At 41.0% G+C, this 66,844-nt stretch overlaps 3 protein-coding genes across 5 annotated transcripts; 2 read left to right on the top strand and 1 right to left on the bottom strand.

Moving 5' to 3' along the window:
• Window positions 1–6,151: 6,151 nt before the first annotated feature.
• Window positions 6,152–15,721, top strand: LOC126998794 (cytosolic iron-sulfur assembly component 2A-like). 3 transcript variants are annotated; one of them, XM_050860838.1, is made up of 5 exons: window positions 6,152–6,349; window positions 8,473–8,551; window positions 10,749–10,828; window positions 12,415–12,571; window positions 15,573–15,721. In XM_050860838.1, the coding sequence occupies exons 2-5, from the start codon at window positions 8,503–8,505 to the stop codon at window positions 15,671–15,673; spliced, it is 387 nt and encodes a 128-aa protein (XP_050716795.1). In that variant the 5' UTR covers window positions 6,152–6,349; window positions 8,473–8,502; the 3' UTR covers window positions 15,674–15,721. The 3 variants fall into 3 exon arrangements, with proteins under 3 accessions (XP_050716795.1, XP_050716793.1, XP_050716794.1); XM_050860836.1 differs by having other exon boundaries at window positions 6,157–6,349; window positions 12,415–12,595; XM_050860837.1 differs by lacking the exon at window positions 6,152–6,349 and adding an exon at window positions 6,418–6,546 and having other exon boundaries at window positions 12,415–12,595.
• A 60-nt stretch (window positions 15,722–15,781) lies between these two features.
• On the top strand, window positions 15,782–20,527 carry LOC126998792 (uncharacterized). Its single transcript, XM_050860833.1, has 2 exons — window positions 15,782–16,231; window positions 18,634–20,527. Exons 1-2 carry the CDS (start codon window positions 15,782–15,784, stop codon window positions 19,072–19,074), a joined length of 891 nt encoding a protein of 296 aa, XP_050716790.1. The 3' UTR covers window positions 19,075–20,527.
• LOC126998793 (basigin-like) lies at window positions 19,755–38,055 on the bottom strand. The gene is made up of 8 exons (XM_050860835.1): window positions 37,920–38,055; window positions 33,136–33,177; window positions 28,273–28,369; window positions 26,062–26,213; window positions 25,412–25,525; window positions 23,893–24,075; window positions 21,197–21,335; window positions 19,755–20,568 (listed from the first exon to the last, which is right to left on the bottom strand). Exons 1-8 carry the CDS (start codon window positions 37,969–37,971, stop codon window positions 20,520–20,522), a joined length of 828 nt encoding a protein of 275 aa, XP_050716792.1. The 5' UTR covers window positions 37,972–38,055; the 3' UTR covers window positions 19,755–20,519.
• Window positions 38,056–66,844: the final 28,789 nt, after the last annotated feature.

Raw genomic sequence — 66,844 nt, 5'->3', positions numbered from 1 at the left:
GTTCATTGTACAATCTTTTAAAGAGTCGAAATGAACCTTCCCAACAAGTTTTCATGGAAATGAAACTTATTGCTTTGATTTGGAAGTGGACCCGATACTGTCCCTCACCGTGCACTTGGCACACCTCACCATGTGTAGTCCCAGATGTTTGTAAACTGAAATATTTCCTAATTTCAGTGCCTATCAAGTGTCAGTCTGTATGTATAATAACTAAGCAAACCGCCCCTTTCTTCCCCGTATTATTTCTAGACATCTGTTCCCCAAAACTGTTTTTTGACAAATTTGAAAAGTGCGTTGTCAATATTTCATAGTTTTAATGGAACGCTCATTTAGACAGAATGCTGATACGCATTTCCATCTGTCTTCTGAGGTATGGATGTAGATGGCGGGCTGTACAAACATTTTAGTGGTAGTCTACATAACAGCTCAGAGTAGTAAAAACAAAAAAAATCCAAAAAAACAAAAGATCCAGCATCTCTTAACTGTCCCTCACGGTCTCTGATGACTATGTGCAATATAGAGCTAAGCCACGCTTCTGATCCTGCCAGGCCAGATCCACCCTTGCCGAGGGTCAGTCAGTACTAGGCTGGTGATAAGACAACTAGGAAAACCTCGCGTGATGGCATTCTTACACCTGCCAGTGACTTCATAGCCGAGTATGCTTAGGATATAATTTCATTAGATGTAGATGTAGAGAGGCATTGCTGGATTCTCTCTTCACTGATTTCTTGTAGCCGTTACCCCATCCTGTGCCGTCATCTTAAGCCAACGAATGCATCCGTGTTGACTTAATTAATTACATCTTACAATACTGTCCCTTACCACGTTCTCCTCCCCACTCCTCACGTAGTTATCTCCAGACAGACCAATGTTTTCGGACGAACTCAGGTTTAATGCATTATAATCAAAATGACGTAGCCGTGTAGTCATCTCCGTAGAGTGCCAAATAATATGTTTCCGTGGCTCGGAAACCTTAACTGTACCCAGCGTGCCCGACGGCCGACCGGCGACACAACGAATCCCTCAGGCCAGCCTCGCGCCTCTTGGGTCCAGCCGCCGCTGTTGGGGGGTGGTTGAGGTTGCGAGCCGCCCACTAGAATTAAATGGCTCTTGTAAGCTTGTTGCTCAATGAATCTTGAAAATATTGGAATGTCTTTTTGAAAATCCATCTCTAAACTTGTAACTGTCCCTTCCAGTATACTGTACAACTACTAGTGTTGAGCTCGTGATATCTCTCTCTCTCTCTCTCTCTCTCTCTCTCTCTCTCTCTCTCTCTCTCTCTCTCTCTCTCTCTCTCTCTCTCTCTCTCTCTCTCTCTCTCTCTCTCTCTCTCTCTCTCTCTCTCTCTCTCTCTCTCTCTCTCTCTCTCTCTCTCTCCTCTCTCTCCTCTCTCTCTCTCTCACACACACACACACACACACACACACACACACACACACACACACACACACACACACACATATAATTAAATATTTATATTTTTATATATATCACACACACACACACACACACACACACACACACACACACACACACACACACACACACACCTGCTCAATTTCACTCCAGCGTAACAAATCATCGCTTATAAATATTCTTGCTGACGACTGGTCTTTCTGTTACTCTCTGGTGTAGACCAACCATACGGGTTCTTAGTGCATTGTGGCTAGGGGACTTCTAACACCTCGGGACGTACAGCTTCTGTCCCCGCCGGGGCACGCCCCCGCTCGTCCAGTTCTCAGTTTAATTAAACTTGTCAATGACGGAAACGTTGCGCCAATTGTCCGTTCTCACTTGAACATGTAATTTAGCTATCACCTCTAATTTATCTTAATGACACTAAAGCGGAAGTAAAATCATTATATCCTTTATTCTAAATAACGTGAGCCGTTTGTGATTTCTTTCATCTTAGGTCCATGGACTATCGACCTTGTAGCATCAGTCGAACTCAAGGACGGGGAGTATACTCTACCGTAAAAGTAACCCTAAAAGAAAACGAAATATTTCAGAATAATAACAGATTCGTATTCTAGCTTTTAAATGGAGTATTATAAGTCCTCAGTAGCTCAGACCAAGGTGGAGAGGAGGCCCAAGTTCTCCTTCCACAAGTCCATGGCACCGGAGGCCATCCGAGGGATATTCCTACCTCATGTGCGTTGAGCGACGTCTCTTGTGATTACCATTATCTGAGTACGTCTTATTGATAGAAGTGCCGGTTCTTGCTCACTTCAGATTATTAATCAGCACGGTTGTTAGAGCCTGGTCCCTCCCGCTCCCGTAGCCTGTAGCCTGTACGTAGTGACGGCCGTGACGCCGTTGTGGGGACGCCAGCCGCTGACCATTCTGACGCCAGTAGTCCACCACCCATTACTTAGTTGATGGTTTGATTATTTCCTACTGTTCGGACTCTCTCTCTCTCTCTCTCTCTCTCTCTCTCTCTCTCTCTCTCTCTCTCTCTCTCTCTCGTCAGGTCAAATCGCATTATGAATCACCCCACCCCAAGCCCCCTCCTCTCCTTCGTTTCTCTCCATGAGTTGCCAGTTTTCTTTGTATGTTGATAGTTTTAACGAACTAAACCGATGTACTGTGTGATCTTATTATATTAAGTGTGTATATAGATATCAAAAATACACGACGTCTTTGCAGATTTACAATATTCCATTTTTTTAGTTAAACAGCAAACATTAATTTGTATGTTAACTTTAGAAAATATACAGTTTAAGCGAGGGTTTTATTTGATCTAACCTTCCCCTCCCTAGCAAGTCAGGTATATCATGAGTAATAACATTTCCTCCTGAGACGAGGCGCGTCGCTGCCCGTGGTAGCCGAGGGCGCGGCCCGGCACCCGAAGCGGCTCCCTCAGAATGGTCACGTTCACACTTAAGTGCTAATGTATTTGTATTATTCGTTGGTAAATATATGTCAATTAAAGGTGTTAAGAAAACCCATTGCTTCTATTTTTCCTTGGCATAAAAAAATAATAATTCGTGATATATTTTATTCATAGGATGTAGCCTATCATGTTCAACACCACTAACCTCCTCCGGCAACCCACCAACCAGCAAGTTCCTGTGTATCACTGAGTCGCCGTCCTTTGTCTCGTAGCTTAAACAACATTTCATGAAACTAATGATTGGTGTTCCAGAAACGATATAATGGTTCCTTTTTTAATCGCAAAAACTAACTTGACTCCTCTGTTTTTGTTTTTGTTTTTCATAGGCGCTCCATTGTGTATGGTAAAATGGAGTGGGAAGGCTGAATAACTTCCTTTTATTTAATTTTCCTCTCATTACAACCATCGTCACTGAACATATATGCTAGATGGATAGTTTAAGCTATTCATGAAGAAAACACATAAGTACCTAAAAATACCCTCTCCTCTCGTTTGGCCTTGTAGTTGATGCAGATACGGCAGTTCTTCTTAAAGAAAGCATTCGGTTAAAAATATTTGACCCATACAAATGAACTGCGTCTCCTTGGTGCAGTAGTTAGCGTACCTAACTATGAATCTGCGCTGGATTCGAGTACCAGCCTATGAGCAGTCGGCACGCAGTCCACCTAGTTCATCCTTTCTTTCGAGATGGTCGATAAATGAGTACCTGGGGAAACCTAGGGAAGGTAAACTGTGGTAATCCAGATGCTGCACTTGCCCTGTATCCCGGGTTAACTTAAACACCACCGAATCAAGGAGTTCGGGACTTTTCGGCCGGTTTTTTTTTCGGCCGTTGTCCTGTTCGGCAGAGATCCTGTTTGGCCGTGAGAACTGTAGGCCGTATGTTGTTTAGACCGTTTGCCAGTTTGGACGTTACGGCCTAAATGGCTCACGGCCGAAACGACCAAGACCCGAATCAAGGACCAATATTAAGAAGATGAGCACCGCGGCCACGCGCAACTTATGGCGTATGCTCCCAACTTTATCTTTATACACAAGAGCCACATCACACACATTTTTATTGTCATCCAGTTCAGTGGGGAAACATGGTCCAGCTGATGAATATGAATTCAACAAGCCACGAATGTCCTAATCATATTATTAGATTCATTTCTCTATTGCTGTCTGATGGCTGTAGTCCTCTTATTTTATGTGATGTTAGAGTTCATTGTTTCTGCTGAAACAAACTATATATTTACAAAAGTAACAACAAACTTTACCGGCTTACAGGCATCAATCCAAACCACTGAGCTCAATACATGAAATTACTTTCTAACGGTCTCAGCCAAGGGTTCTAGACTCCTTGTTGTAGTTTCCCCACGTAGCTTGTCTGTCCTACACTTGCCACCTGCTATCTTTCAAAACAGCGGAAACGCCACAGTGTGCTCTTCAACCGCTTTTAATAATACAATAGTTATATTAATTTTCACCCAGCGGCATAGATAAAATCTTGAAAACACCAGAATACAAAAATCTTTTACTAACCCTGCGGTTAGCAGAGTGAGTTGCACCGATGTTATCGGCAATGTAAGGAGCATTCTGATGCGAGTGTTGGATGATTGTCCTTTTATATAGACCGGTCAGGAGCACTCAGGTGACAAGACAACATCGGCTGAGGTCTACGAAAACAGATGGCCATTATATAACTTAGACTACAGTGACTGATCCGATCATTACTACTCTCTAGAAAGGTGAAGGTTGCGAGGAGACTTGATCGAAGTCTATAAATGGATGAAGGGTTTTAATAAAGGGGATGTCAATAAAATTTTGAGAGTAAAAGAGCCAGGTAGGACGCGTGGCAATGGTTTTAAGTTAGACAAATTCAGATTCAACAAAGACCTAGGCAAGAATTGGTTCACCAATAGAGTGGTGGACGAATGGAACAGGCTTGGGAGCCATGTTGTGGGTGCCAATACCATAGATACATTCAAGAAGAGGTTAGATAAAGCCATGGATGGTGAGGTAAGGTGGGGTTGAGTGTACAGGAGCTGCCTTGTATAGGCCAACCGGCCTCTTGCAGGTCAGGAGCACTTAGGTAACAACACAACATCAGATTAGATCTCGGGAGACAGGTCAGCGGTATATTATCATTATGTCATTATGTAGATTAGACTACATATACTGGCCGGGGTAGACTACAAATACTGTGGTAGACCGCACGCTAAAGTAGCACCACCAATGGTCACATAGCTGTTCTAAACAGGGGTCGACTATGATCATTTCATACAGCGGAAATCCATGTGGTGTGACCTGACGAGCCTGACCTGACTTAACACCTGATACATGACAGATAGGCCTATATCCACTACCATGTCGGTGAGAGAAATGACAGTTCAGGGGCTTCACAGGTCCATGCATGGCTCCGATAGCTCAGTGGTTCTGCCCTGCCAGGCCCCGGCCTCACAGGGGGAGGTTCAATCCCTGCTCAGGCCAGGATTTTTCAGCTGACAAGGGAGATGGGGTGTGTGTAGAGTCCCTTAATAAAACGTACCGACCAAAGTGACTTTGGTACCGCCCGTCGAGCACCGCGCCAACTTTGAACTAAAGTATTAAAAACTTTTTTTTTCTTCTAATTTTGGAAGCTGATTCAGCTGCTTTTTAATGTAGCGATGTCTTGGTGCCTATAGCCTTCGGCTGTAGCAACAGCCTGGAGAGGGGATACAAAGTATATAAATTTCCTGCAAGCCCGCTGATCGAGCAGAGTTGTGCAATGTCAGTCGTCTTGGGAAATTGGGAGGAATAAACCATCCCGTTGGTCTGGTTAATTTATGCCAGATGTACAGTGTGCGTGTCTTGCTATCATCACCGCCCTCCCTTTGTACTGTCTATGGAAATCATTCTGAGAGCTAAAACTACAAGGACTGAAACTGTCGTTCGATCACCTCAGGTTCATCAGAGGTCCAGACATCATTGCTGATGAGGGAAGCTGTTGCTCATATGGCAAATATTATTGAATGTGATTTTCCCCACAGGGCTTTCGCTTTACATTACTCACAATGGATATTTGACAGTCTTATCAAGGCCAAAGTCTCATAGAAGGTAACTTAATTCTTTTGTGTCATACGTCTTGATAAAACTCCAGAATCACTCCCGCACACAGCTCCTAAAACACTGAAAGAGTAGTGGAAAGAGAGAGAGAGAAAAAAAAACCTACACATTAGGAAAAATACTACTATATAGAAAAGAACAAGGACTTCCAAAGCGCTGGCACCGCTCGAGGCCACAAGAAGTAGAAGAAGAGGCGGTCAGCTGATCGGCCCCGCGGCGTCCAGACAACACCATACTGACCATAGGCACTGAGGCAGCAGGTGTGTGTACGGGGCCTGCACACCGCCACGAGGGACACACAGGGCTGCTGTCACACTCAGACTGGACGTGGCGTGCCTGGCGAGGATGTGTGATGAAGGGCTCTGAGAGGTGAGTCATTAATGGGTCGTGCGTGGGGGTGGCAGACGAGGGGTCGTGCCACCAGTGCTCGGCTCAGGGACAGGCTCGGCCTCACTGGGTCATCTTCATCTTCAAATTGATTTTACGGGTTATTTATTTAGACTCAAACCTTTGTGTCAGCAGCTCCTGTTATGACACAATATCCGCCACAGTGACATTCTCTCTCGGTAAATATGGAGAATCACTACGCGCCACCAATATTGCTCCCACGGCATTACTAGCCTTTCCAAGCTATCACATATCACACAAGTACCATTCTTTCCACCTTGCATGACACTCCAGGGAGCCTCTTGCCACCAGTCACCAGGGCTGGTTGTAACCCTTTGGGGGCCCTATGATGTGAAACTATGATTGGTGGATTCCCCCAAATATAATATTAATGGCTGCTTGGGGGCCCCTAGTGACTTTGGGGGCCCTATGTAACCACATAGTTCGTACATCGCAAGAAACGGCCATGCCAGTCACCGTTTCACTTGTCTCCCCTCACAATTCCTGCAGCAATACCGCCATGGATTGGATTTATTAATGTAGTGCCGCTGTGACCAAGCCTGATGGGCGAGCTTCCCATAACTCACTCTGCCAGGGGCAGTACCTATTTGGCCGACTGGTAAAGGAGTGGCTCTCCCGTCTCGCTGGTCGTGGGCTCGATCCCCGGCACCGGCAAAATCTTTTCTTGTCTGGATTAATTTTTCGTGTGTTTCGTTACATGTGGTGTTCGTGTGGGAGTGTAGTAAAAAGAAAATTCTGGCAATTCATTAACGCTCTTTATTTTGGATGAAACTAGTTTTCTTCTATAGTTTTTGATGTTTTGAATGAATAACTTTTACCCCCTGCAAATCACTACTTGCCAACCCCCCCCCCCGGGGATTATTGAAGAGAGGGTAGCCTACTAATTTTGAGATAATGACTGCTTTTTTCTGGACAAGAAATGATGCTTCTTGTGTTATGGAGATACCGGTAGTATTTTTATCTGGAAATCACTAAATGGTTGACTTTTCAAAACCTGAGGTGCACCTGCTGCTGCTCTACTCTTACCCTCTAACACTGGCCCCCTTTACAGGCTTCACCCCCCCACGACCACACTAACAGGGATCTTCACCCTCCTTAAACCCCCTTCTATTTTCTGGAAGTCATTTGTTACTGTACTGCATTCAGGGACAAAAAAAATAAATAAATAAATAAATAAATAAATCCATATTGTAAGTATTAACTTTGCATGGGGTGGCTACCCTCTCTTCAATGTTATCCACCCCCACCCCTAAGTGTTAGTGATTTTTAAGAAAAGCAGACATCAGATTAATGCAAAACATGTAAAAAATTATCAGAATAAATACTTAGTTTTGTCCACTGTAATGATGCTAATATCATTTCATCCACTGTAACCCTTTTAATACTGTGACGCAGACGTTGGCGTCACAGTATGGAAAGGGTTAAGAGGAATTGGAAGAGGATTAATCCTCTTCTAAACCTCTTAATCCTCTTCCATTTCCCCTTAAGAGGTTAAAAAAAAAATATTGTGATGGTCCATTCACAAACATTTACAGTACTTGGTATTGCAATTGCCAGTAATCAGCACCTGTGTTTCTTACAAGTAGTTAACTAATTAGTGCAGTTAGGGGTACTTGGGTGTTTTAAGGGGATCATCATCAGGAAGATGGATTTTCCAGTAAGTCAACCTTTCTTGAGCCCTACATCAACCACTATCATTGTTACTGTGAGAATGAAGCTGCACGGAATGGCGGCCTGATGTGCTGTGAGCCGTGAGTAACCTCAAGCTTGGCTGACCTCGAAAGTGCTCAAGAAAACCCACAGATGCTAAAGTCTTTAACTTGTTAATGTCCACAGGCAACTACACGGATATTAAAACTGTGGATGTTAGGGTATGACTATGAACAAACATTGATTTAAAGAAAATTTTGTGCCTAATGTCTTGATTCAAGTGAGATTTGCACTCAGTGTATGGACTAGAAGAAAATGAACAAAAAAATTCCCATATTTTAATTATATGTTCATAGGCCTTTCAGATATATGCCTTAATATAAAAACTGAAAAAGTATTAAATTTTGTTGTAATAGAAGCAAATTAACTTCCAGATTATTGGTACACCTCAGCAGTAGTAAGATATGATGGATAGTGCCGCAGAACTGGAAGACATGGCAGCTGCTGTATATGGTGAGTGTGCTGCTGGTGAGGATTGCTTCAAGGTGGATTTATTTTTAGCAGTGAATGCATGTGGCATGTTGACTTATGGTTATCTTCATTCATACTCATTTGTTCGCCCTTATTACTGTGTTTCATTCTCTATAGTTTCTCACCTTCCCTCCTACCATCCTTCCTATTTTCCTTTCAGAAACCATACCTACTACATGTGTAGGAAACCTTTGTCGGTCACACATGAGGAATCAGCTCTTGGGGAAGAATACAAAGGGTCATAAACTGCAAGTAAAACAACTAATGCTGTGCTTGGGGTCATCATACAAAACTTTGAATTTAAGATGCCAGGAGAAAGGTTATTTTTGTCAGACTCTTTTGTGAGACTTCACTTGGAATACACAATGCAGTTTGGGTTATCCAGTTACAGGGCAATCAAATTCATTAAAAGAGCCCAGTAACACACCACGATAATTATACTGTTGTTTAGAGCACAGCCATATGAAGAATGACCATCAACTTGGGCTCTTTACACTAGAAAAGAGATATTTAAGACATTATTTGATACAAGTCTGCAAATAACTGAACAAGTTTTGTAACATTAATAATTGTTTTCTAAGCTCAAAACTAACCTCTAATGATTTAAGCAGTGATGTAAAACAGACACAGGCAGGATTTTTCTCTTGAAATGAGTTATAGGTAGTAGCCTCATTCCTGTTAACTGCTCTTCAATGTTTTCATCCTTCTCTATATTCTTTCATTGCATATGCACAATGGAAATGAGCTACATAAGAGGTGTGTGAGGTGTGTCAGGGTGGATGGAGAAAGCAATGAGAGCATGTATGAGATTTAGTATGTGTGTAACAGAAAGGGGTGTGGATTGTGGAGTGATTGAAAGAGTGAACCATAGTGCTCTGGGATGGTTTTGACATGGGATGAGAATTAATGAAGATTATTTTATTGAAGAGTATGTGAAGGCAGGATTGAGGGTGGGTCATCAGGGTGCTTAGAGGGAGTGCTGGAAAAGGGAAATCGGAGATGGTTCTGCTTCAGCCCCCCCTGGAGGGGAGTGTGAAGGAACAGGGCATCAGAGATAGATAGACAGGTAGATTTGCTATTTGATCTTTAGTGTTTAGTTATTGTACTTGTGTCTTTAACAGTAATGTGCAAACATTTAACTAAATTTAAGGAGGGAATGCCTGTAAAAATAGGAGAAAAGTGTGCAAACTGGGTGAGTGTTCACCATACTCTATAATCAGTGGTGGGCACCGCTACGTGAAAAGTTAACTTCACTAACTGGTAACCCACTAACTAAAAATAAAAAGTTAGCTTCACTTACGCTAAACCGCTAAACTGATAAAGAAATTAGTGGAAACTAACGCTAACTGATAACTTTTTTTATATGGATGTAGCTTCAGTTTAGTATTTTGGCTCTAAAACCCTTAAAAACAGACCTAATGACCTGAAATTTCAATATGATGTACCATAGACAGAGCTTTCCAGAAAGGTACAGCATGCCAAAATCAGGTGATGATAAACTTGCACACAAATAAACAAATTAAATTCAGAAGAGTAGAGAAAGAAGCCTCCAGTTTCTCCTAAATCCATATATTTTACCCAAGATTTCCCACAAATTTATTGGAAAGTATCAAATTCTTGGTATTAAGTCCCGAGTTCAAAGAGTTGGAAAAGGAAGATGCATTACCCTAAAATACCTAAAAGTTTCCCTAATAATTGTCCAATTCCCCTACTTTAAGGCATAATTTACCCAAATGTGGAAGCCCTGGAATTGTTGTGCCATGTGCCTCAACTGGTGCTGTCTGCCCACAATGGACAAGAACAAACCTGTAAGATTTTTTAGTGGACTTAAAGTTAGTGGAAGAGAAATTATATTTAGCGGAAGCTAATTGGTCCGCTAACTGTTTCAAAAGTTAGCGAAAACACTAATCAGCTAACAAAAATGTTACCTTCGCTAATTAGCGGTTAGCGGATTAGCGGAACGGTCCCCACCACTTCCTATAATACATGCTTTGCGAGGCATCATAACACCCATAGTGTCAAAAGTACAATAATAAACCAGTTCTGCTGGGGTTGTGGGTGTGTGGTCATGCATGGTAGTATAAAGTTTTTATTTATTTGTTTATTCATTTTATTATTTTATTGTGTTTCTGTATTGACAAAAGTGGTGATGCTACCTTAGAGTCCTTATCCTCTACAGACATTCTACGCACACTGAGGGACCCAGAGAAGGATGCCACACTTGAAGACTTGGAGGTTATTCAGGAGGACAGGATAAAGGTGAGCAGGACTTAGGCTAAAGATCTCATCAAAGTAGGTTTTGGGTTGTCACCTACTTGAAAGGTTCCATTATCTATCTGTATTTCTCTTGTTCTTATGTTGAAAGTCAAAATAGGTGCTAGTCTGCCCTTATTCATAAGGATACGCAGTGATAGACATGGATACAAGGAGAGTACAAGAGACCAGGGGCCGATTTCATCAAAGGTCCCAAGTCCTTGGAAGTGTGCTCAAGGACTTGGGACCTTTGATGAAACCGGCCCCAGCTCCTGAGTACTAACTACTCAGCATCTGAAATCCCCGTCCCTAATATATCCAACCTCCATTTTGATCTCTTGGTTGTGTTTTCACTGACAATGTGACTTTACTTTTTTTCCATTCATTCACTACCATAATTGTAAACCAGTATTAACCTAGCTGCTTATCAAACCTGAAGTATTTACTGCAGTCCTAATTGCATACCATTGTTGATCCTTTTTATCTAGTAATACATTGGTCAGCTCACCTCACAGTCTATACCTTTCAAAGAAATACAAATCTTATTGCTTTAATTTTTATCTTTATGGTTTATTTCACATGTATATTATGTATTTCTGTGATGCAGTGCTCGTTCACTCTATTGATCCATTTGTCAGATGGTCTCTCGCTTGACACTCTTTTCTTCAGTTTTGCCTTCATATATTCTCTTCATCCTCATTCACATTCATTCACATTACATGCTCAAACCACCTAAGAGCACCATACTTCTCCCATTTAGTCACTTCACTCTCCACTTCCTTCATTGTTGCACCCATATCATGCCTCTCATACATACTTTCATTACTTTCTTTATTCCATACATTCCATGCATCTCTTACATGTCGTAAATTTTGGCATATAAGTCAATTTTTTGAGCCTGAAGAAATCTCTCCAAAAGTAGTGGTCGACCTATACAGCAAGGATAAAATGCGAACCTTTACCACTGAGTGGCAAACAAGTGGAGCGGCACTAGTAAATAAATTATATAACTACATTAGATTTACTATCAAACATTGAACACCCTTACCTTGTATGAAATCTCTTACTTTCTACCAATAACATTATCATCTGCAAATAGACCTGCCACCACAGACTGCTCTGTACCTTTTACTTTCAACCTTGGTTTTCACTTCTGCAATACACCCATCCATATAAAGATTAAACAGCCATGATGACATAACATCCCTTTCTCATTCTGGAATAAGCTCCCACCTTCAGTGGTCTAGTGCAACACAATTGACTCCTTAAAAAACAAGCTCGAGCATCACTTCCTTCAACTTAATATTTACTAAAGTAGAAATGCAAAGTTTTGGAGCCATCTGATTAATATAAAATCACTTAGGCTTAAGGACAGACCACCTAGCCTGGACCATAGGGTCTGTGTCATCCGAATTTCTACGTAAATCGCACTGACATCTACACCAATACTCTCAGTTAGCTCCCTTACTTATTAATCTATCAGTTATATTGATGTCTTGGTGCCAGGTGGCTGAAGTTTTACTGTACACTGATGCTCATTATTGGAAGATATAACCTTTTTTCCTGAAGCAGTGCAAAACTTGATCTTGCAGGTTGAGAGGTTTAACAATGACAAGTTTCTTGTGAAGGTGGAGTTTGTGCCTACTGTTCCCCACTGCTCCCTGGCTACACTCATTGGCTTGTGCATCCGACAGAAGCTACAGCGGTGTTTTCCTTACCCCTGTAAAGTGAATATCAGTATCGCACAAGGTACTCACAACATAGTGGAGGATGGTAAGGTTGGCCTGCAGCTCTTACTGTATGACTGACTGGATGGATGCACCAACACATACTATTGAAAAAAGTCATGTAATGTATGTGTTTTAACAGGTATAATCTATATCACTGGGTAACAAAAAAATATTTTTTGAAAATCGTCCAGGGTTTTCCAGCTGAATTAGACTAATTTTGATGCTCTGAGTCCGAAAATGACCTTGGTTTTGCTCAATCAGGTTTTTTTGTTTGCTTTTTTTTTTTTTTTTTTTTTTAAAAAAAAAAAAAAATTTCATCAGATCATCAACCTGAAAACCATTTTTTTTTTTTTCCAAAAAATAAAAGAAAAAAAAACAAATCCATTCCATTTTTTTTTTTTTTTCAACATCATATAATACTATAATATAATACTTAAAAAATAAAACGTGACACAAAATTTCAGATTCCGTTCACGGCATTAATCTTCGATTCCGGCGTGTTGTGCTGCTGCTCTTGTTTCTCTTCAGCGACCAGCAGTAGTAGTCCAGCATGAACTCCCCCCACCTCCCTCCTACTCTTCCTCCATTTGGCGCATGGTATGGAACCTTTCCCTCTCTCTCCTGCCTCAATCCCCCCGTTTTCAAGGTTTTCAGGTGAGAAGAATAGAAGTGAGAATACTCAGTCAAACACCCGAAGTTTTGAAAAAAGCCTCTTTCATCTGATAGTCTGCTGCTGCTGGTTTGTGGCCTCTGTTTGTTTGTTCAGTTGTTGTTCACCACCACAAACGATTTCCACTCATTTCACGCGTTCTCTTTTTGTTTCTTTGTTTGGAACTCTGTGCTGTTGAGCTGCCGTCTGTCGAAAATGGCCGCCCGCGGCCTTGTCAATCATCAGTCATCAAGGGAAGGCTCCCAGGAAAGGTGCACAGGTCCATGAAGCACTCCCCATCCCGTGTCCACCTCATCATGTGTTTCTTCTCATTGCCAGCGTTCATCAACCCCGTCTTCCCGTCAACAAGAGTGAAGTTTCTCAGTTTTTTCGCCCCAGGTACTCTCCAGGTACTCTTTGCCGCTTCTTTTTGTAACTGCTTTCCATCTGGGCTCTGTCTGTCTATACTGTCCCATACACTTATGAGCTGTGAACTGAAGCTGCTGAAAAAGGATCAACTGCTGAAGAGTGAGATGAGAGATTGGTTTGACTTGGTGCCATTTCACCGATTTTTTTCTTTTTGATTTTGTGGATTCTACACTTCTTGTAGTTGTGCTTAGAGATTTGTGCTGTTGGGTTCGACTGTCCTGTGTTGGGCGCACAACACACTTCAAAGAGGCTTGAGCTTTGTAGAGCTTGAGTCGCTAAACTTGCGAAAGATGAGAGAAGCGCGTCGTAAGCGCCGCAGACGCCAAAAAGAGCCTCAGTTGATCTCCTTTACAGTACAATCCTTCTAGTCCTCAAGCCTTCTCTTAAAGAAAAAGCCCTTCCTGGCAAAGAAAGTGATAGATTTTTCCTTAGTGAGTTTTCTTTTCTTCTAGGAAGTCTTCGCTTGGAGGAAGAGATCCCAAACCAGATCATTAAGCCAGATCATTAAAACTCACCTTCTCATAAGGGCTTCTGCATACTCCTCTCTCTGTAGTGGTGCCTCTGCTGTAGTGGTGGCGCCCTCTTCTGGTAGCTGAGAAGCTCTCTGAGCAGCTGGTGAGCAGCTGAATGATGGGCAGGAGCAGGTGGAATCATGTGCTGTATGGATCCGAAGTAGGTTGTGATGCTGGTAGTTGAGATGGATGGTGAGTATATGTATGGATGGTCGACTGCAATCCCAAACATGAACAAACGAAACCGCCAAAATTTTCGCCTTCCAAACGGCTCCCAAGGCCTTGAAGACTTATCCGGAGCCCCAGCTTGATTCCGCAGGCGTGCTTTGTCCTTGTGCGTGACCAGGGTTAATTCCTGCCCGGTTCTTCAGCTATAAATGTAGCTGCTTCCTGTCTTTTCCTGTCCTGTGATGTTCTTGTATTCGTATGAGAGCCCAGATGTGCAGATGTGGATCCCTGCATGATCATTGAAGCCATATATGATATGCAAAAATAAATGTAAAAAAAAATAAATATAAATATTTAATAAAAAATAGCAGGATGACTGACTGAGACATTGACGATGAATTTAGAGAAGATATGCAACTAATAATTGAAATTGATGACTGTTAAAAGATTGATAAATAATTGATATATTATAAGAAAAAAAAGATGATGTTATATTTAAAAAAGTATATTATGATAGAAAAAAAACAGTAAAAAGCATGACAAAAACCATAAAAATTTAGACAATTTCATTGTGGATCAGATCAAACCCCAAATTGAACAAAATTTGTTACCCTGTGCCTTTGACCTTTTTATTTTTGTATTCATTCTAAATCTTGATTAATTACTTGGACATTCATAACTTGGAAAAAGCTGGATTGTATTTTATTTATTTGTTTGTGTATTTTTATTTATTTATTTATTTATTTTTTTTTTTTTTTAGGCTAGTGAAATTGTAAATGTAATTTGGAGTGAGCATACAAGGGATTAACCCGGTAGCAGCGGGGATCATGTTTCTTAATGATCCCTCTAAGCGAGAGAAATGAGGAAAAATCATCACTCGCACAAACCATTTCATAATATATATCAAATCAGTTGTGATCAGTTTATGCATCATCTATTTTGGGGGATTTAAATGATGGCACAAATTTGGCCCGTCGCTGCTACACGGTAGGCCACAAATTTGGCCCGTTGCTGCTACTGGGTTAATACAGAAAACGCCTATCATACTTTGGTGGTTGAGATTTTTAGTAGTGTTTAAAGTGCTGTTGACTACTCTAATAACCATTTCCACCAGAAATCACTTGTTTCTCTTAAAGAAAGAGATGGATTGACACTCGTGTGCTTCCATGAGTTCAGCATCAAGATAAGAGAATACACAGCTGACCTCAGTGTAGCCTTCCTTTTAATGCTCTTATTTTTATTAATTTATTTCTTTTTTTCAGTGAACAAGCAGATAAATGACAAGGAACGGGTTGCTGCTGCACTCGAGAATCCCAACCTTTCCCAGGTAGTAGAGAAATGCTTGGAGGAGAGAGACTTCTAAAATAAAGCCTGAGTAGACAATCTGTGCTGCTCCCAACCTAGTGATGATTAATGACTTTGTGCTACTCCCTTCGACTGCTTCAGTTATTTACCACCCAAAAGAGAGACAATGAAGATTTTGAAATATTCTGCCTTGACTCTTGCTGTGGTTGTGGGAACTGAAGTGCTATACAAGTGCCTTAAGTACATGTTTGCTCTATTGCACCATGAAAATTGTGAATCATTGAAGGGAGATGCGTCTTATCATACTGGAAAAAAAATCAACACAGTAATATTTTTTCCTGACCAAGGTATATTGTCGAGAAGCATTCAGGAAGAAGACATTCCAGAAGAGGGAAAATCAGATAATACACACCAGTATGTCCACAAATATCCTCACCATTCCAAGTTTGTAAAAAGACCCTCAGATCAGACTACAATACCACACTCACCTTGCCTGAAGAAGAGCACCTCCCTCATACATCTAGTTGATGCACTGGACTCTGCCAAGCATTCCCTCAAGGTGTGTGTGTATGTCATCACACTCCAGGACATGCTAAATGCTTTGCTGAGGGCCAAGGTGAGTTGCCTTTCTATGTTGTGAGTGACTGAGAGCCAAGTAGAAATTGTCTCTAGTTTTTAGGATTTTTATTATAAATGAAAAAAAATTGCAAGTTATTTTTCTTTTGTGATGTAGCTTCAAAGGTAAGCGCAGGGTCACTTGTGTAAGCAAACAGGTACTCTATCCACGGCAGGATATTTGAAATGTCAACTCATTATTTAACCGAGTACAGTAAAACCCTTAGCAGTGGCGGGCATGGTTCCACCAATCCGCTAACTGCTAATTAACGAAGCTAACTTTTTCGTTAGCTGTTTAGCGTATTCGCTAACTTCAGAAACAGTTTGCAGACTAATTAGCTTCCACTAAATGTAGTTCCTCCTCCACTAACTTTAACTTTTAGTTGGTGACAACCAATCAAGGCAGCCTGTCGGCTCTCTTCATGGGCTGTGACCCAACAAAGGCCCATGGTCCTTCTGCAGAGGGCCAAATCTAGAGATGAATAAAGGATTCCCCCCCCGTTCTAGCCTATAGCGCCGGTAGGCTTTCTTAGATGGGGCTGGTGGTCGGCCCCAGCCCGTCATGGTGCAGGCAAATGTTTATAGTGACACCATCTATTCTTGGCTCATGCTGCCTCCCGGAGCTCATTCTTGATATCCATTGGACAGTTCCTCTAGAGTCCAGCTTGATGGGTGGTCTTCAGGACAGCATGTGGGTAGTCTTAGGCTGCAGCCCCACAGAGAGCGAGAATGTGAGAGTGGGTGAGAGTGAGAATGGCAAGGAGAGTTTCTGTGGCCACACAAAAAGCGAGGCAAGGCGAGGGTTGTCATGGCAACATGATCTGTGGTCTACGGACCGACCATCAGATGATGATCTGGATGTCATGGCGTATGTGCTGAAACAACATGATGAGGAGAACAATATGATGAAGTAACAAGTGTTCTCATGGCTCAAGAAAGTGTGGGACATCCCAGTGCTTAATACCAAAGTTGTATGCATATTTCACATGATAAACGAAGAAGAGGGTAAGTAATTGATGCAACAGAAAAACTGACAACTTGCAGATAATACATGGGGTTTTAAAAGCTACTCAAATATTGTCAAAAATGTGGGAGAATTGGAGCATACTTTTCTGAAGGAGCAGTGTGTACCCTGGCAACGCTATTATAGCCTAGCAACAGTACACACATAACCCTTCGCACCCGTCCCCGTTGGCGCACGTGAGGGATGAGGTAAAATGTTTTTATAAATAGTTCTATGCTTTGCTTATTCGGCATTTTAAGAAAAATCTGTAAACACCTTCATGTTCAGAAGGCTTTTCTTTATAAAATGGAATTGTTTATATAATTATATACTCATTTCATAGCCGCTGCAAATGGTAGTCATATGTAAAATGTGTTATATAGATTACGGAGTGATTCATTAACTTCATCTCGTCACTATTTATTTAGTTTTTGCTTTATTGGGTATTCACAAGCATATTTGAGTTCTGCAATCGCTACCGTGTCTAACGGCCGTTAAAACCAAAATGCCATATCTAGCGTATGAGATAAGTTATGGCAAATAATATGAAGCATGTCTGTGATATCACTCCTTCTGACCGAGTGATCTTGTGCGAAAAGTTAGCCGTCAACTCTCTCTCACGTTATCGCCTCCCAGCTTGCATTCTCGCCATTATCTGCTCGCTGTCAGTGCGGCCACCTCCATTGGTTATAATGTAGTAAAGTTCCTTGCTCTCGCTCTCGCTCGCTTTCTCACTCCCTGTGTGGCTGTAGCCTTAGGCCACTCAGCAGTGACTGAACAATCCCAGGTGCTAGCGATGGATTCGAACCTGCATCATTCAGGACGCGGCGAACACAATACTAGTGCGCTAACCACTCAGTAAGGAAAGAAGGAAGGTTAGGACTGGCAGTCCTTGTTAGTGGTGTTGCTGGGAAAATGTATCATACCACTCACATTTCTCATACCTCTCAAAGAATGCACCTCTCCCCTCCACAACTCTCTTGGGCTTGGTGTGCATGCACTTCTCTCCTTGGGTATATAAATATTTTTATTTCAACTCCCATAATGCTTACTTCAGTGTTTTTCCAACTTAATAAATGCCAGCAGTTTTTTTTTTTTTTTCCCTACATAAGGGTATTTAGGGGCAAAGGAGAGGAGAAACAGAGGACTTTGGGTAAGGGGCAGAAGAAATCAAAGGCTTTTACTTGTCCCTGTAATGCAATATTTTTCTAACTCGGTTGAATTGTAGTTTTCACCAAATTTAGTATCACATTTATCCATGCCAAATTTATGCATAAAATAACATGCAACTGTCAAAATATTTTCAAGTTTTCATATACGTATTTGAAACAGTGTTTAATTGATTCTCCTAAATTATTTTGTAAAACTTAACCATAACTAACAAGAGGTTCTCTTTCCAGAGCCGTGGAGTGCATGTCAAAGTAATACTGGAAAGTCAGATGCCAAGTGAAGCTGCACTGGGTGTACTGAGGAAGCATAACATTGCTGTTCAAGTAAGTTGCTCCAGCCATCTCATGCACCACAAGTTTGCTCTTGTGGATGCACCCAACACTCATGAACAAGTTGTTTTCCCATGTAATAGAGATTTGACAAAATTAAATGAAAACACTTATTTAGGCAGACTCGGAGCATACTTGGCTAGCAGATCATCTTCCACTCAGAATCCAGTGGAGGCAGAGAGTGCTGGACCTTTATTGTTGACAGGCTCATTTAATTGGACATGGACTGCAGTGATTAACAATTTTGAGAATGTGATAATAAGTAATGATTTGACCTTGATCAATTACTACAACAAAGAATTTGATTATCTTTGGAAAAAATTAAAAAATATAGTAAGTTGATTGCATTTAATGGAAAATCACATTTTCTAGTTGGGTAGACAAGAATATAGTAGCACCAAAGAAAGGTTGTTTTTCTTAAGTCATTCTCTTGTTTAGCTTTGAAACTAACAAACCAAAAAATAACTAAATTATTTCATCTGCCCATTAGCTCAGAATGGAATGTTTCATAATTATGAAACCTATTTTGTGTGAAAAATATTTTTTTTTAAATGCCAAAGAGAACTTGGAAATGGAATACCTTGTTATTTTCTACAATTAATTCTAAAAAATAGCAACAATTAACTGTTCAGTTGATATTTCATAATTTATTAAAGCCTTGCAAAAATTCCTTAGTTTTCAGGTAGCCTATTATTTTCATGACAAATTATGAAATAATGAAGTATCTACTTTCCATGATAGTGACTGATGTCAAGGAACCAGTATCTACTTGTAAGTTATGTTTCTTGAGAGTTCTGTTGTGCTTAATAAAAGTTAGGTTATCAAATGATTGAATTTGTAATACAGTAATAGAAGATCAGTTTATATATATATATATATATATATATATATATATATATATATATATATATATATATATATATATATATATATATATATATATATATATATATATATATATATATATATTTTTGTACTGATAACGGTTCAGGTAAAGGGAGCTTGGCAGGATATAGAAAGACTTTCCTCGTGTAAATACATCATAAATGTATGTATATATTGTAATATTTATTCTTTGTAGAGCAGACACAGTATTTTTTATGGAATATAAATTAATTATAAATTATAGATCTATCTATTGTCCAGAAGTTCATCCAAAAATGCTATGATACTGTGACTAAGAACTGCTGAATATAGTCCTGATTTGAATGGAAAAAAAACTATCATGCACATTTTTCAAATGCTATTGAATTGTTACACTTGAATAATGTAGATTATCATCTTATGAGCTTATAAACCATTACACAGTAGTTTACTGCCAATATTTACATATCACTACTGAAAAAAATTTATCAAGAAAACTGACAAAATTGGTCTATAAAAATGTTTTGAAGAAAAGTTTACATTCAGAAAATAACATATATCTACCCCTGTAATAAAGGCACTGCCTATATAAAGTGATTAGAAACAGTATGCCCTTCCCTAACTACTGTTTATAGCAACATCCAAAAGAAACTGATATACATAGTGTCATATATGACAACATACTCATCTGTTGATATAAAAGTTATTTGTTATATTGAACAAAATATCCATAAATCAGTAATATATCTGTTGTATAAACAATAAGAAAAAAATGTACAAATGTGTTTGTACAGGGAAATACTTTTAATATTTTTTTAAATTAATTCAGAATGATCTGAAAAATCCAGGCAACATTTATTTCATTACTACATACAATACTTTTCTTCAATAGAATCTGTATGAAGAGGTAATTATATCCCATATCACTTCCTTTGCCTCACATCATTCTCCTTGTTTTCTTCCTTGATTTTCCTGTGAACAAATGATCTGTTTTATTATTTGCTTTATATGAAGAGAAAAAATTCATAAACAATTCATCATAATTAGATAACGGATACTTTCTGTGTGGAGACCATAAGATTGCTGCACATTCCTATCTTAGTCGAATCATTGTATGCCCATGTATGTTCTTTATCATCCTTATGATAGGAAGTCACTCTTACAACTGGGTATAAAAAGGTGTGTACCTCCCTTACTTTCTAACATATGTAAAATCTAATGATATTATCATGTTGAGATATTTCTGTCACATGCAACTAAGTTATAATTTGAACAGTACTCTGATGTCTCCATGAAATGAAATAGCAGTGGTATAAACATTTATATTCTCATATTTTACTGTAACTCAATGTTTTATTTCGTTAATTTGAGTTTTTAACATTTGTAATCAACTAGCATTCTACTGTCCACTGATGAAAAAGCAAGTAATATTACAGTACATAAGCTAAAGAAATTAAAAGTAAAACTTGTGTGAAGAGATCAGTTTCTTAGATGAGGTTGTCCCAAACTGCTGTGCAATCAGCAATATGATAAATAGTGCAATGCTTTTGACAAAAAGGGAAAGTTATGTATGAAATACACCACAAATCATTTCACTTACTGTTCAGTCGCTTTGTTGTCAATATCTGCCTCTTCCAAATTTTTCCTGATACGGCGCCTTTCATGGATGTAAATGATGGTACATAAGATAACCACCTCTGCTACTATGCCCAGGAAAGGCCATAAGGCTGCATAGATATCTGAAAGGCATTATTTAATTAATCCCATATAGCTGTCCTGTACAAAATGTATAACGGAATTATCTAAGCAAAACGATGGTAGTCTCAATTTTCTTAATAATGAATGGTGGGGTCAGGAAACCTGGTGGGAGTGAGGTGTGTGAAGTCATCAGTTTTGGATGAACTGGGCACACTCATGGCTGCCGGCCCAGTTCCAGAGAAGACACTTGCAGGGCACTCAAGTATGTGCTTCTGTGCTTTTACCACATATGGCACATTAAGGCATAACACCGAAGAGATTAACTATAAGTGTTCGCCATTTTCTTTTTCGGCACAAGGGGATTAATCATATACAATGTGCATTAGCAATGATTGTTTTTTTCTATAAATATTGGGTAATGAAAATTATCAAAACTATAGTATCCTCCCGAGTTTCGCGCTTGCTTCATTCCGAAGGTACAGTGCTAAACTCGCAGATCACGAAACTAGGGGTATTGAACACACTGAAAAAACGTTTATTTGTTCCCACCCATGGACAGGTTTACTTTTTTCCCCACTTCCTTGTTAACTCAAAATACATACCGTGGAAAAAGGAAGAAAATGTGAAGAAAGAACAGATCGTTTTGAAGTCGCAGCTGAAGGTGGTTGGTTGCCTTGCGATAGGCTGACAGTTCGAAAAAACGCGCTTGTGATTTGCTGAGTCCGATGATGTCATCGATGGCACTCACCCAATCAGCGGCCTCTAACTATGATGAAACAAAAGTTTTGTTAATCTGGTCAACCTTGACGCGGGACATTAGCGCACATTGTGAATCCTGCCCCAGCATGTGTGAACATGGTCACCCAACCACTAATTTCTCGGGAATTTTGTACAGAGATTCAAAGTCGGCTGCATTTCACAGAAAACTCATTGAAATCCTACTCAGAAACTCAGTCACTAACATGTCGGTTATTTTCTTGTGAGGGCAGTAAGAAGAAATTCCAGTACCACAATGAGTTCCACGAAGCTAGATGAGCTTTGAGAAATCCGGTTGAGCAGGTCTTGGATTTTAGTCTTGTCCAAACATAGCCACTGCCTCATCATGTCTGGGTCCTTACTGCTAAGTTCTCGTAGCACTTAACGGTAGCAAGCTGTAACACGCTCTCCCTTTGTCTCCGAGCTAACCATTCATGAACCAACAAATGCTTTCTTTTCATTTTTTTCAGCAAACACCACAAAGCAACCGCTTCATAGTCTGGAACCACTGATTGTTTTGCTTTTCAGCTGATATGTCCCAGAATGCAACAGTCCTCCGTGTGACCAAACTTGAGGATAAATTTGGGCCAGAAAATTGTCGGGAGATAATTTTGGTGGAAAATTCCCAAGAAACTAGCTTGTGTGACTGTGCCTTTAAACTGCTGGTGTCACACTGGGCTTTTTTCTTCCAACCGCATTGGTGATAGGGGCGACCAGTAACTTCAACTTTTCCAGGTGTGCTTCACACACAGCCAAGATTGGTTGTTCTTATTCACAAACAAAGCACTTGCCCTGTATTAACATGATGTTTCTTGGTTGGCCATTTTCCACTGTCTTCACTCCTCAGCCACTGCGCGTGGCTGCTCATACCCCCAACTGTTTCCCATCCATACAGACAACCGACAATTCACTCCCGGTTGAGCGCACCGGCAACCGCGGTTGTCAGTAGCTCCAACGGTTGGAGGAAAACGGCCAGTGTGACACCGCCTTATGGAATTGCACGTGAAGCCGATGGAAGATAGACGTGACCCATACATGTCAAAGCAGCGTGAAACTCAGGATGGTATGAATTTAGGATTAAGAGCGAAACTCGGGAGGGCACTGTACATTAAAGCATGCCTTTACGAGCAGCAGCAGCTTCTGCGGCTGCTCAAGTGATACAGGTGGGGGGGGGTGGGGGGGGGGCAGGTGATGTGGTGAGGGTGATACTATTTTTTTCCTTGGCAATGATGATTGTATTATTATGCACCCTCTTCTTCCCTGTAGAAAGTGGTGTAGTAGAAGTCATTATAGTTAAATAATACAGATAAAACCAAGTGAATCCAGGAGACAACAGTGTAATGGACAGGCAGCTGGGTAAACACGCTGTGAACTCGGTAACTCATTGTTTTAGCATGAATGTAGAATCTGATATGATGCACTGCAATCCCCCCCCTCCAAAAAAAATCTTGATGTGATCCAAAAAGCTAAAATTGACCCTTGACTGAAAATTGCAAACCCTCAGGATTTCAGAACTATTAGATGCAAGATTATCAGACTTTTACTGTTTTCAAAACAAGACCTTGAGAGGTTCTGACTCGGTTCACACTGGCTACATCACACAGAGGATGGAAAAACACCATTTCCCACTACATATGCTTCACTACATCACAGAAAAAACAAGTTGCATTCATCACTGAGTTGAGTAAAATCTGCACATAATAGTATCACATCAATATCTGTAACATTTCATGGATTATGGATGCTTGAAGAACAGCTATTTGTGGCTCAAACAACCTACCCTGGACAAGCATCTGGTCAAAACTGCCTGGCCTTTCAGGGTTAGTGATGAAGGTACATTACCTTTGACTCTCACTTCAGTTGTGGTGTTGAGTTGAATAGAATACTGAGAAATGAGGCAAATGTAATTCCCACTATCACTCTTCAAAACTGGATTAATGAGGAGGCTCCCATTAGAAATTCCTGCTTCATTTTCAGAAAGTACAAGCCTGGATGAATTTACAGACTCCTGAGCTGGTTCACCATCTGAAAGAAAATTGTTGATGATTCTTTGCTCATTTAGCCCACAGCTGCAGTGCAAAACCACTTGTTACCATTTTTTAATATTAAATTCAATGTACATGAAATTCAAGTCACACAGCCTTTCCATGAACTTGAATCCTTTGAAATGTGAACTCCATAAAAATTTGTTCAGACTACATCAATGTAAAAGAGTTTGGCACAAATACATGACAATATACCAGTATAATTGTTGAATTACATCATGAGCATTTCAAAATGGAGATTTTAACAAAGCAAGTCATATATCACGGCAGCCACTATACATAAAATTCCCTTGTGCCACTAACGGGCTGGGAAAAAAAGGCCCTGTGTCCCAGGGAAATGGGTTATCACCTGCCATAAGCTCCTCAGTATAACCAAGTAATTTTTTTCCTTTTTGCCAATTCTATTTCTCAATTTCTAGATTTAAGGCCAGACCCACATATTAGTTATTATTATTATTATTATTATTTTTTTTTTTTTACAGCTAAGGAGACAGTTCAAGAGCGTAAAAAAAATAAATAAATAAATAAAAATTAAAAAAAAGCCCGCTACTCACTGCTCCTGAACAGAGGTCAAAGGAGTGTCCAAAACGAGAGGTCAATTTCAGGAGGAGAGGTGTCCTGATACCCTCTTCTTGAAGGAGTTCAAGTCGTAGGCAGGAGGAAATACAGATGAAGGAAGACTGTTCCAGAGTTTACCAGCGTGAGGGATGAAGGAGTGAAGATGCTGGTTGACTCTTGCATAAGGGGTTTGGACAGTATAGGGATGAGCATGAGTAGAAAGTCGTGTGCAGCGGGGCCGTGGGAGGAGGGGAGGCATGCAGTTAGCAAGTTCAGAAGAGCAGTCAGCATGAAAATATCGATAGAAGATAGAAAGAGAGCCAACATGGCGGCGGAATTTGAGAGGTAAAAGACTATCAGTATGAGGCGGAGAGCTGATGAGACGAAGAGCCTTTGACTCCACTCTGTCAAGGAGAGCTGTGTGAGTGGACCCCCCCCACACATGAGATGCATACTCCAAACACTACAAACCTTCCTTTTTTCCACCAAAAATGTTATTGTTTATGGTCAGAATTTTACTCAATGTTAATCTTTCCAATTACTGCTTTATAAACCATTCCTTCATGATTCCTACCTTCCTTTTTTTATTTTTTGGGGATTAGTGACTAATCGAACGATTAAAAATCAAATTACCTCTGTCCAGCTCTATGGTACTAGCCTCTATTCTGGCAAATTTTGGTATATTTTTTTTGATGATGAGATGCTGAAGACATTTAAGTTGCCCTATTATGAAAGCAATATTCCATGTAGCTACTAACCTTTCAGCCACTGTATAGTAGGATGAGGTTTACCATCTACTTGACAGGTAAGTGACAGTTTATCATTTTCCAAAACAGTTGTTGACTTCGGTAATCGCTTTTGGAGAGACAATGCTGAAAATAAAGAAAATACCTAGAAAACAAAATTTACCTCACGATTAAATACTGCTTTTTTTTTTTAGTGCATAACAAGTTTCTCCACAGAAAAATGTCTCAAAACCACCCTGCATGCATCCTACAAACTGAAGGTACAACAATCATGCCTCCCAAGGCATACCATATCTTTTACAGCATGGACTGGGAATGAGCATGATCAGCCTTTAGGTTCAATGCACAGCAGGGCAAGGCAGCATATGATTCCATATCTACTGTATTTCTCAGCATATAAAAGCTTTTCTTTTTCACCAAAGTAATTTTCTCAAAATTGTTATGTATTAACCCCTTGACTGCTGCAGTTTATGGGTTAGTATGAATCAATAGTTCAGAGACACTAGTATCCACTTTTTAACAATACACTTACTTAGGAATTCTCATGAGTGTGCAAAGACTACACATACTTTGAACACTAAAGAATAAACAAAAGGAAAAAGATCATTGCAAAATGTAGGCAAATTTGCAGCACTTCAAAATCAAAGATAGTTAAGGCTTACCAACAACATTGAAAGTCTTGGGTTCTAGCATACTGCCATGTTTACAGGTGTATTCTCCAATGTCACCCTCTTCAGTGCTGGTGATGTGAAGTGTGGTGTTGGGAAACAATTTGATGTGTTCGCTTTCAACAATTTCTGTTCCATCCTTTGTCCTGCAAGGGAAATATTCCATTTATTTTTGGACGCAGAAAAAATCAAATGAAAGCATTTGTCAATCTACGTACACAACCTCCTCAAGACAGCAAAAATAAAAGAGGCTGAAGTTTCTATTATGATATGCATATGCTGAATTACTGAAATCTGCTCATCTGGTTTATAAATACTAGTGCAACAAATCAATCACCAAGAATCACAGGAATAACTGATCTGCAGTCATATAGTCATAAAAATAACCATTATTATCATTACAATATAAAAGTAATTGATTAACACTTATGCAGACTTTGAAAGACTACCAAAGTAAACTGATATGATTACAAAGACAAAAATTGGTGGTAATCATTTACAACTCTGTGGAGTCCCCTTGGACTCCACTCAGGATTATCTCTTACAGAGACAACCCGATGAGCAGTGGTGGGCATGGTTCCGTTAGTCCGGTAACCGCTAATTAGCGAAGCTAACTTTTTCGTTAGCTGATTAGTGTTTTCGCTGACTTTCGAAACAGTTAGTGGACCGGACCATTTACCTTCCACTAAATGTAGTTCCTCCTCCGCTAATTTTAAGTCCACTAAAAAAAATCATTCTGGTTTGTTCTTGTCTGTTGTGGGCAGATACAAAATTCGTAAAAAATGGACAATTTCAAGAAATCGATGGGACTTTAGTACTGCTCAAAACTATGTTGGGGGTGTGTGGACTTGGTCACAGCCTGGGAGGTGGTGCGTGGCCTGAAAAGTTTGGGAACCGCTGACATAGACTATTGCAAAATGATTTTGTAAAAAATGGACAATTTCAAGAAATTGACGGGACTTTAGCACTGCTCGAAACTTGGTGGGGGTGCATGGACTTGCTCACAGCCTGGGAGGTGGTGCGTGGCTTGAAAAGTTTGGGAACCGCTGATAAAGACTTGCAAAATGTTAATTTGCATTCCACTATATGGATATAGATATGATGACAAAGATAATATAGGAAAAGTTAGAATATGCAGCAGTGGTATGATCCCCACACTAAAAAAAAGGATGTAAAGAAACTGAAAAGGATTCGAAGAATTGCAACAAAAATGGTACCCGAACTCTTAAATCTGCCATATGAAGAAAGATTGGAATGCACGAACCTGCCAACTTTGGAACAGAGAGAAAAGGGAGACTAGATAATGTTGTTTAAGTTGATGAATGGTATGGATAAGGTTGATAGAGAGGACTTGATGGAGAGAGAGCAAAGGAGAGGACCGAGAGGACACAACAAGAAGCTGAGAAAGGGAACATGCTTGAGACAAAAAGAAGTACAGCTTTCATCATAGAAGTGTGGATTTGTGAAACAGTTTGGAGGAGGAAGTGGTGGAGGCAAAAAGTGTCCACCAAATGAAAGAAAGACTGGATACAAGTAAACAAGGAGACAAGACTATCTGATCCTAGCTCCGGCCTGTATGCTACAAATAGGTAAATACAGACACACAGAAGGGAAATGGGAAGGGTGTGGGGAGGGGGAGGGAGAGTCAGGTCATGTTCTTACAGAGGTCCTGACCTGACTCTCCCTCCCCAAACCCTTCTCCTTTCCCCTTGTTTTCATTCTCTCTATCTCTCCCTGTTTCCTCCACTCCTTTTCCTTGTTCTCCCTTTTCACATCCTCTCTGTATTTTTTTATCACTCGCTCTGTCCCTCTCCTCCTCCCTTTCCCCTTCCCTGTATTTACCTATTTGCAATATACAGGAAGTGAGTTACGCTCATGTGGTCCTGTCTCTGAGTATTCTTCCGCCGTGCTCAAGAAACTAGTTCCCGCGCGAAGTTCGTATTTACGAAGCAAACGTCAAAAGTCAAAACAATAATTATTTAATCATTTTTAGGGACTGCGTCGTAACCATGAAACATTGTAGGTCGAGACTGTCGTAACCCGTGGACCCCTTGTACTATCTAGTTTTTCTTCTGAAACCCAGGTATGTTACCCTGAATGACTTTAAGCTTTCTTTTACAAAATCTGATTCATATGTTACCAAGATATCAAATAAAAATAAAAAGATTTGCCTTCATGAAAAAAGCATAACGTTAAAATTCTTACCATGAAGTGGGAAGGTTTGTGACGTTGTATGTGCAGGTCAGAGACAAAGGGCGACCATTCACGAATAGGCGAGTCTCTTCTGTCTCGGTGACTGATCCTGGAAAGTTAAAGCTTGCTGAGAATGAGCTATTTTATTAGATCAATACATACTAAACTACTATGGTCATTAAGAATACATGTCCATATTCTATTTTCAGCTGAGGCAACTAAAAGGCATTGGACATTCCTACTTCATTAATTAAGCACAGGTTGAGATTGGGGTATTTCAGGCCTGAACATATTTCAAATGGTGGCTCCCTAACTGGCTGCAAAAAAACATAACTATGAACACAATTCCATAATGCATTTTCTTGAGAATCAACAAAATTAGTGCTTGTATCATCACCTAGCTACTTCTGAGGCTTTTTTTTCTTTTTGCCTATCAAAATTCTCCTTTGCTTAAGTTTTGTTTCCCTACCCTATTCATACACAACATAAGCAAATATGTAAACACAAAGATTATGAGACAGTATATATAAACTTCTAAGAAACATTAGGGGGGCATGATCTTAAAATAGCATGGCTCATACTTAACACTGATGGAAAGGCCAAGGCTGGCAGGTGGGGAAAAACATCAGGGATATCAAGCTTCATAAGAAAAGCCAGTTACATATTTGAAGAAGTGACATGTATAAGACAAGAATATTTTCTTTGCTTTAACCCCTTCCCAGCGGCAGGGCAGATGTACATACTACCAAAAAAAACTCTGTATAGATGCTGTCGACTTTCATCCATACGTGTATATATAGATTCCCCGCAAGTGGGCATTCCAGATTGACATCTATATATAGACTTGGCTGCAAAACTGAACAAACATTTGAATCTATATATAGATGTTATTTAAGTTTGATTAGTTATATGTATATTGATGTATTTTTTGGAAGGTTTAGATTCTGCATCAGTGTAATCACTGACAGTAGATGAGTCAGAATCATCAAAGTCTTCCAAAAAATCAGCATCTATATCCTCAGCTACCAAAGAAGTCATTTCTTCCAGCTTGAGAGGTCTCTTTCTCCTTGACATGATAGACTAATAATAAAATAAAATAGGAAAAAAATGCATAAATTCCCAGTGTTAGCTGATGCCCATAGCACATCCGCCACTGACAAAGCACAAGCGGTGACTGTCCTTGAGGGGCAATGTCGGTAAGTGTCAGGGGGTTTGAGATGCCATATAATGATTTATTTTGTTAATTTTGTTAGTAGTAAAGGATCGTCTATATATAGACCATGCTACAATCTAGTGTGGGCAAATGAGAGCAAACGTCTATATATAGATCCTCCGCCGGGAAGGGGTTAATGTGAATCATAAATTGCATACCAAGAGGTTCGACTTGCAGCTGGAAATGTTAAAATATATTGTAAGACCTCTCTCACATATTAGACAATTCCCCATACTACAATCACGCATATCAGGCGACCCTACTGTACATAATACTACTAACTATTCTGGCTAATAAACCAGGCCATACCTACAGATTCTTCACTAGAAGCCATGGCTGTTGGAAGCAACATTACATTCCACTGCTGTGATGATCAGTCTGCCAAGTTCTTACCACTAATGACAAACACCCTGTGGCTGTGCTGGGCACGACCAGTGCACCTGTACTCTCCAGCATGGATGGACAGTGCCCTTGCTTGGGTTAATCGGCTCACAACATAGCCTTGCCGTCCTGGCCCATGGACCATTGTGTATCTGGATTGCAGTCACTCAATATTATTGTTTTATAATTACTTTTCTCTAGTTTCCATACGAACAGAACATTGAGTAAACTAATGAAGAAGAAACCTATTATCATGGCAATTCTTTACCTATTTTCATTAACAATAAACCACATATATACGGCAAGAAAATCATCTATTTTTTTTAATAGTCCGTTATCCTTTTACACTTAAATAAAATACAATTTGTTACATACACTCAGCTCACATACGTAGAAAGAACTGCAAGAATATCAAGGTAAAGGCAATACAACCAGGATTTTATTTATTCAACCCAAATGTGGACCAAAGGTTGGCTTTAAAGCTGGAGGAAAAAATAAAATAAAAACAGAAGAGAGTCACACTTCAATATAAATAGGCCACAGTAAACTATACTTTTTTAACAAAACAAACCCTGACCCTACTCATAAAAAAAATAATAAAAAATGGCAGAATAAAGACAGGAGAAAAATAAGAGTATCTCATTCATCAAATACAATTACTTTCCAGGTGTACTCTACATAGGCAGCCAGTTGGGATGTAACTTTTGCAGTGCAACTATTTTTGTTGAGTTTGTGGTTGGGTTGTAACTTTACCATTGCAGAACTGGTTGTGGCAGAACTGTTACCAACATTTTCAAGCACAAGGGAATCATGTAACTTTTAGAACAATTACTGAAAATATGGGGATAACAAAGTGGGGACTAGTTACCAGCAACTGCATTTTATTTTATAATCTATGAGCAGAGGGGAAATATTTATGAGTGTGTATGGGGGAATAAGCTAAATTCCAGGGTAAGCAACCAATTCAATGTGTATATCAGACAGTGGCTAGTTCAATTTTGGGCTATTAAAGTATGTAATTGTGGCAAAGATTTTCAAAACAGTTGTGCTTGGACATTCAGTGTAACTTTTTCCACAGATAATGATAAATAAATAAATATATAAAGATATGTGCTGCCTCTGGTATCAATAATGATTCTCCTCTGCATTTTTCAATGTCATTTACCAGATGTCCATCCCAACAAGATCAGAATGCTAAATTTCTGATCCTTATATTATTTCAAATATGGACAGGAGCTTGACAACCCTCAATGCCTCAAAAACTTAATTTCACTATATGACAACTTGACAAAACCTTCCTGACATCTATTCCCTATCCATTGATAAGGCACAGCTGTCCCTTTCTTCAACATTAAACATCTTGGTCCGTCCTTAACTCATAATCCCAACTGAAAACTTTACACCTCATCTCATTAAAAAGCTACCTTGAGATTGGGCACTCTGTACTATTTCCACCAATTCCTTTTCACCTCCATGATGGTAACTATATACAAGGGTCTTATCTGCCCGAGCAATGCTTCCCTTGCTATCTCTTATTGCTATTTTCATGCTAATAATGCTTCATAGCTTGTGAACTGCATGTCTCCACTCATTTCACAGCCTCCCTGTACACAGCTTTCTGTTCAAGATCTTACTTAGGCTGTCTAACTTCCTACTCCAAGTTAATCAGTATCGTCATTCTTTCATACCTTTCACTAGTAAACTCTGGAACAGCCTTCCTTCATCTATACTTATAATTCCTACTTCCTATGACAAACCCCTCAACCAAAGTGCATCACTTTTCTGAAACCCCTTCTGTCTTCTTTTGTGGGAGCAGTGCGCTGCTTGCTTTCCTTTTATAGTGTTTCGCCCTCAACTTGCCTCCTTTGTCACAAATAAAGAAAGTCAATTAAGTAGAATGCTGAGGAGAAAGACCATTGAAAATTGGCTTTCATAGAGACCCTTTAGAAGGGGTCATGGATAAGAGTGTGGTGGTGAGCCTAAGTGGAAGGTATATATGGCAGGGAGAGGAATTTGGGCAACAGGATGAGATATAAAAATTAAATGCGAAAGGACGACTCCTCAGGCTATCTCGACTTTGACACAACTTGCCCACTCATTCCTCCCAGCCAGTGGAAACAGTTTTGCTAGTTCTGTGCCTTTGGTCATTAATTTTGAACCTCTGGACTTTTGCTAATTGCCAGAGAGAGAGAGAGAGAGAGAGAGACAAACCTGATATCAGCTTAACATAATCATCATGTATTATCTCTGAAAACATGCAAATTAAATGGTGCACATAAAGAAACTCACTACGGTCGGGCCAAAACAGCGCCCTGTGCCGTATCCATGATCGCCGCGCACGCCAAATTTCAAATGTCGCTATTGAATATAATAAGTTTTCAGCCATAAACTCAACATAATCATCATGCATTATATATGAAAACATGCAGAATTAAATGGTGCACATAAAGAAACATAAATTAATTGATAATTTTGAGATGTAAGCATAAATATAAAAATAAAATAACTTGCATATTGGCCAAAGCACGCCAGGACGCAGTATGCACATCCTTGGATATGGTACGGGGCACGCAAGGACGCAATATACGCATCCTCCTCTTGAAGGGGTTAAGTTTGTGGCTGAAAACTTGTTATATTCAATAGCGACATTTGAAATTTGGCGCGCCCAGTGATCCCGGATACGGCACGGGGCACTGTTTTCACCCAGCCGTAGTGAAGGGGTTAAAATGAAATAGCACATGATAACTTGCTAACAAGAAAAATATAAATCCTTATGCAGATCATAATACATTTACATACGTTAGTGCTTATAACTGACTCATACTTTATAAAACACTTTTGCTTTACAGCATCACTAAGCAGATACAAACTTACATGAAAGCTGTAGCTCACCGAAACACTTTAATATTTGTGTATTACCCTACAGTACCTTTTTGAACACAACTCAACAGGTGGGACAAGGTGTTTCAGGATGTCCTACCAATGACTCACTAGGGCAAGGGGTCTGCAGCATGATTATCCTTTAAATTGGTAGCAGTATTCCTGGGGGACAACAGTAAGCTTCACTCATGATTCAACTAAGCAGGGGGTAAAGAGCCACAGAATGCCTTACCCAGACTCCCCAGGGATGATTGGATTATCATTGAGTGTCCACTGCAGAAAATCACTCACACCCAGAACACAGGAAATGGAGATTTTTTCACCTTCCATCACCACGTGTTGCCCACTGTACGTCACGTCCTCCCAGCTGTAAGAAACATCCTGCCCTTCTATGAACCTACCTCCTCCACTACTGCCACCTGTTGACACACCGCCACCGGCACCTGCAACAAATGGTGGAAAAGAGTCAATTGAGCCACAGAACTTGAGCATCCAATGAAACACACAGCTCAAGAATAAAATGGATGTATTACAGATCCCTGTGGGCAAACCTAAAGCCACTGCTCAGCATATTCTCTATTCTCAAATACACCTAAAAGGTGACTGAATACTTTAATTAAATTACTAAAATTCCTTTCAATTAGCAATGCCATAATTAAAATCACAATTAAAAAATAATAAAATAATGGTTAGTTTAAATTTAAAATTCTGAAAAACTATCAGAGGAAACAAACAAGGCAAATACTTTAAACAGTAGGTAATATACATAGTATACCGTACTAGTTGATAGCGATATGAAAACTTCTCCTGCAGGTGAAAAAAATTGAAATTTACTTGGAAGGCAAAGATCTTTACAAGTATCAATGGGCCAGTGAGTCCAAAAAGTTGAAAATTTTATTTCATTCCTTCCACAATGCACTTATTTTAAGGATAACGTAATACCCAAGAGTTTTTGCAGAAAAGTATTCCCTCCCTAGAATAAGTAACTTCCTGCAAGTTATCTTAAACTAAGTGTGATAATTATTTACCTAGAGAAATGAGAACACTGATTTCAGCGAAGGGAGAGTGGGTCAGGATGTGCTCCACTTTAGAATTCAAAGTCAAAGAATTTTACAAAGTTGGTAGAATTAGATGAGATAAACAGCACAGATGTACAGTATTTAGTAATAGAATGACAATGAAGTCTTAGCCAGATGGTGGAAAATTCTGAAGAGTCAAGGTCGTGGGCACGAGAGCAAGTGATGTCATTGCGTACGTAGATGCAACATCCAGCTTTGGATTGAAATTTGGGATAGATAGTAGGAGGGAACAGAGTAGGGGTTGCTGTCAGTAACCCCCGAGACCTGTGTTTCGGTGAGGAAGAGATGGTATTCCAAAGAAGGGAAATTAGAACGAAGACCGCGAATGTTGCGAAAGTTGATAAATAGAAAGTTCGGAGAGCTATCAGGACACCTCTCAGATCGAGAAACAAAATGGGAGTCCACTCTGGGGGAATTTGTGATCCCCCTCACCAGATGGGGACTCCAAGGCGTGTATTATATTAGCCATTTAAATTTTGATAAATTTTGAGGAAATGGTATGTGTGTAGACATGCTAGTGTGGTGTGGAAAGAGAGAGGATATGTCTTTAGAGAGCATGCTGAACTACTCTCTGGCGTGTTGATGAGACAATAGGGAACCGGAAAGTGAGGACACAGGAAGGGTCTTTAGGGGGCTTGCAGCACTCTCCTCGCTTCCCGTATATAGTACCTCACCGGGAGTGTCTTACGCCCGTTTCGGTAGGTGTCTTCCTACCTACTCCCTTGCAGTACAATTTATTTAATTTTTATGTTCAGCCTATAGCACCAATAGGCTTTTCTTGATGGAGCCTTCTGGTCAGCCTCAGCTTGTCATGGTGCAAGCAAGTGTTTTTTATAGTGACGCCATCTTCCTTGGCTCATGCTGCCTCCCCAGAACTCATCTCTGATCCTCTTTTAGGGAGTTTATCTAGACTCTAGAGTTTAGGTTAATAGGTAGCCATCAGGACAGCATGTTGGTAGTCTTAGGGTACTCAGCTGACTGAAACTTGTCAGCTTGTAGCAGCAGGCAGGACACAAGCCTGGGTCCTCCAGGATGCCGCACCCAACACTGAAAACTAAGCCACCACCTCCCCATGAGGTATGCATACATTGTATGAATAGCCGATGATTAAAGCTACTTATGATATTTTATGCAGTTTTATGGATGTATACATCATCCTATCTTTAGGAACAGTCAAATCATCCACGGGTGAACCATAAATGTTTGGAGTCGAGCCATGAAAATCCCTTTGCAGTCACCTTCATGCATTTTGGGGACAATCTGTGAATGTGTGAATCTGCAAATACAGAGGGGATAGGTGTATCCCTCCATGTCCCCAAGTTGGTAATTGGTAAAAGAGAAAATGGGTAGAGATGCTGATCTTACGAATTGACAAAAATTCTTATTGATGTATTTTGAGTTTTCTGCATTTATCTCAAAATGGCATGCATCCAAGGGGTTCTGATGTGTGCTGATTCAATTTCTACTCTGAAAAATGGAGAAAAGTACTTTTTTATAAGAAATTTAGAGGGACTTATGACTCTAAACTGAATATTTATCTACAACACGAGTGAGTCACGTGAACACATTCTTGGTTAAAAGATGCAAACAGAGGGGAATAATTATTGACCCTCCCACAGCTGTGACAGATTAAGTTGAAATCTGAAATTTGTTAACCCTAGAGTTTTTCACTTGAATTTTTTTTGGGGGGCAGGTGGGGGGCAATTTGTGACTGACTTCTTTTATGGTGTTTTATTTTCCCAAGAGTAACACACATATACCTACCATATTTGCATGTTTTGTCACCATTTTCAAGTTAATAGTGGTTGTGTACCTAATTACTGATTTTATTTTTAATAATTTTACATGTCCTGTACAATCTTATATTAAATATTGCAGTGATTATAATTATTTTACGATATTTTATACATTATTCCATAGACTCCGTATCCTTGATGGGTGTCAGGAGAGCTTTGCCGCAACAGCTCGCCAGATAAGCGGGCAACATTATCATGCTCTCTCTACCCTCCTCCATCCCCCCACACACTACACATTATATATATATATATATATATATATATATATATATATATATATATATATATATATATATATATATATATATATATATATATATATATATATATATCTGTTACACTGTTTCCTTCCACTTATTTAACTATTTGCAATGTCTACTACTTGTTCGCACTTTTATTTATTTATTTATGAGCATCAAATAAAATTCTAATTTAGCATTTGTCATTATTAAAAAAAAAAGACCCCCACAGACTCTAACACTTTACACTAGGTAACAGTATTGAACACTGTGGTAGGTAGTTAATGTAGCACTCCAACAAATGACTGGCAGTGTTTCAAGATCTAGGGAAAATGTATGGGAGGCACACATTCAAGTCAATCACCCCATGGAAAAAAAGGGTGGAATATTCAATGACAGCAAAATTCACAAAAAACATGATTGCCAACATTGTCCTAAGCACTAGACAGTGTTGCCTGGACTCATCTAAATGTGGGGTGGAAAGCTAGCCGTCCAGCTAGCACCAGTTGTTGCTAAAGTGAATTGGGTTGTGTAACTGTTAAGGCAATAGCCCTGAATGGATTAAAAAGGGACTAACCATCCCCAAATAGTGGAGTATTGCCTCAATTATGTCTCTAAGGTAGCATCTTTGCAACAGTAATTAAATTTCTTGCCTCTTCATTCTCATCTGCATGTACGTACTTCTTCACCATACTTTCATTGTTGTTGTCATTCAGGTTTAGCTTTTGTTATTTTTCTAAGGTCCTTTCTTTCCACAGTTGCATAGGATCTGTTTCTTAGTGTCTATGACTTGTCGCTCAGATAACAGTAGAATTCTTGCCAGCTTTTTATATGTTCTAGTGTTTCCTCGTATCTGATGAGCTGAACTGTCTGTGTGTTTGTTTTGTTCATTTAATTGTAGTGTGTTGCTTTGCCATCTTATAAGGATCATGATTGGCCTCTTTGTTCTTATAGAACTCAATTTCTTGGATGTCTACTTTGCATGTCCTGTATAATAGCTGGTAGTTTGTCCTCCCATTTCTTGGAGTCTTTTCCTCAGTTATTTCAACTATTATCTATCATTACATTGTGCCCAGTTAATTTACGTTGGTATTGGTAGTTTTAAGATATTGAGTTACTGCTTGTGTACAACAGCCTTGTTTTTGCACCCTTGGTTTCATAGCGAAAATCACCATCCCTCCTCAAAAGAAGCTGTGTGGGATGTACTAGGGAATTTAGTCATTGTTCTGAAGGCTGCATTTTCTGCTGTCTCAAGTTGGTTTAGATTATTGCTACTGTACAAGATGATACTGATAAAATTCCAGAAGTACGCCCACCACCCACCGACCGCCACTGATGATAACCAACAGTACAGTGCAAAGAATTTCATGTATTTATTATAAACAATTATACCTAACTAAACTAAACCTAACCTAACTTGGATTAACTTAACTAAATCTAGCTTAAGAAGTTAAAAAGGAAAATTAAGTAAATAAAGGAAAATTAAGTAAACAAAGGAAAATAAAGTAAACAAAAGGAAAATGAAGAACAGTAAAGTAAAATAAAGTACAGGAAGGGAAATTAATGAAAAGGAAAATGAAGTAAATAAAGGAAAATGAAGTAAAAAAAGGAAAATGAATTAAAAAAAAGGAAAATTAGGTAAATTGAGGAAAGTGAAGTAAATAAAGGAAAATGAAGTAAAAAAAGGAAAAAGAATTAAAAAAAAGGAAAATTAGGTAAATTGAGGAAAGTGAAGTAAATAAAGGAAAATGAAGTTAATGAAGTAAAAAAGGAAAATGAAGTAAATAAAGGAAAAATAATTAAATAATGGAAAATGAAGTAAATGTAGTAAAAAAGGAAAAACGAAGTAAATAAAGGAAAATTAAGTAAACAAAAGGAAAATGAAGATCAGTAAAGTGAAATAAAGCAGGGCGTAGAGTTAGTTAAGACAGGCTAAAAGGATGTCACGGGGGGGGGGGGGGGGTGCTGAGGTAACCCCGTGGCCAGCTGACTCACGGGGGTACTTCTGCGCCGCCGCCTGCCCCATGGTTAAGAGTTGCGTGTGGGGACTGGACCTGCGACAAGTACTCACCCAGACACACTCCACATAACCCTGCAATGACGAGTGCACCATAAATCTTCATCGTGACAAGATAAGACACAGAGCACTGACACACCTCCCACCTCTCTCGTGTTTTGTTCCTAACTGGCTCGCGGCGGCTCGTGCAGTGTTACCAAATCGTCAGGACGAAAATGTGCTAGACGTGCTGTGAAAATATGCTAACTTTACCCAAAATGTGCTAAATGTAATAATAAATTATGCTAAAATTATGCTGACACATTTTTAGCTAATCATAATAAACCGAAAGATATATTAAAACAACAGTGCATGTTACTTAACACACTTTAATAGAAACATAATTGATATAACTCAAATAGCCTTTGAATAAAACTCAGATATTGAATAAATGAAGAGCAGCTTCGCAAGCCAGATAATGACAAGGAATTTAAACTATGCAAACTATGCAAAATTACCCATTAAAGTCGGGTTTCAAGAAAACTTTTCTCACAATAAAACTTATAGGTTGGTATTATAAGACACTTTCGCTTCTCACATCAACTATTTCTAAAGATCAAACAGGGAATCAATCGGGTTTTAATGAGTGGTTCTTTAGGTCCATGGTACAGAAGAAGGGTCAGACTACCATCAGGGTCATAAAACTACTTCTGGAAATGCCCACAACTCCTATGAAAGCCTTGCCAAATAGGTGAGCTTTGGCGACGGAATGTTTAGTAATACGGCCCATAAGGTCTTCAATTGGTCAAGTTCATTACTATTTACTGATCATTACGCCACTGAGGGAATATATTCTTACCCATCGACTTGATCATGTCTTCTGAAGGCTCAGATTTTACGCAGTCACTTTGTCTGATGTCCTCTCCATAATCGATTTCATTTGCCAGACTGCTGTTTTTGAGCCTGTTTCTTTTCTCTGTCTTTTTCAAAGTATCTATTGAAAATATTGTCTCACAGTCTGCATTAGATACTGGTATGATGGTTAATAATGATTTAACAAGTTTGGAGACTAATGGGTATTTCCCTGTGTGATATATTTTAGACCAAAAGACTTCAATGTCAGTGTCAGCGGCAGCATTCTGTGAGGGAATATTCTTTGCATCATCACTTAGGATTAGTGACCTCCATTCATCATCCAACTTTTGTTCACATCTCTAACAATTTCAGGAATCTTGACATTGATATTTGCAACAGACATATTATTAATTACTTCCACGCATAATTTCCTCAGGATCAAGCATAGAACAGATATCAGAGAGAACTGTATTACTGAGAGGTAAGCGTTGCTGAAGCTGAATGGCCAGTTCTACCAGAAACTGAAGCAACCGTTCAAATATTTGATTGGTAGGTACTCGATCCGCAAGTCCCTCTTAAATGAAAATATGAAACCGAGTTTGAAAGAATGATATATGCTAAAATTTATTCCAGACAAATCAGAATTGTGCTAGAATTATGCTAAAAGATCAATTGTGCAAGAAATAATGCTAGATACTTAATTTGAGTCTAAATTATGCTAGAAGCTTAAAATTGTGCTAAATTTGGTAACACTGGGCTCGAGGGCAGCGTCGACGTTGCCAGATTTTCGTTTTCAGCTTCTCATTTTCCCGATTTCAGTCTAAAAAAATGTCCCACCCACAAAACTAACGATACTTTTTCATATTTATTGCTAAAAGTGTTCATTATAAAGGTTTTTTTTCTGCAGTCATTATGCGTTAGAAATGGAAAAATCTAGTGCGGTGAGTACGATATCGTGGCACCCCTGCGCCGCAGCGTTGCTAACCCAAAGTTTCTGAGACCGCTAGATACACCCACAATATTTATTTTCTTCTTTTTCTTCTTTAGTTAAACCCCGTTCTTGCGAAGTTCATCACACTCTGGGGTATTTGGAAATCGTCGGTCATTTTTTGGTGGCGATCTACTTCGATTCAAAGGCTAATGCTGGCTGCGTCACTGACATTCGAGGCAGTTCGGCATCCTACGTATGAAGTCGGCGATTTAACAGGTGTTTGCCTATATAAGAAGACAGTGCGAGTACTCCCGTTGATGGGCCATTTGTAGACAAGGGCTCATGTTCCTTCATATGAAAGAAACGATCAAAACACCTGCGCGCACTCCCTCGTCTCGTACAGTTCTTTCCAACGTGCATGCCTCTCCTTATCCCGCTGCACGCGACTTTCCACTCTTGCTCATCCCTATTCAGTCCAAATCCCTTTTGCAGGAGTTAACCCCATCTTCATTCTTTCATCTCTTCCGCTACTAAACTCTGGAACGGCCTTAATTCCTTATCTGTATGTATTTCCCCCCTGCCTACGACTTACCTTAAACTTTTTAATAGTAATACAACCACAACCACGGAAGTAAGCTAATCATAAATATTTGACCGGAATATTAACAGTTGGAAAATAGGTTGTATTACAGCGAGTTGAAGTAAAAGAAGTGAGGAGATTGTATAAGCAATGTTTTGTCCTACCATCATTATATTACGCGAACAAGTCTGCGGAATTACTTCTTATTCTCGTGATATGCGGAAATATGTCATGAATACGATGGTGGCTAATATTTTTTATTCTTTATTAAATATGATGTAATAGTTTCACAATACCGGTAGATTAAGAGTACAAGATGTATAAACAACTAAAACAATGAAAGCTGAAAAGTGAACTTTTAACCACATTCTAATGGAAAAGACCAAGTATTAACAAGGCCTTGGCCCAATGTTCATGGAACGTAGTTAAAATATGTAGCTTGGGTGGAGGTGGTGGTTATTTCATAACCCTTTTGGTAATATATTGTGATTGATTTGTTCTCGCTGTGAGACGCCTCATCGATTACTTCAAAGACTCCACCCAACCCAACACATTACCCCCCCTTCCATCCCCCCACCCCACCATTACCAATCATCACCTGCAACGCCGCCTCTCGTGCCTCCACTTAGCCAGGGTGCGTCGCCAAGCCAGGTGATCAGGTGAGATATTTCTAAATGAGAGTGTAGCAGTGGTGTAACCACGATTTTTCGGTGCAGGGTCACTAAAGGGTCCCAAGAAAATTAATGGGGCACCATTTTTTTTTTTTTATATATATGTCGCGGCCTATTGCGCCGGTAGGCTTCTTGCCGGTGGGGCCTGATGGTCGGCCCAAGGTTTCTTCCCGGTGGGGCCTGATGGTCGGCCCCAGTGGCGTACCCAGAAAATTGAAAAAGGGGGGCCAATATATATATATATATATATATATATATATATATATATATATATATATATATATATATATATATATATATATATATATATAATTTTTTCTGCGTCCAGTATTATTGCAAGCGCAGGGATCCCATACAGCTTGAGGATTCGGGTTAGATCGCGAGGGTAAATTTATTATTTTTTATACATACCTGCATTGATACATACGTATATATACATTCTACATTTTAGAAGTTTGTTGGTAGCATATAAGTACAACATAAATCTGGGAGATTTAAATAATCTTTAAAGTACTAATTTTATGTTACTTGAGCGAACATTACTTTTAAAATCTTGTTAATTTCTGTAATTTGGACTGCAAAAATTTACCCTCGAAACAACACTGCTTACTTTAGAACTACATGTTCTAATAAAAAAGTAATATATTGGCAGGGGAAAAAAATGTTATATTCATATAACATGTATAACCTTCGTTTATACAGGCTGCTGCTGTAATACATGTTTTTACGTACAAGATACATGAAAACTGGGTCAGGTATTTTATGACTATAAAATAAAAATTAACTAGATGAATTAGATTAGTTACTGTTAACAACAATACAGTCAAACTGGTTTACCTCAAATTTAGGAGTCATTTCTTAAGTGCAAATTCATCAAGGACTTCATGATCAAGATTTGTCACAATAGGCAAAGTAAGGCCAGTCTATTTAAACGACTTTCACTCATTGCGTTCCTAAGGCTGCGTTTACACCAAGCGAGTCGCGTCGAGTCGCGTCGCGTCGCGTCATGACGATTCATGACGCATCATGAATCGACACCCCAGTTTTAACACTGATTTGTATGGGTTTTTGAAAGAAACCGTTTACACCGAATGCGTCTCGTCGCGTCGAGTCACATATAGGACTGGACCTATTTTGACGTCAGTCACAGCGAGTCTGCCGTGGTGTTTTGAAGTATGCTGGTGGAACACCTTATCAACTTGCACGCCTGTAGTTAGTGTTGATTTTCCTAATGGAAGGTCCAGTCAACTCCACCAGCTTCTTGAAATTTTCATTTGTCATCCTAAGAAAGCTGTAGAATTTTTCTGGATAGTTTACCAAGTCTGGGAATAAATGACTGAAGCTTCCAAAATCTGGCCTCTTGGTGTTCAGATGATGCAACCAGATTCGACCTCTATTTTTCCGTCTGCGACGACGAAGCCAGAACAAGGCAGTTACTTCAGCAAAGAGAATATGCATCCATTGTCCATGAAGTCAAATGGGTGACTGAGTACTGACTTGACTCAGGTTGACGCAGTCGGTGTAGACGGAGATACATCAAAATGAATCGTATCAAATGACTTGACGTGACTCGACTCGACGCGACTCACTTGGTGTAAACGCAGCCTAAGGTATATTTAAGCAATTTAAGGGCACTAAAGGCTCGCTCATTGGTGGAAGTGCTAACAGGTAGGGTTGAAAAAACTGCAATAAGGTGGAAAATTTTGGATATGTGCCCAATTTTTTGGCACATACCAATGTCTCAACAACTTGCTTTGACCTCTCATGAGATTCACGACGCTTCCAATAACTTTGCCCCCGTAGATATTCATTTTCAACGAGATCTGCATCTCCATCAAGAAATTTTCCATAAAATTCAACTGCCTCCTTCAGTTCACTAAAATAAGTATCAACTGGAAGAGAGGGAACAAGATTTCCCAACAAAAAACTCCTAATGTGTTTAGATGCAAACCTTTCCCTGAGTTGTGCTATAGCAGTGTCCGAAAATGGGAGAAAAATAGCTCTTCGATAGTACTCCTATGGAGTTGCTGTTGGAGTGTTAGCCTTAATTATGTTTCTGATGACCACTGATTGTTCAAGGCTTCTGGATGATATCTCCGTACCTTTCCTCAGCTTGGACAAAAAGTTGGTTGAACTTATTTCCATCACGAAAGGACTGAAATGCATCATGCAGCTCTGTGTAGCTACACTTCCAAGAACACCCATCAGTTCCTGTTGTGACCCCTGCAGCTTTTCTGGCAAGGGTTTAGTGATACTAAGAACTGAGGTGAGCACTTCCAAACTCGTGAGAAAACTTTGGTCACTTATTGCTTTAGATTAGGCTTGGCTGCTGCTTCTTCACCTAACGTGTTTTGCAGTAATTATTCTTAATCATTATTTCATTATTTACCTACCTGATTAACTGAATTATCCGGGGCATCAGCCGAGTCAATGGTGACTTTTCTACACCAGATAGAGTACGCACGTAAAGCGTTTTCTGGCGTTTTGTGACCAAGGAGGAAATATGTAAAGAATGGAAAGGCACAAATCCCAAGCCTGCGTGAATTCAAGAAATGACACACGCTATAGAAAAAAAGTACTACATAAAAAGAAAGTGAAGTCTATCAATCATAATTTTCAGAAATTTGGAATTTTTTGGTCAGAAAATATTATACGGATAACATGAATTGGCTACGGCCACGTGAGCCTCCGTCGTCAATGAATGTTTCTCACAATAGATCACCTGCTCTTATTCAACTCAGCAGCTCCATTGTTCAAGTGCTGAACATACAATAGTTACTCAGCCACTCTACACTGTCCACTGTCAGGCACAAAACGGTCATTAAAGGTGGTAATATAGCGGCAAAGGTCGACGTCACAGGTCCCATACGCGTGTAGCGTTGCCTGCCACTCTCCCCGTCATAATACAGAATCAATTATTACATACCACTGTTACCAGACAAGTTCGCTTGCTGCCTAAATGGAGCTGCAATCACTTAATAAACCGTTTATTATTATTATTATTATTATTATTATTATTATTATTACACACACACACACACACACACACACACACACACACACACACACACACACACATTCGAAATCGTAATACTAATATACATATTCCTATTATTTTCCTGTAATATTTATTTATTCATTATTATTTTTTCTTTGGCCTCCCCCCCCATCGGTACGCCACTGGTCGGCCCAGCCCGTTTTGGTGCAGGCGAGTGTTTATAGTGGCGCCATCTTGTGTTGGCTCATGCTGCCCCCCGGAACTCATCTTTGAGCCTCTCAGTAGGGTACATAAGAACATAAGAACGCAGGAGTCTGCAAGAGGCCGGTAGGCCTGTACGAGGCAGCTCCTTTGACCCTAAGCTCCCGTGTATCTAACCCCAAATAATATCGCTCCATGATTTTTATCAAGTCTTTTTTGAATGTGATTGTGTGTATTGGCACTCACACATGACTGCTATTCTATTCACTTCACCACCCACCCTGTTAGTAAACCAATTTTGCCCTGTCCCTGTTGAATCTGAAATTTTATTTATTTTAACCCGTTACGTCGTGTCCTACCCTCCTCTTCTTAACCTTAAACAAAAACCCCTTATTAAATTCCTAAGCCCTTCATCCATTTATAAAAATCTTTCATGTCTCCACGCGCACCCTTCGCCTTCCTAGAGAATTTGTTTGTTTGTTTTTTTCCTTGTTTCGGCAAGCCTCTCAACCTGAATCATCTCATCTCTCTCCTCCTCCTAACATTTTGATTTTTATTCATTATTCTATAGTAGGGTGAGAGGAAGAACCACAGAACGATCAAGATGAGGTCTAACTAATACTAAATATAGTTATAGGAAGGGGCTTCTGTTTCTTACGCTCCTTCTTCTCAAATTCAAATAAATATTAGCTCGATTTAGCTTGAATGCATTGTGCTTTTTATGGATTGAATGCAGATGCTTCTAATGCAAATGCATGTTGTGCCAGACGGAGGAGCATGCCTGCGCATGCGAAGAAGAAGAGAACAGAAAGTAAGTTCAAATCAAGAACTTTTTCCTCCGTCAGGAGTAGCAAGAGATCCTCAAAGTTTGCAATTTTACAGGCATCCCTGGCTGAGCACAATGAACACCTCAGCAGCAGGGCTTTTTAGCATGAGGAGGAGAGAAAGTACCTGGAATGTGAGTCTCCATTCCAGAGACAATAACCTCCGCAATGAACTAGGCGCATACAAAGGTGTCTGATCTGGAAGCAATAATCAGCCCACGGGAAATCAGAAAATTATATCCTTAGGTCGTCCCACAGAGAGCTTATGTCAATTATGTCAGAAGCTCTCTCTCCTCTCGAAATCTCTCTCTCTCTCTCTCTCTCTCTCTCTCTCTCTCTCTCTCTCTCTCTCTCTCTCTCTCTCTCTCTCTCTCTCTCTCTCTCTCTCTCTCTCTCTCTCTCTCTCTCTCTCTCTCTCTCAAGAATGCGGAAATAAAGTTGTGATCCGAAGAGCCCAACGGAGAGAAGTTTGACAGAATAAGCTGAAAGACCAGATGTTAGGAAGAGGTCTAGAGTGTTCGGCGTGTCTCCAACGTGACCTGGGAGACGTGTAGGGTGGTGAACCAACTACCCTAGATCATTGAGGAGACCAAAATTGTAGGCTTATTCTTCTAGTTGGTCAGTGGAAGAGGATAAAAGCCAAAGCTGGTGGTGAACATTAAAATCTTCTAAGACGGATATTTCAGCGATTTCCTTAATTTTTGTGGACGTTACACTGTTACTTCAATAATAAGATGGTCGTGTGTTCTTGATCAATGGAACATATATTTGGGGAAGGGTTCCTTAACTCTGTGATGCGAGGCCAAGGTGAAATATAGGGAAATGAAGAAGGGTGAGGAGGAAAGGGAGGAGGATGAAGAGCAGGAGGAAGACAAAAACAAAACACGATTCATATATGGTGCTACATTAATATTATAAATGCAATCGATAGTGCAACGTTCTAGATTTGCAAATGTAATACAAATTATAATTAGTATATCATAAGCAGTCAAACAAACCACCTGTTGACGGTGTACCAATTTTTTTGTTGATTTTGTTCTGCAGAAAACTTGCAAGGTTTTATGTTACTATTTTCCATTTCATTACGGTGTCATTCAAGTGCACCTGTGTAATCGAGGATAAAATTTGACTTATTCTCTTCTTCGTTGTTTCTCTCAGACAAATGAAAATGGCAGTCGTCCCATCCTCCATGTTCTTGAAGACCTTTATGGACGGCATGGCAAAGGAGGATCTAGGCCAGGACGACATCACCACCTTATCTGGGCCCTCAACTTCTTGGACTAACACAGCCCTCCCCAATACACCCTCACCGACAAGACGGCTGGACAAAGTGTTTGACTTTCTCGGAAAACTTTTGGTAGTGCTGGTACTCCTTCCTGGAGGCACTGAAGGTCCTAAGCAGTCCTTGGCATCCATTCTGAAGATTTGTCTCGCCGTTGTACTGGTGGGGTTCCTCAGCTCTACTTACATCATTCTTCAGTGTAAGGACAGCAGGTTAAGTGGTTCTCTATTTCTCCATCTCTCATTCTCGAGTTAGTGATGCTCAGTTAATAATATAATAATTTGAACCAAAGTTAAAAATATAGTAAATTAGTTTTTTTTTTTAAAGGAAATTAAGAGCAACGTGACTACGGGAAGGAAGACCTCTTTGAATGTGATTATAAACAGGGAAAGAGAATTTTTTTTTTTTCAAGAAAAGAGTCGGCTCAAGGGCAGCAAAAAGAGTGTAGGAAAAAAAGCCCGCTACTTGCCGCTCCCACAACAGAAGATAGTATAGAATGACCAAAAGAGAGGTCAATTTCGGGTGGAGAGGTGTCTTGATACCCTCTTCTTGAAAGAGGTCAAGTTATAAGCAGGAGGAAATACAGACGAAGGAAGGCTGTTCCAGAATTTACCAGTGTAAGGGATGAAAGAGTGGAGATGCTGGTTAACTCTTGCATTAGGGGTTTGGACAGTATAGGGATGAGCTAGAGGGGACAGTCGAGTGCAGCGGGGCCGCGGGAGGGGGGGAGGCATGCAGTTAGCAAGTTCAGAAGAGCAGTCAGCTTGAAAATATCGATAGAAGATAGAAAGAGAGGCAACATGGCGGCGGAATTTAAGAGGAGAGCTGATGAGACGAAGATCTTTAGACTCCACTCTATCCAGGAGAGCTGTGTGAGTGGAGCCTCCCACACGAGAGATGCATTCTCCATAAGAGGGCGGACAAGGTCCCTATAAATGGATAGCATCTGTGCGGGGGAGAAGAACTGGCGGAGACGATACAGAATACCCAACCTCGAGGAAGCTGATTTAGTGAGAGAGGAGATGCGAAGTTTCCAGTTCAGATTTTGAGCTAAGGATAGACCGAGGCTATTTAGTGTTGAAGAAGGTGACAGCTGAGTGTTATCGAAGAATAAAGGGATAGGTGCTTGGAAGACTGTGTCGAGTTGATAGGTGGAGAAATTGATTTTTTGTGGAATTGAAGGACACAAGGTTCCTTTTATCCAAATCGGAAATGATAGCAAGGTCTGAGGTTAAGCGTTCTGCAGCCTCCAGTCTGGAGTCTTGTAATTCCTGTTGAGATGGTATTCTGTTGAAAGTTGAATAATGCAGAGTGGAGTCGTCAGCGTATGAATGGATAGGACAATTTGTTATGGAAAGAAGATCATTGATGAATAACAGGAAGAGAGTGGGTGATAGGACAGAGCCCTGTGGAACACCACTGTTAATAAATAGGTTTAGGGGAATAACAGTGACCGTCTACCACAGCGGAGATAGAACGGCTGGAAAGGAAGCTGGAAATAAAGGAACAGAGAGAAGGATAGAAACCGTAAGAGGGCAGTTTAGATAGCAAAGACTTGTGCCAGACTATATCGAAAGCTTTCGATATGTCTAGCGCAACTGCGAGAGTTTCACCGAAACGGCTAAGAGAGGTTGACCATGAATCAGTTACGAGAGCAAGAAGATCGCCAGTAGAACGCCCCTTGCGGAATCCATACTGGCGATCAAATAGAAGGTCAGAAGTGGAAAGGTGCTTTTGAATCTTCCGGTTAAGGATTGATTCAAAAGCTTTAGATAGACAGGAAAGTAAAGCTATAGGGGGATAGTTTGAAGGATTGGAGCGGTCACCCTCCTTAGACACAAGCTGTATGAAGGCGTACCTCCAGCAGGAAGGAAAGGTAGATGTTGATAGGCAGAGACGAAGGAGTTTGACCAGGCAGGGTGTCAACACGGAGGCACAGTTTTTAAGAACAATAGGAGGCACTCCATCAGGTCCATAAGCCTTTTGAGAGTTGTGGCCAGAGAGGGCATAGAAAACATCATTCTTAAGAATCTTAATATTAGGCATAAAGGAGTCAGAGGGGGGGATGAGTAACAGTAATACGCCCAAAATTGTCCAGAGTGGAGTTTTTAGAGAAAGTGTGAGAGAAGAGTTCAGCATTAGAGATAGATGAGACGGCGGTGTTGCCGTCAGGGTTAAGGAGAGGAGGGAAAGATGAAGAAGTGAAATTGGAGAAGATATTTTTGGCTAGGTGCCAGAAGTCCCGGGAAGAATTAGAAAAACAAAGTTTTGACATTTTCTATTCATGAAAGAGCGTCATGGGCACGAGAGCAAGTGATGTCGTTGCGCACGTAGGCGCAACATCCAGCTGTGGATTGAAATTTAGGATAAAGATAGTAGGAGGGAACAGAGTAGAGATTGCTGTCAGTAACCTCAGAAACCTGTGTTTCGGTGAGGAAGAGAATGTGAGGTTTAGAGGAGGAGGGTGTTCCACAGAATGAAAATTAGAACGAAGACCGCGAACGTTGCAGAAATTGATAAGAAAGAGGTTCGAGGAGTTATCAAGACACCTCTAAAGTTGGCAGCCAGAAGGGGAGTCCTCCCTGGGGGAATTTGTGGTTCCCCCCAGGCGGGGACTCCGAGGGAATGGTATGGTGCGCCGTTCTGAATTTTGAATTTTGGGAAAAGATGTGTATTGTTGTGTAAATGTAGTGTGGTGTGGAAAGAGAGAGGATCTGTCTTTAGAGAGCATGCTGAACTACTCTCTGCATGATGTTAATGAGACAATAGGGAAACGGAGAGTGAGGACATGGGAAGGGTCTTTGGAGGGCTTCAGCACCTTCCTCGCTTCCCAGATATACCTCACTGGGAGTAGCTTACGCCCGTTTCTGTAGGTGTTTTCCTACCTACTCCATTGTTAGATCACAGCCATATTAACTCTAAAACTTGTTGTTTTATAAATGTTACTTAATAATCTGAAAATTTTATGCTCCATATAAAACAATACCGAGAACCAATAAAAAAATACGAGATATTCCATAACCAATGTGAAAAATCCCTGTTAGCATCTACCACATGCGCTACGTCTTGCGATGGACGTAGTATTAATCTCATACGCTGATGAAATACAAAATTATTATGATGAATCAAAGGCAACCACTTTGCACTATACCAATTTTTAGTTCATATCTCCTTTTCAGATTACATGTTGCCCAACAGCACAGTCAAGCACGATCACGCTGTACTGGCCGCAGAATACTCCTATTCTTTTTGCCTGAGTGTCACCAGCTGGGTCATTGCAGCCACTTTCTGGCTGCGTTCGAGGGATGTGGTGGCGCTCATCAACCAGCTCCGTCACCTCGACCTCGACGTGACCTTCGGGCTATGGATCGCTAAGGTGGTTGTCCCCATAATTCCCTTTGTGTTGGACGCATCCCTGTTTTCACAATGGAACGTTGCAAACATGCGCTTAAGCTTGTCAGTGCACTGGACATTTATCTACGAACCATCGTTTTTATGGCTGATATTTGTTGGTGCAGTGCCCATTATTTACTATGTCATTCTGGCACAGGTGGTGCTTGACGCTCTGTGCACTAACAACACCAAGTTGGCCCAAGCAGCAGAAGCTGTGGGAGGCGGAGAGACTGAAATACTGATGAGGATTTATATGAAGAATCTGACGTTGCGGAGTCTCTACGGGGAGATAGAGAAAATTCTTTCCATTCCTTTACTGTGCTCAAGCATAATCATAACCTTCAGCACAATCACTGACGTATCCTACAATCTACTTCATCCTAAAGAAACTATCGGAGAGTACATCTACACGGCTGTCGTTCCGCCCCTGCTGAAGATAATGACCATCATGATCCTGGGCCGCACCGCAGACAAGGTGACCACGGCGGTAAGTTACGAAAACCTGTCACTCTACAGTACAAGAATAAGGCACGAAGAAATGGCTATACTACTTTTTTTTTTTAGTAGGCTTCACACCCACCGTCTCTCTCTCTCTCTCTCTCTCTCTCTCTCTCTCTCTCTCTCTCTCTCTCTCTCTCTCTCGCACGCACGCAGGCACGCACGCACGCACCCACGCACACACACCGCTCTGGTAGCTCAATCGGTTCGATCGCCGCGCTGCAAGGCTTCACGGCCAAACAGGCGGCGGTTCGAGCCCCGCTCAGGCCGGATTCTTTCCGTTGACTGTGAGTGGTTACTGTCTCCCCTTGAACAAGGGGGATGGGGTGTGTGGTGTGTGAGGTCATGGCAGTACCCAGAGATCGACAATAATGAGCACTTGCTCACGTCGTGAGGGTACCTGCTGGCGAAAGCGAGTCCAGCTCGTGATCAGGCCGTGGTGAATTGCACACACACACACACACACACACACACACACCGATAGCTGCCGAGCTTCGCGGCGCGGCAGGCAGAGGTTCGAGCCCCGCTCAGGCCGAGTTTTTTCCGTTGAATAGGAGTGGTTACTCTTCCCCCTTGAGCAAGGGGGATGGGGTGTGTGGTGTTAATCGCGAAAAAACTTAATAACTTAATAAGTGAAGATCAACATATTGCGAGCACGCTAAGTGTTTTTCCTTGGTATTCAATCCCAGCTTGACCGCTTATACTAACATCAGAGAAGACATTAATGATGAAAATCTCATTTCATAATTTGCCAAACTTTGAAATAACTACCGATAACTTTCTTGATGCACTCTAATCCCTTAAAACAAATATATGTCCAGGACCAGACAATAAATATATTGTATATCCTATACTACTTAAAGAAACAAAGCCAAACACTCATTCTTCTCATATCCTTATTTGATTCAAAGGTCCTTGCGAAAAAGCTGACTCCCTTTTGACCGGAAGATGACCAACTAATTTTTAGTTTTAGTTTGGTGCTTACACTACAGCTGCAAGTGACCTCGGTGCTCATCTCCGTCGCATTGGCCCTTGAGCCTGTGGTGAATAATAACTAATTACTCCGGGACACAGGGCCAGTGTGACATCCGGGTTTTACAGTTTACCTTCCCCAGGTTTCCTCAGGTACCCATTTACTGACCAGTCCGAAAGAGAGGATGAACAGCTGGGTGAGCTGCATGCCGACTGCCAAGGTCGGAACAAGAACCCAGGCGCGCGAATTCGTAGCTAACTATTGCACCTCAGAGGAGCATAAGTTTTAAGAAAGGAGACAGAAAAAAAATGGGGTAAACAGGCCCACAAATCTAACCTCAGCAGCAGTAGCTACTCGAGATAAAAAAAAGATAACATTGTAAGAACATGGAATATTACTTATCAATTGCAAAATTTGCTGACGACACAATGTCAGTCCTCTCAGGACAAGATGGGCAAAACCCCCATGAGGATTTTTATAAAATGTCAGTTTGATCTGGTGAAAGGAAAATGCCATTAAATAAAGATATTAATAAAAGTTGAAGCAAATAATTCATATTTTATTACGAAATATCTGGTGCAATAATAAAAAGTGTAGTGTTTTGAGGGCATGGATTTCAAAATCACGTCAAATATCAGACCTTCCCAACAATGCATTGGTGCAAAGAAAGCTAGGCTTAATATATACTTGTCATACGAGAATAAAGATGTAATACATATATTATACATTACTTAGTTAGACCTTAATTAGAACAAGAGGTATTTTTACGATTTTCCTACCATGCGAAGGACATTGCTAAATTAAATGTTTAACGTAAGGCAACGAAGATGACATCTTCATTGTGCAACAAAACTTACGAGGAAAGAAACTTATCCCTATACATTTTCTCTCTCGGGAAACGTCGCTTCAGAGGAACGTCATCAATCATTTTCTTCAAAATCTCATCGATCCTCTATGTTCAATTCAACTTCCTTTTCGTCTTCCAGTCAACACCATTCAACACTTGAGGAAGCTTCTATTATTTCAGAATTAATGTTGACTCAATCACCCACGCAGGCTGCTGCCCCAAAGCTGCTCTTGTCTCGGGCGGTTCTGCACAAACCCGACAACCTGAGGCACTTCCAACTATGGACCCAAGTCCCGGAGCAGGTAAGATTTTACTCACGAGAGAATGCTGTTAGCTGCAGCTTGAGCTCAAACCTGAGCAACATACATGCTATTCTCAATTTAAACAAACCCTTTCCAAACTGTTCAATTTCGTGCTCCGTTTTCATGGGGACTGCCAGTGTGGTGGTGCAAGCGAGACACAAGGTCGTCGAGCCAGGCCCGGGGTCAGCCTTTGATCAGTGCCTCCCTCATGACACACTCATTGTTTTGGGCGACTTCAATGTAGCTACTGACAGAGAGAGAGAGAGAGAGAGAGAGAGAGAGAGAGAGAGAGAGAGAGAGAGAGAGATGGCTATGATTTATGTGTTGGTTAACAAGGCTGAGGCACCATTGATTAAACACCTTAGACCTGCCTCCCGAGCTCTAAAGAAATACCACTCCAAATACACTTCTCAAACGAGTACGATCCGAACAGCTGATGAGCAGATAGTATCAGATGCGAATGGGTACCTTGGTAGCGTAGCGTATGACAATGGTGGGTCTTGCAAGGAACTCAGTCAATGGATTGGCTAGGCCCAAAGTATTATGGAGGGGCTCAACACGTATATGTGGCGTTGTCGATGTATGTGCAGGCAGACAAAGATTCGAATCCTTGTCACTTATCGTCCCTGTCTTACTGTATGGCTGCGAGATATGGACACTGAGTGAATAGCGACTTGGAGAGGCGTGTCGATGCCTTTTTTATAATTATCAAGTGCCTTCGGAGGATTATGGGATATCGCTTCGCTGGAATGACTTCATCCCAAACCAGTGACTACTTCATGAAACTGAATTGAGGCTTGTTACCAACTTAGTCCATGAACTCCACCTCCGGCTATACTGGCATGTGGCACGCCTCCCGGACGTCGATCCAGTTCAAAGGGTTGTTTCTACACGAGGCAACCCTGAGTGGAGGAGACCAAGGGGACGCTTACTGACTCATAGGTGGGGCAAGTTGATCGATCCTGTCGGGCAGGGCTTGGGATGGATAGGGTAGCTGCATGGGGGCTTGCTGGTGGAGTCTGTCGTGATTGATGACAGCGAGTGAGTGAAGTGACGAGCCCCTGGCATATGCACCAGACTCAGAAAATATGTGGACTTATTATACTTCTTAGCAAAATAAATGAAATAATTATTTTCACATAATTGTGTAAGGAGTTGTGAACACATGCCATCCGTCACAATTTACCCCAGGTACTTGCTACGCACCTTGGGGGAAATTAATATATGTAAAAGAAAACAATATTAATTAATTTTCATTTGGGTAGCCTGAATATGTAAGTAAAGATATATAATCAAATCTGATATAGGCAGATGAAGCTAAATTTCAGCATTATTTTCAGTGTGAATAAATAAAACCACATTTATATAAAATAAATACATTTAAATTCAATCAATCGATCATCTGACTGCGTATTTATCACATCTGAACATATTTTCTCCAATATAGCAGTCGACGCGAACCCATTCTGAACATGGCAGACCCTGGATCCATACATCTCCCGTAACAAGTAGCCCGTAACAACTAACCCCAACACTGGTAGCCCTCACAGTTTGCTATTATATCTATGTCCACACAAATGGCACCACCTCTATGGGACAATGGTCACTTCATAGCATTTTTACAAGTATTGTACCTCTATCTAAGCGACGAGCGTACATCATCTGAGGCAGCAGATATAGTACAATATTCAAGACCACTGGAAAACTAAATTGAAAAATTAGATCTTTTCTCCTAACTTTCACTTAAGCGAGGCTCCGCGCTCCCTCTCCAGTCGCCACCTTTTCTTGCAAGGCCCATCAAGTGACAAGGCTCATGACGTCACTTATTGACTGATTTTGGATTTGTTGCGGATGTATCAACTTGGACGTGTAACAACTAGCCCCGGTCTTCCAGACAGCGATCTATTTAATTAATTGAACTAATGGGAGCTAGGAAGGTTTAGTAATTGAATACATTGAGGCACAGCAACAGATTGACCATCGAATACCATCTTTAACGAAGTACCACAGCCTCCCACCTCTTCCCAACAGGTGGTCATCTACAGGCTGGCGGAGGTGCCCCTGACATTTTGTGTAGGCGGCATTTACTTCCTCTCCCTCAGCAACATTTCCATCGTGAGTACTGGCTTAAGAGCGAAGAAAGGAAAATACTAAATACTGTTGCTGGTGATACAGTTAATACTTTTCAACCACCATTGATGGTAGTAGTATCACAACTACCACTGCTATTACTACTACTGACACATCTACAGGAACAACAAATAGTGCTTTTATCACCAACTCCTCATTTTGCACTTCCTCCTCTTCATTTTCCTCCTTTTCCTCTTTCTCCTCCTCTTCCTCTTCCTCATGTTCCTACTTCTCATATTCCTTCTCTTCCTCCTTGTTCTATTCGTCTTCCACCTTCACGTCCACTTCCTCTTCCTATTCCTCTATCTCTTCTCCTATGAAAAACAAATAGCGCGCGAAACCAAGACCAACCCCCCAAAATTTTCACACACAGCACGAAAAAGAAAAAAACAATATTGGTCTTTTAGCAAATGAGATCATATCACTAACTCAGGACAGAAAACACATGGCCAGAATCCTCAGGAGTAATTTCGCTTCTGTATACACGGTTGAGGAAATTGAAACCATTCCCGAGGGCACTACTACGCCTAGGGGGAACTTACCCCCTAGCAACTGACACAAAACTAAGTTGCGAAAAGTTGGACAAACTTAACACGAACAAGTCAACGGGGCGCGGCATGTCCACAAGGTTGCTGAAGAAACTTACAGCAAATGCTCCAGCCTCTTATTAGCATATTTAACCGGTCACTACAACTAAACAAGGTCCCTGACAACTGGAAAATGACGAACGCAACACCGATTAAAAAAAATGAGAATAAAGTTATCTTAAACTACAGGCTAATTGTCTTCACCTCAGTAGTAGGCAAAATCCTCGAAGAGATTATGGGACAAATTTGTCAGTTTTATAGAGGACAATAATATAATTTCGGATACCCAGCACAGTTTCATAAATAAGCCTTCCGGCTTAACGAATCTATTGGACTTCTTCAAAGGTATATATAAAAACTGGGTTAATCACATCCCAAGCTATGTCATATACCTGAATTTCTAGAAAACATTTGACAAGGTACCAAATGATCGACTTTTGAAGAAACTATAGTCAGCAGGTCTAGGAAACCATCTGATTGCGTGGAGAAGCGATTGTTCACCAATGAGTGTTACTCAACGGGCAGACTTCCGAGTGACTTCAAGTTAATAGTGGAGTTGGCTACCTCAAGGATCAGTGCTGGAATCCATACTCTTTATCTTACACATCAACGTCTTGGAAACAGGACTGAAATCCAACCCATCAAAGTTTGTTGACGACACCAAAGTGGGTGGCAGGACCCTCACGACGGCCGATTGCGAAATCATACAAAAGGATTTTGAGCAGATCATCTTGTAATCTGGAAAAAAACGAAATGTCATTTAACGTTGAGAAATGTAAAGTCATGCACTTTAGTTCCTGAAATAGTAACCACACATTCAACATGCATGGGAAACCTCTGCAGGACGTGTAGGAAGAATCGGATCTCGGGGTAACTACCAGCAGTGACCCGAAACATGCAAAGCACTGTAAAAAAGCATATAACAAAGCCATTAAATAATATTCTCGGGTTCATGGCGAGGAATTTCGAGTGTAAGACGCCGCAGGTAATATTATCTTTGTATAACTCGATAGTAAGACCTCACCTCGAATATGAAATGCAGTTCCGGTCTCCTAATTACAGGAAGGACATCGAATTATTGAAGTGTTCAGCGACGCGCTACGAAAATGATTCCATCCTTGAGGGTTCAGTCGTATGAAGAACGACTCAAGCGACTTAATCTCTTTACGTTGGAAAATGAGACGCTTACCTGGAGATGTGATTCAGGACTTCAGGTCTTCAATAACGTCGACCACCCCATTTTTTTAAAACTACAAACCAACTTAAGAATTATAAACAACAGTCTACCTATTCAAGCGAGGCGATGTAATACAGCCATTAATACGAACTTCTTATCAGACCGAGTCATACGATATTGGAACAACCTTCCTGCAGAAATAGTGAGTACGGAAATCATTAACTCCTTTTTTAATCGCATATAAAGTTACTACATTGCAACAGGAGTAAACTGAACGTACCTTCCGAGATGTTTTTTTCTACTCTACGGGCACCAAGTGACTGTTAAATCATCAGTGCGGGCAACCTCGTAAGGAGCTTCGTAAAGCTTCCTATTGCTGCCTTCCCATGTTTACATGGTTCCATGTTTCCTCCTCCTCCTACTACTTCTACTACTTGTGCCACTACTACTACTACTACTACTACTACTACTACTACTACTACTACTACTACCACCACTATTACTACTACTACTATTACTGCGACTACTACTACTGCTACTACTACTACTACTATTGCACTACATACTACTACCCCCACACACACATACACATCTCCTATACGCACACACTCACTATATATTTTCATTAGATTTCCCATTTTCCTGCAGATGTTGAGTGCAATCTTTACCTACATCATCGTCTTGGTGCAATTCAGCGATATGTGCAAAGCTTCGGGAGCTGCGGCAAGGCGATGAGGATAAGAAGTGACTGGTCAACAAGCGTGGCAAAACATCCACGAGGTGTCCTGACTCAGCCCGTGACGGAGAGCGTTTTTGTTTGACACGAGGGATTACTAACAGCAAACCATCTATTTAGGAGCAACATTCAAAGGCACTTCGATTAATCTTATCAAACATTCACGAACAATATTTATTTTTATCATTTGATACCTTTAGTGATGTCATTTGATAGAACAAGATTTTCGATTTATATGGTAATTAACTTTAAAAATATTTACTACCATACACCAAATTTGCTTTCATGCAGTGTATTGTACCAACATGTTCTTGCAGATATGACAAGCTTTAGCACTCCGTTATATTGAAGATTTTCAGTGCTATATTTCTGACAGCAACCAGGAATATTACATTTTTATAATTGTATGTATTCATAGTAGTCAATATTTTGACTACATAACTGTGTGTAAAACATTTTGAATAAATTCCTCAATCAGCAGGGTACGCTTGGTAATAAACTTTTCCTCATCTTGCAAACTGACATCTATATAACGGGGAGAAAATGTCCGGGGGCGCGTCGCTTCACTCACTCCTTGACTCTCGACGGTTCCTCTGAGTAAGTTCCCATCATGTTGTCCCATCCATCACAAATCCCCCCCGGCAGGATCGACCGACTAGCCCCATCTATGAGTTACGTGGGCATCCCCTTGGTCTCCTCCACTTCCCCACTCAGGGTTGTCTCGTACAGAAACAAACCCTATAAGCAGGATCGATGTCCGGGAGGCGTGACAAGTGCCCATTTAGCCGGAGTTGGCTTTCACCTTTCACTGACAAAGCTGGTAACCGACCTCGATTCAGTTTCATTACGTAGTCGCTGGGTCGACACGTTATTCGTTATTCGACAAGTTATTCCAGCGATACCCCATGACCCTGCTCCATAGAATCGTGGGCCATGCCAATCTGTCGAATGACTTCCTGGCAAAACCTATACTCTTGTGCATTACGATACTAAGGTATGTGAAACTTTAAGACCTCGATGTCTTCACTACATGCATGAAGAGACTGAACGGTGTCGTCCAGTAAGCCTCCAGACGAGTGGACCTTGGTTTTGATCCAGGAGACCTTTAGTTTCAGTGGCTTTGCCTCCTCATGCAGCACATCGAGAGCCATCACCAGGACCTCCAGGTATTCCGCGAGAAGTAAAACATCATCAGCAAAAACAAGAACAGTAATCTTGATGTCGCCAACAGATGCTCCGCAACGACTTTGATCAACAACTTTGCCTAACACTCAGTCCAAGCAAGTGTTGAAAAGTGATGGAATAAGGACGCACCTCTGCCTCACTCCGGTCAGCAGGTTAATAATCCTTGCAGGAATCCCACGGATCCTCAGAATGTACCAGAGAGCCTCACGTGCAAAGTCAAAAGTCTTCCTGAAATTGACATATACTGCGAAGAGCCAATGTCAAAACTCACGTCGGCGTTCCACAAGGATGCTTAGTGCTAAGATTAGAGCAATTGTTGACTTGCCGAGCGCGAACCCGGATTGCTCATGTCTCTGAAACTTTATCAGATGAGATCGAATTCACGTCAGCAGCAGATGGAGAGCATTTTGACGGCACACTGAGCAGTATAATACCATGGTCAGTGTTGCAGCTCTGGCGGTCCCCTTTCCCTTTCCAGAAAGGGACAACCAACCCTTTTCTCCAGTCAAGAGGAATGGCACCGGACTGCCACACGACAGACAGCATCACACGCAACACATAGATCATGGCACCACACCTGGCTTTTAACATCGCACCAATATGAAAGACCCCAGCTGCCTTTCCACCCTTTGACTTCCTAACAGTCTCTCTCACTTCCGCCAAAGAGGGTGGAGTTTCATCTATTGGTGGATCAGCAGCCGCCATATGTAACCCTGCTAGATGGAGCTGTCCGCTTGGGGGATCTGCCGTATACAACTGCCCAAAGTACTCGACCCAACAAGGCCGATACCCATCCGCATCTGATACTATCTGCCCATCAGCCGTTTGGTTAGTGTTCATCTGAGATGAGGATTTGGAGTGGAACTTTTTCAGAGCTCGAAAGGCAGGTCTTTGGTCGTTTGCATTTAAACAACCCTCGACATCCTCAGCGAGATCTTTAACATTCGTCTCCATATCCTTCCTCAGAAGGGTTCTAGTTCTTCATGACAGAGTCCCTGTGTCGCTTCGAGTCAATATCCAGCCTGACAGCACCACTCTCCTCTATATTCTCCAATGTCTCCTTCGAGGCAATTTCACTCCTAGACCTTGGACACTCCACTGCAATCCTCAGCAGCTTCGAGAGTTTCACGCTTAAAGGTATCCCACAACACTCCAGGGTCCTCCAGAGTACCAAGCACTTCAAACTGATTTGAGACTGCCACTTCATACTCCTGAGTATACACGTCCGGTCCTTCGGTTTTTCATGTTGGAACCCCGGAGCTTTATATCTTGAGATTTTCTAGTCTTGATGCATATCCTTAATTTTGCAACAACAAAGAACTTATAACCTTGGGAAACCCTACGTTTCTGGAGGATCCTTCAACGAGTCCTAACTAGGATGTGATCGATCTCCCTTGCCAGCATTGCTGTACCAAGACCAGGGGCGAGGCTCATTTCTCTGGAGCCAGGAACCAGCAATTCTCAACTCTCAGGACTCTGGAACGTTCAGAATAAAATAACTGTTTACCGCTTTGTTGTCAGAGTCATGGGGTGAAACATATAACTCGTAGCCAGCTCTCTCTGTGCCAGTAGATGGATTGAAGTCACCCAAGACATTGAGTGTCATTCAGGGACCATTGATCGACTACACAGTTGAGCTTGGTATGAAATATATCTTTCTCCTCAAGTTCATACACCTCGTTAGGGGTGTACGCTGCAATAAGAGATGTGAAGTTCATATGCTCATCAACCTGGGTAACCCTAACAACAGAGGACTGCAGTCGGCTAGAAATGGCTCATTCGCTCATCAACCTGAGTAATCCTTTAGTTTCTTGAAATGAAATCACGGAGGGTTGCATCTTTAGATTTTCTTGGATCTGATCTTTGTTTGTCTGCCTCTTTCAAAATGACAGGTGACACAGTATCAAGATACAAGACCTAATTACGTTGAGGGTGGAAAAAGGGGGGCTCTGACATCACGTTCCCCTCATCGCCCAGTTTCCAAAGTTTCTGCAAGCATCTTGCAATCTTACTGATGTCATACTAAATCAATCAATCAATGGGGGGCATACGCAGGGGGGCGCGTCGCCTCGCCCACCCTACGACGACAAGCTCGGAGATCCCTGTAGGCGAGTCTCCATGCAGGCCCCCTTCCCACCCTGAGTACCTCCTGGCAGGATCTATCGATTTGCTCAAGTCACGAACTCCGTGGGCGTTCCCTTGGCCTCCTCCGCCCAGGGTTGTCTCTGAAGACAACCCAATGAGCAGGGTCAGCTCTTGGATAACGTGCCACGTGCTCATATAGCCGGAGTTGGCGTTGACTTGGCCCAGGAGACCTAAAATCCCAAGGGCTTCGCCTCCTCGTGCAGTGAATCGACAACCATCACCAGAATCTCCAGCGACTCCGCCAGGATTACTGCATAATCGGCAGGAATAAGGTCGGTGACCCTGGTATTGCCATTGGATGCTCCGCAATAACTCTGGTCCACAACTCTGCCCAGTACCTAGTCCATACAAGTGTTGAAAAGCGATGGGGCAAGGACACATCCCTGCCTTCCTCGAGCATTCACAGGAAAGAAGCTAGACAAGTCCCCCCACATTTCACAGCACTCTCAGTCCCAGAATACAGGCCAGTCAGCAAACCAATAGCCCTTGCAGGAATCTCACGGAGTCGCAGGAGATCCCAGAGTACCTCGCGATGCACTGAGTCAAGCGCCTTCTTGAGATCGACATAGGCTGCAAGCATCCCCTGTCGAAACTCACATCGGCGCTCCACCAGTACGCGAAGCGCTAGGATACGGTCAGTTGTTGAATTACCAGGCTTGAGCCCAGACTGTTCAGGTCTCTGCAGCTTCAGGAGCTGCCTGCGAATTCGCATCAACAATAGGTGGGCAAGCACCTTGCCTGGCACACTGAGCAGTGTAATACCACGGTAGTTGTTGCAGTCCTGGCTGTCCCCTTTCCCTTTCCAGATAGGGCCGATCAGCCCCTTCTTCCAGTCAGGAAGAATGGTTCCAGACTGACACACGGCAGCCAAGACCGCATGCAACCCGTGGATTATGGCCTATCCTGGCAGCCCTAAAATATTTAGCGAAAGCTAAGAAGCACACACGGAAGAAATACCCGGGTATAACCTGGAGGGACATGAGATGAACATCATGAATTAGAGAGCAGATAAAGGTTGAAGATATTTCAGTGATAAATATTAATAAGAAATGGACATGAACAGATCATGTGATGCGTAGAACTGATCTGAATCGAAAGCCCCGTAATTGAAAAGGAGACCTCCAACAAGGCAACGGACGTGTAGTCGAGCTGACGTGCCAAAGGGTGCATGTATAGTTTCAAGCTTTGGTGACATGATGTATCATAGGTTGGCTGATACGTTTGTATGGCTTCAGAAACTTCCGAGGAAAAAAAAAGTATGTTCATGAAACAAAATTCTCACATTCCTCAAGTGTCGGCCTTGGAATCGCAAGTCATTATGATAATGTGATTGATTTATTCAGCTACTTGACCCACCATCGATCACTTCGAAGACCACCACACCTGTATCAACACAGCCATCACTTATCGCAACCCCTGCTACCGTACTGGCTACACGCAGCGCCACACTCAGCCACTGGCGACTTATCATCAAGGTATCATTCGACAGTTTTGCGGGGTGCCAACTGGATCACAAATAAAACTAAATACGAACAAGCGAGTTCACAAGTAGCAAATTCTTCAGTGAAGATAATGGCAAGTACTAAAATTAATAAATGCATCCATTTTTCACATATGGATGGCCAATGCTTTGGTATAAGTGATGCTTGTAAAGCGTCTCCACTGACATGGTAACGCAAGCGAGGGGCCTCTAGCGGTGAAGAAGTGAACTAACAGCCAAGACGATCTATTCACACAACCACTAGGATTTACAACACCAGCTCGCGGTCCGCAACAGGTGAGGTAATCTTAAATGTTGGTGTGATAACTGTGATAAGTAGCAACTTGGCCAGGGTTTTTGGGGAGGTTACAAGAGTTTCATTGGGAAGCTCAAGTAGGGTGGTGCATGCATAGCTGAGGTAGGAGAGCGGCGGTTTTAGAGTTAGGAACTCCTCCGATGCCGTTCCAAAAAGAGGTTTTCAGAATGTACTACTTTACATTTATCACAGCATCGGTCATGGCACAAAGCAGGGCTGCCAAACCACTGACGTGGCATATTAGTGGAACATGAATAATGAGCATAATATTTTTCCTACCTGAATATCTTCTGGTTTCAATTCCAACATCATATGCGCTGCATGAGGTCTCGACTGCTATATGGCAGTTCTGTACTATTCCTCTTGACTAGAAAAAAAGAATGGTCGTCTATCTGGAAAGAGAGAGTGAGCAGTCAGGAATGAGACAAATGCTGCCGATAATATGCTTATTGTGACAAGCACAGTTTTCACAAGTGTTTTATTCTTCGTCTCAAGTAAAGTAGTTATTCCATTTGATTGGGCACCAGTAATTAGTGTTGATTAGTTTATGAGATAGGTCTTCAGGTTCATGATGTTTGGCGCCCGTCTTCTCAAGAACATACATACTCCATTTTTATTTTTTTTTCGTCTTGGCCTATTGCGCCGGTAGGCTTCTTCCCGGTGGGGCCTGATGGTCGACCCAAGGCTTTTTCCCGGTGGGGGCTCATGGTCGGCCCAGCCCGTTCTGGCGCAGGCGAGTGTTTATAGTGGCACCATCTTGTGTTATTAGTCTCTTAGTCAATGGTCATTAGTCATTAGACATTATCCACTAGCCATTAGTCACAGCCATTATTAACTTTTCATTTCAACGGAGTTTCTTCAAGGATAATAGTGTATATTAATGTTCAGAGTTGCCAGACAACCGATGTCACCACCGACTACGTCTTTGTGCCCACGAACCTTGAGCTATTCTTTCAATCATCGCAAATTACCTGTGGTTCTCTGGGACTTGTAACAATCATACTTCAATAGAATATGTCATACTGTTGTTAACAGAAATGTACTTGATCATTCTCGTTGTTTTATTTATTGATAAACGATACAAAATAAATAACTTTTGGAAACTTATTCTCATTAAATATCTTTATTGCATGAAACCCCGCAAAATCCAGCAGAATTGGACTTTTTTTATATTTAAATTACACTTTATTATTACACTTTATTAATTGCACTTTTTTATTTATTTATATTACAACATTTGCCGAGTACCTGCTCTTTACATGCGTATATGGGTAAAGGTAAATGTTTGAACCCAGCCAACGTATAATAATTAGTAAGGAATAATATAAAATTCGTATAGTCATTCTATCTGATATATAAGGGGTGTAATAAAGGCTAAGCTGAGATCGGTGTGTACTGTATATTTCTGTGTTTTCTGTCGATATTTTACGCGACAAAGACTCTTCGCATCGATCGGCTGTATATTTCACGTTCATTTTACGCGACAAAGACTCTTCGCATCGATCGGCTGTATATTTCACGTTCATTTTACGCGACAAAGACTCTTCGCATCGATCGGCTGTATATTTCACGTTCATTTTACGCGACAAAGACTCTTCGCATCGATCGGCTGTATATTTCAGGTTAATTTTACGCGACAAAGACTCTTCGCATCGATCGGCTGTATATTTCAGGTTAATTTTACGCGACAAAGACTCTTCGCATCGATCGGCTGTATATTTCAGGTTAATTTTACGCGACAAAGACTCTTCGCATCGATCGGCTGTATATTCCACGTTAATTTTACGCGACAAAGACTCTTCGCATCGATCGGCTGTATATTTCAGGTTAATTTTACGCGACAAAGACTCTTCGCATCGATCGGCTGTATATTTCAGGTTAATTTTACGCGACAAAGACTCTTCGCATCGATCGGCTGTATATTTCACGTTAATTTTACGCGACAAAGACTCTTCGCATCGATCGGCTGTATATTTCACGTTAATTTTACGCGACAAAGACTCTTCGCATCGATCGGCTGTATATTTCACGTTAATTTTACGCGACAAAGACTCTTCGCATCGATCGGCTGTATATTTCACGTTAATTTTACGCGACAAAGACTCTTCGCATCGATCGGCTGTATATTTCACGTTAATTTTCAGCGACAAAGACTCTTCGCATCGATCGGCTGTATATTTCACGTTAATTTTACGCGACAAAGACTTCGCATCGATCGGCTGTATATTCCACGTTAATTTTACGCGACAAAGACTCTTCGCATCGATCGGCTGTATATTTCACGTTAATTTTACGCGACAAAGACTCTTCGCATCGATCGGCTGTATATTTCACGTTAATTTTAAGCGACAAAGACTCTTCGCATCGATCGGCTGTATATTCCACGTTAATTTTACGCGACAAAGACTCTTCGCATCGATCGGCTGTATATTTCACGTTAATTTTACGCGACAAAGACTCTTCGCATCGATCGGCTGTATATTTCACGTTAATTTTACGCGACAAAGACTCTTCGCATCGATCGGCTGTATATTTCACGTTAATTTTACGCGACAAAGACTCTTCGCATCGATCGGCTGTATATTTCACGTTAATTTTACGCGACAAAGACTCTTCGCATCGATCGGCTGTATATTTCACGTGAAATATACAGCTGATCGATGCGAAGAGTCTTTGTCGCGTAAAATATCGACAGAAAACACAGAAATATACAGTACACACCGATCTCAGTTTAGGCTTTATTACACCCATTATATATCAGATAGAATGACAATACGAATTTTATATTATTCCTTACTAATTATCATACGTTGGCTGGGTTCAAACATTTACCTTTACCCATATAACCATGTAAAGAGAGTGAAGAATGGTGATAAACTCGTTCCTATCACTGATGACCGAGGTGCCGCATCCACTTGAGCGTTGACTGCTACGGAACGTCAATCTTCTCCACTTAGTGTCCTTGGCGTCTATTCATTACCCTTCTTATCACACTAACCTGCGTCGATGCATTTCCTTTCTTACCATTTTCCTTTCCCATCAGATTAGCCAATGTTATCATTAACCGTCACTCTCCAGATCAATTCGTCTACATATTTCTATCGCAGTCTTCCTCTTTGTCTATCTAAATCTGTTTTGGCAGTCAAACATCAAACTTCCAGTGGTTCCTATCTCGATACATGTCGATCAAAGTATACCTGTGAAAAGTGGTGTCTCCCTTTTCTTCATCCTTAACTCATTTTCTCTGGCGTCGACGCTCTCTTAGAGAAAATGGGCGTAGCGGTAACTCCTCTAAATTTTTATTGTGAGAAAAATTGGGTATTTTTACAAGTGCGCCAGTGTCACGGCGAAAGACAGCAATGTGCTTTATGATTTTTTGTGTGATGGTACAACACACTGACGTATTGCTTATACGTCCCAAATTACTTGTTCGAAAGATACTTTTTTATATAATTAAAATGAGCTGCCGCCATGTTGGGTACGTGTTCCAACAACTAACCCCCCCCCCCCCCCTGTGGGTTAGAGAAAAAAAAAAGTTATTGAGGGGGTGTCAAGGGGGAAGCAGCCCTCACATTAGGTTATGTTAGGTTAGTTTTAATATAAATAATAATGGACGAGTGTCCCGCAGACGGAAATGTTGGTGGGTTCATTTAACGTACGAGCGTCCATCATGCAGACGCTTACGTTTTCTTTGATTTTCCTTAAAAAAAAAAAAATAGTGATTTCCAAGAGAAACGGTTACCACATTATTTCAAGACATACCGAAAGATACCAAAAAAAAGAGTTTCGTCTGCCATTGCGAACTAGTAAAGTTTCACCATAAATTGTAACGATTCCTCGGCATCACTATTTCTTCTTCTTGTTTCAACACGCATTCTCGAAACATATGTTAATACCAGTGTCTACTATACTTCAGTGCTCAATGATGCGTTGGGCACACACAGAGAGGTCACTCTCCTGGAAGCAGTAATCATTTCATGGGAAATTGGAGAACATCCTCAGGTCGTCCCACCGAGTTGAAGCAAAATTTCAAAAGCATCACCTCTTAGGTGGGTCCAGAGGCTGTATAGGACAGAATACAGAAATAAGGTTGTGATCGAAGTAGCCCAACGGAGATAACAGAGTAAGCCGAAGGGTTAGGGGTTAAGAAAAGGTCAAGAATGTTGGACGTGTCTCCAAGACAGTTGGGAATACGTGTAGGGTGCTGAACCAACTGCTCTAGATCATCGAGGAGAGCAAAGCTGTAGGCTTGTTCACCAAGCTGGTCAGTGAAAGAGGATGAAAGCCAAACCTGGAGGTAAACATTGAAATCTCCTAAGATGGAAATTTCAACGAAGGGAGTATGAGTCAACATGTGCTCCACTTTAGAGTTCAAAGAGTCAATGGATTTTACATGGTTGGAAGAGTTAAGTGAAGGATAAACAGCGCAGACGTATTTAGTAATAGAATGACTATCAACTCTTGGCCAGATGGTGGATGGAAATCAGGATAGAGATAGGAGGACTGGGAGGGAACAGTAGAGATTAGAGAAACCTGTGTTTCAGAGAGGAAGAGAAGGTGAAGTTTAGAGGAGGAGAGATTGTGTTCCATAAAAAAGAATTGGAACGATGACCTCAAATGTTGCAGAAGTTGATGAGGAAAAAGGTTGAAGATTTATCAAAACACCTCTTGGTTCGGAGGGCAGAAATGGAGTCCAATCTGGGGCATTTATGCCCCCCCCCCCCCTTCCAGATTGAGGATTGCGAGACATTATATCTCGCCATTTTTAATTTTGATATTTTTTAAGGAAATGAAGTGTGCCTTGCGTGTGTTTAGTGTAGTGTGGAAAGTCACAGGAGTTCTCCTTAGAGAGCATCCTGAACTACTCTCTGGTGTTGATGAGATACTAG

This window comes from Eriocheir sinensis, chromosome 15 (assembly GCF_024679095.1).
Source record: "Eriocheir sinensis breed Jianghai 21 chromosome 15, ASM2467909v1, whole genome shotgun sequence".
NCBI classification, from domain to species: Eukaryota; Metazoa; Arthropoda; class Malacostraca; order Decapoda; family Varunidae; genus Eriocheir; species Eriocheir sinensis.
Note: the sequence above shows the minus strand (reverse complement) of the source record. Positions and strands in the feature narration are given on the sequence as shown.

Coding starts and splice junctions, on each gene's coding strand:
- LOC126998794 (XM_050860836.1), top strand. CDS start 8,503: ATGATGGATAGTGCCGCAGAACTGGAAGACATGGCAGCTGCTGTATAT. Junction 8,552..10,748: donor CATGGCAGCTGCTGTATATG/GTGAGTGTGCTG, acceptor TATCCTCTACAG/ACATTCTACGCACACTGAGG. Junction 10,829..12,414: donor TTCAGGAGGACAGGATAAAG/GTGAGCAGGACT, acceptor TTGATCTTGCAG/GTTGAGAGGTTTAACAATGA.
- LOC126998792 (XM_050860833.1), top strand. CDS start 15,782: ATGAAGATTTTGAAATATTCTGCCTTGACTCTTGCTGTGGTTGTGGGA. Junction 16,232..18,633: donor ATGCTTTGCTGAGGGCCAAG/GTGAGTTGCCTT, acceptor TTCTCTTTCCAG/AGCCGTGGAGTGCATGTCAA.
- LOC126998793 (XM_050860835.1), bottom strand. CDS start 37,971: ATGAAGATTTATGGTGCACTCGTCATTGCAGGGTTATGTGGAGTGTGT. Junction 28,370..33,135: donor AGGTGGCAGTAGTGGAGGAG/GTAGGTTCATAG, acceptor TTAACTTTCCAG/GATCAGTCACCGAGACAGAA. Junction 20,569..21,196: donor GACAACAAAGCGACTGAACA/GTAAGTGAAATG, acceptor ATTTGTTCACAG/GAAAATCAAGGAAGAAAACA.